The following is a 72089-nucleotide window of genomic DNA, read 5'->3' as shown; positions in this document are numbered from 1 at the left end:
TTCTCGTTTTACATTGTTATTTCGGGGCCTTTTAAGTTTTATAGCTGACTATGCGGTATGGACTTTGCTCATTGTTGACGGCCGTGCGATGACCTGTTGTTGGTAGTTTCTGTCATTTTGGTCTCTTGTGGAGAGTTGTCTATTTGGCAATCATACCACATCTTCTTTTTTTATATCTATTGTATACATTTTGTTTCTGTCTCTGATATAGTCACCTTAAAAGGGTTCCTTGATAGGATCTTAATTGTTAAAATGACTGGTTTTGTGCTTATTTTCATTTCAAATACCATATATGAATATAATAGGACAGACAAGGAATATGGAACGCCATAGCTGTGTCACAGTGGAAAAATGGACAAAAATTGATTTTGATACTTTTTGGACATTTTGTTAAAGATTTTGTAAAACCAGTGATTTTGTTATATTTGCAATATTTCACTAGGGATTTTGATATTTTTATTGTGCAAGATTTAAGTCAAGTTTAGAAGATTAAGCTAATATAATTTCATGTTTTAATTTTTTTTTTTAAATGGCGACATTTTACTTCAAAATGATCTATAATTATTCCTGAGACTACTATAACACATTGTTATAGTAGTCTCAGATTATTCGTATTTGACAAGCCAAGGCTTTAATCCCATAAATAAGTCTGTATGTTCATTGTGTAATCATACGTTTTTGATTGAGTTAAGTCAGCCAATTGATATTTTATCGTGTGTTTTTCTATGTTGTGATGTTATGCTATTGTTTCAGAAAAAGGGAGAAGGTTTGGATCCATTAAAACGTTTAATCCCGCTGTAAATGTTTGCACCTGTCCTAAGTCAGGAATCTGATGTACAGTAGTTGTCGTTTGTTTATGTAATATATACGTGTTTCTCGTTTGTCGTTTTGTTTATATAGATTAGACCGTTGGTTTTCCCGTTTGAATGGTTTTACACTAGTAATTTTGGGGCCCTTTATAGCTTGTTGTTCGGTGTGAGCCAAGGCTCCGTGTTGAAGGCCGTACTTTAACCTATAATGGTTTACTTTTTAAATTGTTATTTGGATGGAGAGTTGTCTCATTGGCACTCACACCACATCTTCCTATATCTATCTACTGTATGTTCTATAATTGTTAATTATTATCTACATGTATGTGTTAATTATTCTGTTATCCCTTATTTGAATTTTCTCACTCATTTAGAGAAATATTTGTCAAGTACAAGTAGTTTTGGTTTGTTATATAAACTATGTTGTTATTTTGATGTGGCAGATTGGATTTAGTATTACACTGAGCAGTCCCAACTCTGTACAATTGTATTCCATGCTGAACTTATTAAATTATACATCGCGCTAACCAGAGTCGTCTTTTGTTACAAGAGCTAGTCCCAGAGTCAGAGTCCGTACTGTTTATTGTGTGTATGTGGTTCCAGACCAACACATTTCCCAGTCACAGATACACCCAGAATCTATTTGTGATAGCTGTCTTCCGTTGTTCATATTTAGTATATGCTGTGAACATTTAATTATTTTCAGCGTTTTTTTCTCGATTATGAGTGCCCTTTTTATTATGTTCACATGGTTCAGTAGTATAACAATTATGTTGAGCAATAACATCATAATGATCAGTAGAATAATCATTATATTGTGCAGAGCTGGTATTATATTCAGCACTTTAATCTATATACTTTTGTCTTTATATTCAGTACTTTTGAAAATATCTTCTGTCAACATAAATTATTATTATATTATGTAGATTTCTCATTATGTTGATTACAGAAACCGAAATATTCAGTGGTCAAAGACACTTTTTATACGCCCGTCGTCTTTAGACGGGACGTATTATGGTATACCGTTGTCCGTCCCTCCGTCCGTCCGTCCGTCGTCCACACTTCGGACAATAACTCGAAAACGCTTTCACCAATTTCCATGAAACTTAAGTGAATTGTTTATATCTATTGACGTAAGCTCCCTTTCGTTCTTTATTTTAATTTCAGATTTTAAGTTTTGGATTTATGGGGCTTTATTCATAAAAAAAGGGGGTCCGTCGTCCACACTTCGGACAATAACTCAAAAACGCTGTCACCAATGTCCATGAAACTTTGGTGAATTGTATATATCTATTGATGTAAGCTCCCTTTCAATTTTTATAAATTTCAGATTTTAAGTTTTAGATTTATGGGGCTTTATTCATAAAAAAGGGGGATTTTTAACACTTCGGACAATAACTCAAAAAGGCTTTCACCAATGTCCATGAAACTTTGGTAAATTGTTTATATCTATTGATGTAAGCTCCCTTTCAATTTTTATAAATTTATCATTTTACATTTCCGAGTTATGAATTTTTATGCTTAAAAAAGGGGGAATTTTCCAATTTTGGGACAATAACTAACACTTTCAAAAACAAGTTAAAAGAGCAACGGGCGTATCATGCGCTAAAGCGCAGCACTTTATTATCAGAACTGTTATCATTATGTTGAGTGAAATAAATATTATGTTCTGTAGACTGATCATTATGTTCAGTAAAATAAATATTATGTTCAGTTCAAACAACTTTATGATCAGTGGTCAAAATGTTTTATGTTTGGTTCAAAAATTGTTATACTAGGTGGTTAATCAATTACTTTCAGTGCTTTTTTTTCATTATGTGGTGGTGGTAGACTTCCGAAAATAACCGAAAACATGTATAATTTTTTCGGGTTTATTTTCATACTGTCAACATGTCGTCTGCTATACAACGTACTCTTGCAGAACTTAATCTGCAAATCTTTCAAATTAAAAAGTTTAAAGATGATAGGATAGAAGATGACACTCTTCAGCACCTTACTGATCAAGACTTGATCAGACTAGGTGTTGAAACTATTGGTGATAGAATAAAGATTGAGGGAAGCGATAAGGATGACTCTGTGACTATATGACACAAACATTAGCAACTATAGGTCATCATAATGCCCCCAATAATTAGAAAAAGCCCCCGCATAGTCAGCTATAAAAGAGGGAGGAAAGATACCAGAGGGAGTGTCCCCGAAATGCTGTGTGGTAGACAGTGTTATTAATTAATTATTAGCGCCCTTGGTAAAACTTCAAATTTCATAATTAATGTATTTCATTGTTAAATAATTTACATGAATCTTATATAAGTATATATTTGTTAATTGCATAGCTTTTGCTATTTGAATTCGTTGGTTAAAGATATTTATTTATATTGTAAAGTTTAATATTTGCATCGTCGCAAAATCTTTGGTTACCCTCTTTGTATACATTCAGTGAGAAACTTAAATATTTTATAGATCTTCCAAAGATTAAATTTGGAATTTGATAATTCTTGTCTATCCTTTTGTTGAATGCGTGTTGTTATTTGATTTAGCCATGTGATTATGGATGTTCCGAATTGAGTTTTCTCTTATACCCCAGTCCCACTAAGCCACGATCGCACTACGATCTGTGGAAAAAATGAAAATTTTGATGATCGTGTAGGTCGCAGTAAGGTCTTAGCACGGTTGTGGTGAGATCTTCAAGATCGTGAAGAGCGTGGCCAACTTTGAACATGTTCAAAACAATCGTGGTGCGGTCGTGGCGAAATTATGTCGTGGTAGAAGCGTAGTGAAAGTGCACTAAGATCGTAGTAAGATCGCAAAGGTCGCTGTACAATCGTTGCGAGAGCGTAGCGAAAGCGTGTTTCTATTCGGAGAGATTGCGCTACGATCTCACAGCAACGTTATCACGACCTTAAGTTCAGTATTTTTGTGATTTTACTCTCTACTCTGTTACCGGCCACAAAAGAGCTCATCAACCAGAGAATTAAGTTAATAAACACAAAGCTGTAATAAATTCCAGTCATTTTAAGTTTTGGAAGCTCTTTGGTATTGTATTAGGTACTTTAAATGAAAAGAAAAGTTACAAGCAACATATCATATTAGTTTAAACGAGTAAACACTAGGGACTATATTCGTAACAACGAAGCGAACAACAAAGCGAAGAAGAACAGACAATTGTGGTCTCGGTCGTATATTGGTATGACGTTGGCGTCGTCGTAGTCGTCGTCGTCGTCGTCCGAAAACATTTTTTAACCTTAGTATAAGTAAATAGAAACCTGTGAAATTTAAACGCAAGGTTTATGACCATAAAAGGAAGGTTGGGATTGATTTTGGGAGTTCTGGTCCCAACAGTTTAGGAATTAGGGACAAAAAGGGCCCAAAATAGCAATTTACTTGGTTTTCGCACAAGAACTTTCAGTAAACAGAATTCTATTAAATTTTAACATAAGGTTTATGACCACAAAAAGAAGGTTGGGATTGATTTTTAGAGTTTTGGTCCCAACAGTTAAGGAATTAGGGGCCAAAAACGGTCCAAAATAAGCATTTTTCTTAGTTTTTGCACAATATCTTTAGTAAAAGAAAATAGAAATCTATGAAATTTTCACACAAGGTTTATGACGACAAAAGGAAGGTTGGGATTGATTTGGGGAGTTTTTGTTTTCGTAAAAAGCTGCGCCCTGTGGAGCATCTGGTTCTTTTAGTGGTCCAAAAGCGTGGAATTGGGCTCTGGACAGTTTCTTTAGTTTAAACAAAATAGATCTTAATGATTTTTTTTCTGAAGGGTCAATACCACAAAAGGAAGGTTGGGATCGATTTTGGGGATGGTTGTCCAACCGTTTTGGAATAAGAAGCCCAAAACAAGGATTTTTCTAGTTTAAGGATAATAACTTGTGTATAAGTATTTCATTTTCTCTGAAATTGTACCACAATGTTAAAAAACCACAAGTAGAAGGTTTGGATTCGTTTACGGGGTTATGGGTCAAAAGTTTAGGAATAAAGGGCCAAAAAGGGACCAAAAGCAAGCATTTTTCTAGTTTCAAGACAATAAATTGTGTGTAATTATATTGACCTTTCTAAAATTGTACCACAATGTTCCACATAACAAAGGGGAGGCTAGAATTAAGTTTTGGAATAATTGCCCAAATATGTAGGAATTAGTGGGGCCAAAAAAGGGCAAAAAAGAAGCATGTTTCTAGTTTCCAAACAAAAATTGTTTAGGTGAATGAATCTCTCTGAAATTGTAATACAAGGTTCCATACTACAAGGGAAATGATGGGATTGAATTGAAGGGTTATTGCTTAAAAAGGGGGTTTCAATAAGTTTTTTTTAGGGGGGGGGGGGGGTTAAATTTTTTAAGGGATGCCTTTTTTTCAAAAATTTTCGAAATTCGAATTTTGAAAAATTTCAAGAAGAAGCCTTCAGTTGCACAGTATTGTACAGTAGATTTGTTAGATCTCTGGCCACATTTATTGTGTGACAAAAACCTTTATTATTACAAAAATTCGATCACAATCCAAATTCAGACAGTATCAAGCTTGAATATTGTGACCAAATTTGCTCCAACCGTTCAGGGTTGGACCACTGCGGTCGTATAAAGATGTGCCCTGCGGAGCACCTGGTTGTTGTTGTAATTAAAGTTTGTTTATTTAGATCCAGCCCCCTTTTTGAGAAAAAAAACCTGCTTGCTTATAAAGGGAATCACCGAAGCTTGACTAGAGCGGGGCCCCTCTTAGGCAGTCAGCGGGCCCCCACTTATGAAAATTACTGGATCCGCCACTGGATGTTGCCATCAAAACTGTGTCACTTAATAATTTGTCTCCGGGTATATTGTTATGCAATCTGTAACTTTACTACAATGGTTCTTTTATGGTTGCCATGGTAAGGGTTGTTTTGTTTTAAGGGGACAATAATTTGATGGGTTTTTTTTGGGAGGGGAGGGGGGAGGGAGTTGACGAAAAGATCTTATCATTTTGATCTGTTGCTACGCAAGTTTATATTTTACTACAGCAAAGCTTCATTTTTACTTTTTTATACGTCCGTCAAAATTTTGACGGGACGTATTATGTTATACAAATGTCCGGTGTCCGTCCGTCTGTCCGTCTGTCTGACGTAAACATGTCGCGCCGTAACTTGAGAACGACTTATCCAAATTTCACGAAACTTATTGTAGTTGTTTCTTATGATAGTCAAATGATCTGTATACTTTTCGGTCAAAATAAGATTAAAACTTTTTGAGTTACGGCACTTTGTAACTAAAATAGGGGTGTGTTTTTTCACATGTCGCACTGTATATCAAAAACGATTTAATGTTACACAGAATGATTATTGCTTAAAACTTTACACACTTTTTTGTTATATTAATCTTAAGATCTGTATACTTTTTGGTGATGATTTAAAATTTCGTTTTTCAGATATTTAGTATTTTGTAAAAAAGGGGGAGGGTATTTTTACATGTCACGCCGTATCTCAAAATCAATTTATGATTATTGCTTAAAACTTTACACACTTCTTTGTTATACTGTATACTTTATGGTGGTGATTTAAAATTTCATTTTTCAGTTATTTAGTATTTTGTAAAAAGGGGGTGGGTATTTTTACATGCATGTCACGCCGTATCTCAAAATCAATTTATGATTATTGCTTAAAACTTTACATACTTCTGTGTAACATTAATCTTAAGATCTGTATACTTTTTGGTTTTGATTCAAAATTTGATTTTAGTGATATTTAGTTTTTTTGGGTTCATATATCCCTCTGTATCTCAAAAACAATATATGGTTATTGCTTAAAACTTTCTCAAAAATTATTTATGATTATTGCATTAAACTATCACACAAGACGACAGGCGTATCATGCGCTCATGGCGCAGCTGTTTATTGTAATTTGTACATAATTTAGTTCCTGCATTTTAAGTTGCAGAGAGTTAATTTTCCTCATGCTCTGGGCATGTTGGGCACAATAATTTCTTTCAAGTCTTATCAGCCTATAGTCAAGTTTTAAAAAATCCATTTAAAAGAATTGGTTGTCATATTTGTTTTAGCCTACTTTGCTATATTCATACATTTTTATCCGTTATCATTGTCCGTTAACTTATCTAAAATTGTAAAAACTGTTTTCCTCTGCATACTAATGAGCTTAATTATTTTACCAAACTAGGGAACAAGAAATCTTCATAGGGATACATAGATTGAACATTTTCTAAATGGATCCACAGAACTCTGTGTCTCACCTGCAGTTGCTGCTGTTAGTGTAAAAGTGTGATGTTGACTATAAAAGTGAGTATATTTATCAGTAAAATACAGAATTTAAAAAATAATATATGTGCATGTATCATACTCCATCCATGAACTATGGATAATTAAAGGGGCACTAGCTACGATATATATAAAAAAATAAAGTATGATTTTTTTTTTAGATCAATCATTAATCAAATTGGAATAATGAAATAATAGTTGGCTTTTAGGAATCAATTTCCTTTAATTTTGTTGAAATAAGCGATTAAACATAATTTTTGACTGATTCACTTGCAAGTGAAAACGTCATCATCATTCTAACCGGTATTCATTGTGAACTTCAAGTTAACCCCTAGCTAGAGATTGACAACGCATGCATTGTACGTGTACTGGTTATTTAAAGAAAAAGAATGTAAACAATGAAAGTGAAACTACGGTAAATCATTTGATTACTAATTCGATGCACATAAAATCATTCTTATATGGTTAAAAACAATGAGAAACATCTATTTTTAATCTATAAAATAAAATCAAACAGACCTATAACAAGAGGCTCTCAAGAGCCTGAATCGCTCACCTGAATTTTTTTGGTTTAATCTCTCATCAATGATTATTTTGGCTTTTCAATTCATTTAAATGTTCTTTGAATCGTCCTATTTTCTTCAAAAGCAAAAAAAAATCATTTTCTCCTATGTTCTATTTTAGCCATAGGAGCTATGTTTCTTGACATACAAGGAAATGAAATATAAAATTTATACTAGATACTCTAAAACTCTGAAACTCATTTAGCCTAAGTTTGGCTGAAATTGATACAGCAGTTTCATAAGAGAAGATTTTTTAAAGTAAGTCAACATGATGAACAAATTGTGAAAAAAGTCTTTAAAGGGCAATAACTCCTAAAGAGGTCAATTGACAATTTTGGTCAAATTGACTTATTTGTAGATCTTACTTTGCTGATCATATTTGCTGTTTACAGTTTATCTTTATCTATAATAATATTCAAGATAATGACCAAAAACTGCAAAATTTCCTTAAAATTACCAATTAAGTGGCAGCAACCCAACAATTGGATGTTTGATTCATCTGAAAATTTCAGGGCTGATAGATATTGACCTAATGAACATTTTTACTCCATGTCAGATTTGCTCTTAATGCTTTCGTTTTTGAGATATAAGCCAAAAACTGCATTTGACCCCTATGTTCTATTTTAAGTAACGGCGGCCATGTTTTTTGACGGATCAAAAATCAAAGCACACACTTTGTGCAGGATAATCTAAGGAACAACCATGCTAAGTTTTAACCAAATCCATTCAGTAGTTTCAGAGGAGAAGATTTTTTAAAGTTAGCAAATATGATGAACAAATTGTGAAAAATTGTCATTAAAGGACAATAACCCCTTAAGGGGTCAATTGACAATTTTGGTCATATTAACTTATTTGTAGATCTTACTTTGCTGATCCTTTTTGCTCTTTACAGTTTATCTTTATCTATAATAATATTCAAGATAATGACCAAAAACTGCAAAATTTCCTTAAAATTACCAATTAAGTGGCAGCAACCCAACAATGGTTTGTTTGATTCTTCTGAAAATTTCAGGGCTGATAGATATTGACCTAATGAACATTTTTACTCCATGTCAGATTTGCTCTTAATGCTTTCGTTTTTGAGATATAAGCCAAAAACTGCATTTGACCCCTATGTTCTATTTTAAGTAACGGCGGCCATGTTTTTTGACCGATCAAAAATCGAAGCGCACATTTTGTGCAGGATATACTAAGGAACAATCATGTTAAGTTTCATTCAAATCCATTCAGTAGTTTCAGAGGAGAAGATGTTTGAAAAATTGTTAACGACGACAGACGACGACGACGACGACGACGACGTCGACGACGACGTCGACGACGACGACGACGACGACGACGACGACGACGGACGCCAAGTGATGAGAAAAGCTCACATGGCCTTTTAGGCCAGGTGAGCTAAAAATGCAATTGCACGTGTTAGTTTAATCTATTCGTATCTTTATTTTTGTTTACATCGCCTGTATGGTCATCTGAGGTCAAATCGATAGTTAATTACATGGCGTCTGGACTAAAATACACACGAAACGAACCTATATATTATCTACCCCATGCTCTGTAAACTGTTTATTTTAGACTTTTGATAGTTTGGATGAATGTTTTACATTGTTATAAACCAAATATGAGAATTTGAGTCAAATCGGTTACAATGAATTTGACAGCTAGTGCCCCTTTAAAACAATGTTATAGCAATAACTAAAAAATATTCATAGATCTAATTTTAAGGGTTAACTTATTATAGCTCTTCATCTTTGATCATCTTTTATATACGCTTTGGATTTTAAATATTTTGGCCACGAGCATCACTGAAGAGACAAGTGTTGTCGAAATGCGCATCTGGTGCAGAAAAATTGGTACCGTTAATGTTATTATTAATTTTTTTTATCTTGTTCTAGTTTATCATGGAGACTGCAATGATAAATTATAAATCACAAAAAATCCTTAATCTCACCATTGCTAAATATATGGACTCATCTTTAAATTCCTTAATAATAACCCTGATTGGTAAGGTTACCGTAGTATTTGATGATTATTTAAGAAAACTGTACTCTGAATTTTATTTTTAGATTTCAGCAACAGAATGAAGAATTCCAAGAGTCTAATACGGTTTATGAAACAGGATTTTATCATTGAATCAACATCCTACAAGAATATAACATACAAATAAGTAATTATGTGCAGGGAAGAACATTTAAACAAAACTGTAAGAGACATACAGTGGTGTATTTTTAAAGAGACCGAAAGAACCTGTAATAACTTGCCATGAGTGTATATTTTCCAAACCAGAAGCTCGTTCATAATAATATACAATTTAAATTAAAATTATTGTATGAACATTACAGATAAAGTCTCAAAAGAGAAAAGTTAGTTTTAAATGAAACATTTAAGTACAAAACATTTAAATAGTCCTTTCCATGTTGTGGGACATGTAGAAAGTTTATGCTTTCACCATTCATGTAGCTCCATATAGAGGAATGGGTCCCTGTCCCCCTTCCCCCTTAAAAAAAACGCATTCGTATCCGACAGCAATCAATCGATAAAAAACACCAAACAAAAATCAAAAGGGAAACATACCATCGACACTTGATACATGTAGCATGCTCTGCATTGTGAATGAAAACTAAATCAACAAAGATTTTTTTTTATGTTTTTTGACATGAGACAAGCAATGCGAAGGTTCCTACCTTGGTACAGGCGTTTGAATAAATTAATTTTAGAATATTAAGTTGATAAATGGATTAGAAAAAAATCTTTCGTTCTGTCTTTTGCAAGTAAGACCCTTTTCCCTGAGTAATTTGTTTCAAAGTTGATCAACAAATACAACTAAAATCCAGGATGCGAGTCATCGATGTACATGACTTTGCTTGTCTTCTTGCTTTATTGTCGTGCCTGTGACATGCGAAAGATACAGATAACAATCCTACGGCGTTAGCTATTTGTATTGAGCTTGATATTTTATATGGTAATTGACTTTTTTAACTGGAGGCTTCATACCTTGTGGCTTATACATGTATATATATAACGAAAGTCTGTATTATGTCTGTTGGCCTTGACTTCATTTTCATTGTCAAGCAACTGCTTGAAATAAATTTCTATTTTTATTATGTTAATTTCTCACTTATCTATTAGTGAACTACCGAATTGGACTATTTACCGGGTTTGTAATAACATGAGCAACAGGATGTGTGCTACATTTATATGTGGAACAGGATCAGCATACCCTTCAGGAGCACCCCAGATCAAACCCATGGTGGGACTCGTGTTGCTTAGTCATTAGTTTTATATGTGTCTTGTGAACTATTATTTGTCTAATTTGCACAGGTCATTAGTCAATGTTAAATTTAGTTTTTTTGTCTATTTCTTTTAGCAATACTAGTAGATAAAACTAGATATAGTGTATGAAATGATTTTATGATTTAAATGTCTTGTCTAGCAGGGGTCATCTGACGAGTCACCTTGACTATTTGTTCATGGTTCATTGGTCAATATGTAATTTTCATTGTTTTGGCTGTTTCTTGTATGAGATAAGCAATAGAAAAACTATATTACGTGTGTATAATGATTGTCAGCTATACATGTCTTTCTGACTTAAATTGGTTTATCTCACATTGACTTCATTTTCATGGATCTTTGACAATGTGTGATGTATGTGACACCTGTACTAAAACTCTTTCCTTGGTCTATCAGCATAAAATAATTCATGAATATAAAAGCAGGCGAAACGTTTCAACTTGAGCATTCTCGTTGCATCTTATAAGTTGTATTTGTCTGAGACATTATTGGTTAGAGCTTTACAGGACGGACTTTAATTGTTGAGGACCAAGAAATTTGAACAACAAAAAAGAAATAAAGAAAGGTTGTATAAAACATGCTCACGACCAAAAAAAAAGTCATATTTACTTTCTATAATATTATCTACAATATGTTCAGTTACTGTTAAATTCTTGTGAAGACTCGATTCGTGTTCATTTCCAATTAAAAAAAATCATGTGATAGATCGATTCACTTTGGGTTCATAGGTAGAAAATTTGTCTGTAGTTTAGATCTTTTACACTAACCGTGATTTTGAAAGTGCTTTAGGTCAAGGACAAAAAAAATCATTTTTTTGCAATTGAACACTCTTTTACTTGTAACGTAAAAGATGAAGAAAACCGAATAAGACTCCAATTAGTAATAGACTGAAATATCTTTTATAGAAGTGTTACTGTTTTGTGGAGATTTAACTAACATTTCTTTTCATATTTAGAATTATGTATTTTAATTGGATTCTGCCTTACTACCCTAAAAATTAGTCCAGCCTTTTCATTCAAAATCTACTGCTGTCAAAATTCTTATGCTATATTAAAATCACACAAAGAACAATACGAAGCAAAAAGTTCTATTTTCTTGCCGTTGAATAGAAAATATCAGTGTTGGTAAAAATAAGAAATGTTGTTATAATTTTCAATGATACAACTATAATAATTCACCAAAGTTTTAGGTAGATATACGCAATTGTAGTCGACTGTACGACCTTCATAGAGTGAGTAAAAGTCGCTATAAAAGGTTTAAACATGTGAAATATGAATATGAAACAATTCATATCAGAATATTAACTGCCTAATGTACATGTATAACAAAACAATTTACAAACAATAAATATGACCGAAATGAACCAACCACAACCACTAGACTACAGGTTCCTGACTTGATCCAAGGTTAATGTTATAAAAATATCTTGAAACGTGTGCTTATTCTTTTAAATTACTTTTAAATTATTACTGAAAACAAACTGTCATGGTATCAAAAGAATCTTTTCTATCTATAGGAGAAACGTGAACTATATTAAAGACGTCAATCTCATTGCATTTCAAGTGCTACAAGAAAGTATGAAAGAGCATCAGTTTTAATATAGACGACTGCATATATATAATCTACATATTTAGTTCTATTAATAAAACAAGGAGATGTGGTATGCCTCCCAACTAACAACAACAGAACAAGGATACTATATAAATAACCATAATGTTCAACGTCAGACGTCGACAAAATCGGTTTAACCCGCCATATTTATATGCACCTCTGTCCCAAGTCGGACAAAGTCATGTTATAGATATGTCTTTGTGTAGTTATACATTTAGTTTGATGAACGATATTCTGACATTGTGCTTTACATCTAGATGACATCTATTTTTTTTCTCGGAGCTATTCAGAACTTTTTGTATGGTGCTGACTGCTTAATATTGAAAAACTGTAATGGTGACCCCTGTCTGATAGTTTTGTATTTGTTGCTAATGCGATTGAATTTGACTGTTTTTATGACAGCTCCTTTCCGCCTTTCACATAAGTCAACAATGAAAACATCATTGCGCATGGAAAGCTGTAAAAGTCATCTTGATAACTAGCGAAACTAATCGTCAGGAAAAAAAACCCGCACTGGTTTACGCTAAAAACATTGAATAACACCAATTATGACATACAACAAATAACGACAATCAAAAATGAGAAGTCGTGGCTGGAAACGGGCACATAAAGAATGTGGTCATACAGTTCATCAAAAGAATCCTCTTTAATGTATTAATGTGTTGAAATGAAAGAATACATATAGCCATAGAGTTTTAAAATAAAATTCTTGTTTTTATCCCAAACCAACTTATAATATTTGTTGATGATTAATTTTTATTGATTGTTGATTGCTTTATGTCCAGTGGCAAATATTTCACGATGGTTCTGGACGAGAACAAGTTAACAATAAATACAACAGGTACTAGTAGGTCTTGTAATAATAGAGGCCCATCCCGATGATGATCATGGGGAATTTCGACTTCCACTGGAAAATAAAGGTATATAAGTAAGGGACAGAAATTTCGCCATGCAACAAGAAGAGTTGTTGCAAGGGTTCTTAACGTGCAGAGATCTTGTCACTCTCTTTACTCGAGGCATTAGATTAAACCTCGATACATGCATTCTGACAGGACGTAGCTGCAAACTTGATACATCTTTCACAGCCAGACGGACGCCCCACTTTAACAAGCTTTTTACTGCCGGTCGGAACAGGACCAAGTAAGCATATTTCTATTCCCAACTCACCTTTGGGGCTTATGATATTTGTGATAGGGCCCCTTGTGATAGCATAACCGAGTTTTTTATTAGGTCTTGAATTTGACTACAACTTTCTGTACTTAAAAATGATTGAATTTTCAGTACTGTAAAATTACTTAAATTTTCAGTACTGAAAGATGACTGAATTTTTCAGTACTGAAAAATGACTTAAATTTTCAGTACTGAAAAATGACTTAAATTTTCAGTACTGAAAAATGACTGAAATTTTCAGTACTGAAAAATTACTGAAATTTTCAGTACTGAAAAATGTCTGAAATTTTCAGTACTGAAAAATGGCTGAAATTTTCAGTACTGAAAAATGACTGTAATTTTCAGTACTGTAATCAACTTTTTCCCAACATTACTGAAAATGATATAAAAATTAATGTACTGAATAGTGATGTTTCCTAAAAGTACTGTTTATATAGCGGCATTTAATGTACTGATTAGTAATGTTTCCTAAAAGTACTGTTTATATAGCGGCATTTAATGTACTGATTAGTAATGTTTCCTAAAAGTACTGTTTTTATAGCGGCATTTAATGTACATGTAAACGCTAGTCAAATTGTTGGTAGTGTAAAAGGCATGGTGCCTGTATTAAATATTTTTCAAAATGTATTCGTATTTGTCCAATTACCATGATCGTTGACATGTATCGAAGTTCTAATGTGAATTAAATGGGTTATACATGGGTTTTCCATATATGTACACAGGCAAATTTTGTTCAGGTAAATTTCATGTGAGATTCACCTGAAACAAGCTTATACATGAAACTCGCGTTCAATTAATGTGAATTGAGCTCAGCTAGCATGAAATTCATGTTAAATTTTTCATGTGAAGCTAACCTGAATCAAGCATTCATATTAATTTTTTTTAAAGGAAATGAAGGTGAATTGAGCACCAATCACACAAATTCACAGTATTTGAGCATATTTTAGATAAGTCAATGCTTATCTATATATCTAGTGCACATTCTATTTTGATATAAATAAATATTCTTCTTGGTCTTGACTATGTGTTCATACTTCAATTGTATTTTACTTTCTTGATCCTTATCAATACAAATCCAAACTCACAATATCTCCAATGCAAGAGATAAGATGTAATAAAACAAAGAAGGCAAGCAAATATCCAGGTTACCTTAAGTTCACTCCTAGAATTTTGTTGGTTACGTTCAAGTCGCAATATTTTTTTAAAAAGTGATGTAAGGATTGGTAATTCAATTAAAGCATATGTATGCACTGATGAATATTTCATTTTTAATATGTATATATAAGTCATTTTGTGGTTATCAGTCATGAGACAATCCAATCCCATTGTGGAAATTGTCTTACTTGCAAAAGATGCCAATGCTTCTTTAAAAATTTTGAAGAAAAAAAGTAGTTTACCCTGCCACATATTTGTGTGCCTGTTTTAAGCCAGGGTTTCAGTGGTTGTCTTAAGTCTTATCCTAATAAAAAGCATATCTAAAAAAAATTGTGTTAATAGCAGCTCTTTGATTGGTATAGACTCTGGTTAATTAAGTAGATCATGACATTGTTTAGACAACTGTTTATTGTTGAGGACTGTATGTTAGCACCTTAATGCCTTTCATATGTTTTTGTTGTTGTGTAGCTGTCTGATTGATTTATACCTCATTTCGCATTATATTAATAAATTGAAATAGAAAGGTTCTGTTAAATGTATTTGATATGCTATATTGAATGCCTTACAGTTATTTACAACTGTTTCCTTCTTATTTCAAAACATATTTTGACAAACAACAAACATATCTGGCGTATACACTAAATTTAGTCCTGGTATCTATGATGAGTTTTTTTATACCATTAGAAAATTTCAAAGTTTGGCTTCACAATAATATAAAAGTTCTTGTTCTTTCAAATATTTATATAAAATTCAGTTTAAAACATGCATTATTCATTTTTAGACTATAAACAATAATTTGAATTTGAATTGTCATGATTGTATTATATTCTGAAAGTACTTGTGTTTGAAAAAATATACACAATATTTAATTCCATGTGTTTGAGATTTCTTGAATACATCACTCCCATATCATGTCTTTGTTTAAGAGTTCTCTCCTGCATGTATCTGCTGTAATTGCTATTTGTACCCACGGCTTCCTTCATACATTTGCACTTATCCTTCTAAGATGTTGCTTGAATGATAAAATCCTGTAATACATTATCAGCCATCAGACTCTTGGAATACAGTTGCTGTAATTAAAAAAAAAAATAACCATAAAATATTGGCTTACTAATCAAGCAAAAATGATAACATAAATTTGATAAGTAATGATTTACCAAACTTACATATATATATATACATAAATATCGTGTGAACAACTGGAGTGGAGAAATAATAGTTGTTGTTTTTGCAACATGTATTTATCTTGGTTGTTTTTTTCGCTTTTATGTAAATCAGGCCCTTAATTTTCTCTTTGGAATTGTTTTACATCTGTCATTCCAGGACATAGCTTGCTTGATGCTGTACTGGTTTTGCTCATTGTTGAAAGTTGTACATACATGTAAAGTGATCTTTAGTTGCTAACATTCAGTCATTTTGACCTGATGAATAGTTGTCTCATTGGCAATGATACTACATATTTTCCTTTTTTTTTTAAATAATGAAAACTAACTCTATTCATGCATGTGTACTACACATTACCTGTGTATATAATATGTATGGCATGTGACCAATTTAACCAGATACTCCGCAGGGTGCAGCTTTATACGACTGCAGAGGTCGAACCCTGATGGTTGAGGCAAGTATGGACACAACATTCAAGCTGAATACAGCTCTGAATTTGGATTGTGATTAAATAGTTGACACATCATAGGTTTCTGACACAGAATAAATGTGGTTTAATGAACTTAATTTTTTGCTTTTGAGCAATTTACTATGCTGTTGAATATTAATCCTATCAAAAAAAAAAATATTTGAAGAAATTTTCTTTTTAAATTCTGAAATCTAAAATGAGAAAAAAAAATTGACCCCCACCCCAATTTTATTTCCACGTCCCCCTTTCTCTTATTCCAAAAATGATCTCAATTCAAAATTCTAATGGAGTTTGCAACAATAACTACTCATTTAAATACATCATAAAATATTAAAATATAAAATGTCATACAGTCATGGTTAGAATTAATAGTAACTTCTAAAAAAATAAATGGGGAATGTGTCCAAAAGGACACAGATGATGCCCCTGCTAGCATATAATGTTATAAAGGGACATAACTCAAGAACTGTAAAAGTGAAGATGCCAAAAATTGAATTAAACTGAGTTTAGAGGTAATAAGCATTATATACACATTTCATTAAATTTAGTTGAGACAAACTTAAGTTAAGAGAACAGAAACTAAAAAATTCTTCAATTTTTCCACTTGTAAAGGGGCATAACCCTAGAATGGTAATCAGAGTGCTTGTAATCACTGAATGGTGAAGATTGCTTTAATTTATCAGTTGGTAGTTAAGTGAATATTGCATTGTATATTGTACATTTTATATAGCCTACAACGTGATACCAATATAAGAACGCAAACATTTTGCGGTCGTATAAAAACGGGGACCAAATTAAAAAAAACTTAATACAGGGTTTGATTCAGCATATTAAAGAACCCCAAGAATTCAAGAATAAAACCCCATTGAAATTGGTCTAGAAATAAGCAACTTATACAAAGTATTAGAGAAGTATTGTTTTTGGCCCCTAATTCATAAACAGTTTGTGCCATAACCATTGATAACCCCCAAAATCAATCCCAACCTTTTTTTTTTGGTATGGAACCTTCAAGTCCTTGTGGTACAATTTCAGAAAGATCCATACACTTATACACAAGTAATTGTCTGGAACCTAGGAAAATACTTATTTTGACCCCTTTTGGGACCATAACCCCAAAATCAATCCCAATCTTCCTTGTGTGGGTTCAAACCTTGTATTTAAATTTCATAGAGATAGATATCCATTTACTTAAACTAAAGTTATTGTACGGAAACTATGTCCAGTGGCAAATATTTTATGTATTCAAAACAAGAACAACTTGTCAATTCATAATATACATTGTATAGGCCAGTCTGACTAGGTAGGTTTGTAATATTATAAATGCTGATTATTTGAACTTCTGAGTGTGTGTGTATGGAGCAGGGGGGGATCAGGGTAAGGATGCCTTGAAGCATACTTGACATTGGAAAGAGAGAAAAATAAGCAAGTGTACATGTACAATTATACTTGAGAACAGAGTGCATCAAATTAATTATATTTACTGAAATTCTGCAGATGAACATACTTTGATATGAGTTCTTTTTGCAGGACATTCACACCTACATGTACAGTACATGTTCACCAGTGGTTTTAATACTGTACTTTCCATTCTTTTGGTATCAAGCTAAAATTGTATAAAATCTAAATTATTTAATCAAGAAGTCCATGAAGTCCAGACAAAAACTAGATGTAGTATGAACATATTGAACTAATGCTCACTAATTTACACCTTTACAGAACTATATGTACTTTTACTTTTGAGTGAATGCAAAGAACATGTAAGCAAACAACAGAAAGAAGATCAACAGCTTAGCTAATAAATATATGTACAGTATGAACTTTCTGGTTTTAATTTATCTATTCTGCTGTATACAGTTAAAAAATCATTCTAGGCATTAATTATTGTCAGATGTTTATTAGATCTTGTTTTGCTGTTTTAAGTTAATAGGCAAAAATGTTAAAATACACCATTTTGATATAGGAAAGACTAAACTCGTGAACATTAGAGCTGGTAGAAGTTTCTACAATTTTGATATTATTTGTCTCACTGGTAGTACACTACACTGTAAAAATCTTTTTGAGAAAGAGCAGGTGCGACCTTTTTAATTTGAATTTAATGCACTACAGAAGAACTGTATTCTCGGGCCTGTTGTCATTTGTGTTATAATCCGTACTTCAGACATTTAACAAAAGAACAACTTTTCAATGTACATGTATCTTGCCAATGTGTGAATAAATTTACTGTCAAAAAACACGTCTTGTGCGTGTTTTTGTTAGATGCATTTCTTTTTTGTTTATTGTATAGATCCAGTGAGTTAAGCCCTTTTCACATCAATATACATGTACCAGGTTAGGTGGGTTTGGCACCACAAACTGCTAGCTATATAGTCTAGCCCCCATCACATCCTTCAATTAGTATGTGCCTGTCCCATGTCAGAAGCCTGTAATTCAGTTTGTTTTACAAATTTTTCGTTTTCATTTAGGGTCTTTTTATATACCGGACTACTGTAAATTCAGAAATTATTGTGAGGTTTTTATTAGCATGATTATTGCTAAAAATGGGACAGAGTTTAGTTGTAAACGCAATAATTTAAACTCGCATTTTGAAATATTTTTTATGAATTTAACAGGATTTTTCTCAAAATCCTAAAGATTAAACTTGCATTTAAGTCTTAAATGATAAAATCAGAGGCAGATTTACGTGGGGGCCAGGGCCCCCCTTTTCTGGGAAAAATTTGGTTGATTATATAGGGAATCACTGAATCATGACCAGAGCGGGCTCCCTCTTAGGCAGTCAGTGGGCCCTCACTTATGAAAATTTCTGGATCTGCCACTGAAAATGGCAATGGTGGCAATAATAAATGCACACAATATTTCAGAATTTACAGTATATATGGTATAATGTATGGGCTTTGCTCATGGTTAAAGGATGTATGATGACCTATAGTTGTTAACTTTGATGTCATTTGATCTCTGATGGAGAGTTGTCTTTTCTCGTTAGTGTAAACAATTTTTTTTTTAAATAATTAGGTAATTTAAACATTACAATATAAGACACTTTTATTAGTATTAGGATTGGAAAACAAGTGAATTTTCACTTTTACAAATTCCTCTCTTTTCTTATTTGCAATCATACTACATTTTCTTATTTTTATATTTACATTACATGTACCTTTCATCTTCTTGAGCGGTCCACTTCCTCAGTACAACAAGAGGGTCCTAAAAGCATGATTTTGAGTTGGCTAAAAAACCTATAAGATATATTATGATACAATTAGCAGGTTTCTTTGCAATTATCTGGCAAATCACTAAAAAAATTAAGCATATATAAGAGTAGTTAAATAAATGTATTCTCCAATAAATCTTAGGTCCGAGACCACAATCATTTCGTAGTGCATTTCTTTTAGAACATAAATGAAAATAAAAAAAATCCCACCTGCGCTTTCTCAAAGAAACTTTTCCAGTGTGTTGTACTACTTTTGGGACAAATTATATCAAAATTATAGAAAACTTCATCGGCTCTAACTCAAAATATGGACAATTTTATGTTTAGAGCGTCTTGAAATCTTTTGACAGCTTCCGAACTTGAAGTGCTAATTTTCAACCTTTTTCACCTGGACCAAATCACTACTTTCCTTTAAAATTCTGGACCCAAATTTTTTTACAGTGTAATTTTACCCCCCTACTTGCAATTTGAGGCATTAAACATGGAGAAATAAATTTGGAAGGGGTATAAAAATTAATGGCAAGTAACCCACTGTCAACACTAGGGACTTTATTCGTGAACAACTAAAATCAAGGGACGACAATTGTGGTCTCGGACCTAATACATTTCCCCTGTTGACAAGGCAAAACTAAAGAGGGAGCCGGAATATTGAATTGATTGGATCAACAAAGGTTCGATTTACTACAATGTTGTCATTAATAGAACAACACCATCTCCAATTCACTGTTTTACAGTGATTTTATCCAAATTTGAATCGAAGAGGCAACTTATTAACCTCCAATTTGTAGGTTTTCATTTGTATGAAGTCATATTTAGCCATGACGTCTTTGCGCGAAAATCATTCATAAATTTTCACAGATTTTTTTTGTATGTCAATTTATACATTTTTTAAAACTCCATCGTATTATATCTTTTTGTTATGAATTAGAATCGGAATACCAGTACTGTAGTTGAAGAGTTGTCACCGTCAATTGTGGATTTGACGGTTGCAAATGCAGTTTTACTGGTGACAGTCACATTTTTTTTTAAATCTGGGTAGATAAGTTTTCATTTTTTAAAGTAGGGCAAGTTGGCAGACCTTTATAACATATATATAAAATTTTTAAAAATCCCACCTGCGCTTTCTCAATGAAATTTTTACAGTGTGCTGTACTACTTTTGGGACAAATTATATCAAAATTATAGAAAACTTCATCGGCTCTAACTCAAAATATGGACAACTTTACATATAGGGCGTATTGAAATCTTTTGACAGCTTCCGAGGTGCTAATTTTTAACCTTTTTCAGCTGGACCAAACTCTACTTTTCTAAAAAAAATTAGGGAACAAAATTTTTTTACACTGTTTTTTACCCCCTTTCTTGCAATTTGAGGCATTAAACATGGAGAAATAAATTTGGAAGGGGTATAAAAATTAATGGCCAGTAACCCACTGTCAACACTAGGGACTATATTCGTGAATAACGAAAATCAAGGGACGACAATTGCGGTCTCGGACCTTATGCATCTTTATTGACAACATATACCATGTATACAGTAAAAAAAAGAATATGAACTCGTGATACACACAGAAACGTAAAGAAAAGAAATGAGCAGTGCCTTTTCCTATCATAAAAAAGTGCCTTGCCCTCCACTGGCACCCTGCCCCTTTTGATTTCTAGCTGGAGCACTGTATATTGATGTTGTATTCATTTAGATTTTTCCCAAGTAAGGTGAGTTGCCACTGTCATGACTGTTGGCAGGAGTATAATTAGGGATTGAAGTATGAGCATAAAAGATTTATTTAAAGTCAGTTATACATATAACAATACAACATAATTAAGCTCTGTAGAGCTTTTATCCGACATGTAAGCTGAGCTGTCGGATAAAAGCTGAAGTTCAAATTATGGCATTGTAGCCCACATCTTATATTTTTTACACAATTTATATAGTTCTATGAAAGAAAAGCAGAAGTTTTAGAAGCCCACTCCAAATTTTAGGGGCAAATGGGCCCCTGCTAATTTCAAACCTGGATATTTAACTGGATTTGATCCAAAGTTGCATATAAAGTGGGGTGAGTTGGTAAGGTAGTTCCCACTTGGATTTTCAAGGGTTTAGGGGGGGGGGGGCTATGATGAAAATGTTATCCTGCATTGTCGTTACTCTTTTTTTTTGGGGGGGGGGGTCCTGGCTTTTAGATTTTTACTCAAAACTCGTCCTCGATATTTCACTTTCATCCAACCCCCAACCACCCTATTTTCTCCCATACAATTCAAATGGTAGATGAATGAGACTGAGCTCCCTTAAAAAGAGTGGAGAAATTTAAAAAACAGGCCGTGTTGTTAAAAAAAGTGGGGCGTTTGGCGTTTTACCAGTGGGGCGAACTGACTTGCTTCCGTTTTTGTCAATTTTTGACTGATTTTCGGGGTTAACATGCATGACGTGGATAAAGTGACTATATATTTTTTCATGAAAGTATAAAACTAGTCTAACATCGTCCTAAAAATGTGCATGATTATATTTACCTTTCATTGGACAAGTACAAAAAAGTTATCCGGATACACTTTTGTTGCGATGACTTTTTAAAATGTATGTTACGTTCCCCGGTTTCTTCCAGTTAATCGGTAGTGTAACCCATTTCAGTATATCTGTTTACAATAGCTTTTTGAACCATCTGTTTGAAAAACCAAAGTTCTTTGTATCAACTGTCTGACCATTTCAAACATCAGCAGACGAGCGTCCTTTCGCGTCATATTATACAAAAACGACCACGGTGAAAAGATTTCCGGTTTTCCGTATTCGAGAATCCAAGCTGGCCCAAGACCACAATTAATGAATATAGTTCCCTTTAATTATAGTGTATTTTTTCTTTATTTTTTTTCTTTCCCTTTCTCATTCATTTCTTAGATTTTCTGGGGTGGGAATGAAAGAAGAGAGCTGAAATAAACTTTTGGATGTTTTATTTTAACTGATTTTAATAAGGAAAGAGTGATTAGGCCAGGTGCAAAAAGGTTATATTTACACTTTTCGGAACATCTCTTGACTTGCCTATAGGGGTATGGATGTGTATGGGCCAAATTTGTATGATGTAAACATGCAATTTTTCTGAAAATTGCATATGTTTTGGGACTTGAACTGTACATTACTCACACAAAAAATTAGACAAAAAGAACAATTCAATTTTTTTTAATGCGACAAAACGTTATAAAGAAATGATAGGAGAATTAATTGTGGTCTCGGGCCAGCTTTCGTACATTTACGTATAATATCATATCATTTATGTAAGAGTTAACTTAGTCTGGAATCGAGAATGGGGAATTGAATAAGGACAAAAAAAAAAAAAAAAAGTTAGTTAAAAAGCAAAAATATAGAATAAAGGATCATTATTCTCAGAGCATATATGTCTCTGGAAGAATCATGAGAATAAAGAAAAACTAAATAAAGGATATTCAATCAATTATCTATTATTTATAACTCATTCACATTTTGTTCCATTCATAATTAAATAATTGTGCTGAGGGGGGCATGATGGTGAAGTTTGGAAAATTGACAAACGAGAATTACTCTAAATCAGAGAATAATTAAATGTAACTGTTAGACAGTTAGAGTGTAATAAATAAAATATCATGTACATATATTTTACAAAATGAGGTCACAGAAAACACAGATTTTTGTTATTACTAATAAGAGTCTGCAATTTGAGTATAACTGTCAGTGGCGCAGGGGCGGATGCAGGAATTTTCGAAAGGGGGGTGCTAACCCAGGGCACCCAGGGCAAAGGGGGGGGGTGCAAAACATATGTCCCGATACAAATGCATTGATCGGCAAAAATAAAGGGGGGTGCGCACCCCCGGACCCCCCTGGATCCGCCACTGTGGCGGTTCCAGAGGGTGGGGGCAAAGGGGGGGGCGTAGAGGGGCATACGCCCCCTTTGCTTGGACATTTTTTTTTTTGTAAACTGATTAATCAGACAAGACTTCAAGACAAGGCTTCGAGAACTTTGCCATTTCCCGTGTATTTTTTTTCATGCGACAATTCTTTACCTTAAATGATGTTTTTTGTTGGTATTTACTGATTGTGTTAAAGTCGTGTGATTCGCTATAGTGGAGTTGACCAGTTCGCCGTAAAAACGTCACTCAGTCATTTTGAAATCCAAATTACAGTAACACATGGATAGACTGAGGATGACAATCATGACATCTTCAAAGCGACACAGGATTGATAAGTCTAAAATGACAACGAGTTTATGAATGACGATCGACAAATGGAGACATAAAGGCCACAACCCGGCCACTGAGCAGGATTGAGTAAGAATGTATTGACTTCTATTTCACAATTCCACGAGACAGAAACGGTTATACTCTATTACACTTTCATAAAAAAAAAAAGCAATATTATTTACCTACGAAAACATGTGTTACCCAAAACGCCTCGGCCTATTTTAACTAGAAATAACATAGCTGAATGATGATCCTCAGTCAACATAAGCTCTAGATACGAACCATTTGTTTGAGAAGGCAGTCTGAGATATTTGAAAGAAAAAATCTGACTCTGGTTTTTGCCTTTTAAAAACAAAAATTATGGCCGTATCTGGATTGAAAACAATAATCTTGTCCACTTTTTTGCTTTAAGAAACGAAAATTTCGAACAGAATCATTTAGCATTAAATAAACATGATGAATAAAAAAACCGGGCATATTTTTTTGGGGCGGGGTTTTGCATGTGTGACTGGAATGATATATTTAATACCTTTTTTCAAGACCATACTGCAAGCAGCTGCTCAGTGGCCGGGTTGTGGCCTTTATGTCTCCATTTGTCGATCGTCATTCATAAACTCGTTGTCATTTTAGACTTATTCGTAGCCTTTGGTTAATTTGGAACCCCTCACTTCCCTTAATTTTGTTGGTTGAAACATTTGGATAAAAATTGCTTGTTTGTCTTTCTTAAATCGTGTCGGTCTTGTTGTAAATTTCATCGAAAAGCCCGGCGTATATCTGGTTTACAACAAGAAATCTGTGAGGTTATTCTAACTTAACATACAACAAACGAGAGTTTTCCATGTCTATTTTTTACTGACAATTCCCACATGTAATTATATATCAGTACATAGCTTTGGTTCCATACTATCATTTTATGAAAGACAATTAATAGGGAGAATACAGCATAAAAATTTAAAATGTCCAACCCTTACACTTTACACCAACTTTAAAATATACATGCCCAAATAGGGAACCATTAAAAATATGCATTTTACACTTATTTTATGTTTTTTAGCCCCAAAAAGTCCCATTTTTCTTCAAAAAATCTTTCAAAAACTTCGCTCCACCCCCTTTCTAAAATTCTGGATCCGCCCCTGCCTGTGACCGTGTCCAACAGTTGTCAGTGAATTAGAAATTTTACTATAAATCTGACACAAGTTCAGTTAAGAATCTGTGACAATTTGGATTTTCCTTGTAATATTCTTAGGAAATGTCCTATAAATATAAAAAAAGAAGATGTGGTATGATTGCTAATGAGACAACTATCCACAAGAGACCAAAATGACACAGAAATTAACAACTATAGGTCACCGTACGGCTATCAACAATGAGCAAAGCCCATACCGCATAGACAGCTAGAAGTTTCAAATTCCTACTGCCTCATTCGCCTCCTTCATTTAAAATTACATCATAGGCGGATCCAAAAGGGGGGAGGGGGCTAAATGTTGGACTTGATCTGTTTGTCCAAGGTTAAACAATATATTTTGTTTTATAATTCTCAACTCATGAACTATGCAAACATTTTTAACACTATCTTCTCATTATATTCAACAAAAAGCTCACCAGTTCTTATCTTCACATGCTTGTCAAAATGACCAATCAAATCAAAATTTTACTTACTAAATTTGCCGTGAAATATTCTAAAACATAAGTTGCCAAATATTGAAGTTCCTAACTGTTTATAATTCACAGTACCTGAATTCACTCATGTATTCCCCCCCCTTTTTTGAGAAAAAAATTGATTGATCATATAAGGAATCACTGAAGTATTACTGGAGCGGCCCCCTCTTAGGCAGCCAATGGGCCCCCACTTATGAAAATTTCTAGATCAGCCACTGCTTATGAAAATTGCTGGATCCGTCACTGGCACAATTTTTAATTTTATGTCATCGTAAGTCCAACGGGTTACTGTTGTTTTTATCCTTCATTCTTTTGACTTTTCTCAATTTATTGGATTTATGGCTGTAATTAACTACTACTTTAATTGGTATCCAGTATCGTACGGAACGAAGTATTTAGACTAAGTGTTTGTCGTGATTTAAACACGATAGTAGTGTTTCTTTCCCCTAAACATTATGAGCCGCATTGAACAGGATAGATAACCTCAGACCGCAAACAGTTACACTCTGAAACATTTTCAAGTACTTTCTATATGCTCATGTGTATTTTCTTGTTAGCATAGTTTTGTACTTGGACAGATAATCAGAATGATCAACAATCATGTATTGGCAATGTTAATTGGTCACGTTTGTTTGACTGAGAACAACCAAACCAGGTAATTTTTAATTTTGATAGCCTCACATGTCATGCATGTACAATGTTAATGTATACATTCAGTCATTTTTATAACACAAGGGTTACAAATAAGAAAATCCTGAATAAGATATGCAAATCTATAATCAAGTGCCATAACTTACTGTATGAAGCACCTGTTTGTTCTGAGACTACTATAACACATATATATATATGTGTGTAACTGTTATAGTATTCTCAGATTTGATTTAAGAATTATAAGGATTAAAGACATTTTTCAAACTCACAAACATTACCAACGGACTTTATTCAGTTAGAGAGTTAATCGCCCTGGTTTATACATCACTAACCTCTAGAAAAAAATGTTAAATCCTAAAATCATTGAGATATTTAATACTGATAAAGCTATATTACTATATAAGTCCTTCAAATTAATCTAGGTATCTGAAATTTGAAATCAAAGATGTATACACACATATATATTTACAAATTCCACCCTTATGACTCTACAAGAGATAAATATAAAACTTTTTGTAGTTGCATCTAATCCACTATCAAGGGAGATAATTTATGCCAAATAAAAAGATTAGTAATAAAATCTTTTGATGATTATATGTGCCCCTTTATGGAAAATCTTCAGACAAAGGTGAACAGCTTTAATGATTTATTTCTTCAAATAGAAAATGGAATAAATATTGGAATACATAAAATTCAGGTGAATTTGTATCTCATACTTGTATGTTACTAAAATTGGAACTCGCAAAGAATGTTAAATTTCTCTAATGAATTCCATGTTTTAATTCAGTTAACATTAAATATAACTTTTTCACATGAACTTTGTCATGTTTGTTATTGTGAATTGTTCACATGAATTTCACTGAAATTAGATTGTTTTTAACATGTTTAAAGTAAATTAAGATTTTCAATGGAATACATGTCTTGCAAGGTATAAGATGTTAATAAACAATTTTAATTTTTTAATTTTTAATTTAATTTTTTTTTTATGTGAATTTCACGTGAATAATCTATCGCAAAAATCATGTGAAAAATTTAATTTAACTTCATGTCACCAAAATTTGCCTGTGTAATTTACACATGTGTTACACATGCGTTTCACTATACATGTGTTACACATGCAAATATCGCATGTGTCACATGCGTTATCCAACACATGCGTGACACAGGTGTATTTCTGACACATGTGATTCACATGCGTGTGTTACGCATGTGAACGCATGTGTACAACACATGATTCCCATGCGTGGCAAGAAACATGTGTATAACGCATGTAACACATCTGTGACACATGCGTTTTTAGGCACATGCGTGACACATGTGTGGCATTTTTGCCCTAGTAGAATATGGGGATATTATTTGGGGCAATTGCTCCCAGCATGAGACTGATCTTCTTGAAAATATTCAGATAGAAGCTGCTAGAATTATTACAGGATTACGACGTATAAATTCCTCCAGACAAAAACTTTATATTGAATAAGGTTTAGACACTCTGTAGAATAGACGTAATCAACATAAGCTTATACTGTTTTATAAAATATTAAATGGGATGACAATTGCATACTGATATGAGTTAGTCCAGCCATATCTTCCCAGACAAACCCCTTATACTTTGAGGAATGAAAATAACACTTTTCACGCGCCTCTTGCTAGAACTAGCTCTTATTTTAATAGTTTCATTCCTTCCACTATAAGTTTTTGGAATAGTCTTCCTTTGAGTTTACAAAAATCACCAAGTTTAGGTATATTTAGAAGTGGACTGGATAAGTTTTATAGGACTGATGATATATTTAAACCTTTCAACTATGGGATAAGGAAACTTAATATAGGTCATTGTCAACTCAGAAATAAAGCTAGCAACCTTAAATCTCATTTGTTTAATCAGTTCTTATCCGAGAACACTGTTTGCACAAACTGTAACCATCCTATTGAGGATAACCAACTTTTATTTTTTATTAGCCCTAAGTATAATGATGTGAGACAGATCCTTCTTGGTTCCATTTTCTCCATTGTTGATAATGTTGACATAAATATTTTTGGAAACAGATTATTTTCATATGATGTGAATATAGCAATTTTTTAATCTGTTCAGAAATATATCAGTGACACTCAACGTTTTGTTTGATAATTACTTAATTTGTGTTTCATCTAGTTTTATTTCTTATTTTTTTCTACACTCCAACATTAATTCATTTATTCCACTTAGCAAGTTTAGTGTCGACGTCTCTTTTGAGCCATTTATATATTTCTAATGACTTATAAAGGACATTTGCATGTTTCAAGGTACTTTAAATGACTGATGATTAATTGCCTATTTATTTAAATATACTTTGCATTTAGTAAGTAACACTGTAAACATTTATTTGCTCATGTGTGCTCACAAGTAGCATGCATGTTCCACTATATTGCATTATTTTAAATACAGTTGTTGTAATTGAATTATACCTTGTACATGTATTATGGAGAGAGCTTGTATAGGCTGTGCCTGTTGTTCAATCTTTTTCATATCTTTATGAATAAGATATGTTTAAAATCAAATTAAACCTGTTTCTTAGCCTCGTACAAATACAGCTGATATTTAAGGACACTAAGCAGTTATTGACTATTTTATTTTGATATGATACGGAGTGGTTGATAAAGAGATGCTTACTATAATGCTAGTTTATATTATCATAAAATGTCGGGGTTTCTTTTTGCCATTGTATTGCAGACGATCCTCATGGGGATTATAAATCAAGTAAAACTCTTTGCTACATCCCAGCAGATGCGGAGTAAATATCTCACAGCTGTTGCGATATTCCAAAGCTCGCTTTTCATATAATGATTTACTAGATAAAAGGATTACTGCTTTTCAAATAGAAACCACGCACGAGATCCAAGTGGTCAAGATTAAGTTATCCCTGCAAACGTTTTACGGCGTTATCACAAGTAAGTTGACTGTAAAAAAATAACTGTTCTACAAATGACGATGGGTAAGTTCAAATTGTCGTAACCACAACATCGTCTTTTTTTCCTGGAATATGACCCACCGAATTACACTTATCTCCCTGATTTTACTAGCATGCTCAACATGACGGGTGTCACATGAGGAGCAGGATCTTAACATTCTGAATCTGAGATCAAACGTTTTTCGGGTTGCTCATTTTTCTATGTTGTGTTAACACGGCAATGTCAGTTCGTTTTCAATTTATGATGTTTACTATCCCTCAAGTATCTTCTGTCTTTTTTTAATGTTGGATTGAATGAGTATCAATGCTCTTCAACTTCGTATTTTATTTGGCCTTTTTAACTTTTTTGGATTCGAGCGTCACTGATGAGTCTTTTGTAGACAGAACGCGCGTCTGGTGTATAAACAAAATTTAGTCCTGGTATCTATGATGAGTTTATTTATATTCATTAAAGATTTAACGTGATAACATTCTCTTAAATATTTTTCCAAAATCCATTGTTTGTTCATCAGTCGCGAAAACTGTTTGCCAGAAGATCATACGGTCTTTTTTGTAATATTTCAAAGCGACTCCCATCACAGAAGTACACATTTTGAAACAGTTCAATGAGTGAATGATTAATTTGGTTGTCTTCAAAACAAGACAAGGTATCTGCTTGTGTGATAGCCGAAATCAATTTGCCTAAATGGATTGTACGTTGTATTTAATTGTCCACAAAGCTCTGTTTAAGAACGGGTTTTGTCTCACAAAAAAGAAAGCAGCTTCTTCTCGATCAGATGTTTTTCGGGGTCTCCCAACACTTGAGGTGCCAGTGAAGTACAAGCAATTGTTATCAAAATATTTGCAATCTTTCCTCATTTTTGAGATGCAATTGACCCATGATTTTAATTTAAAAACTCAAGTTGTTGAACTTTTTAAGTTATAACAAAATGCAAACATGGTAACAAAATTGAGCGTTCGTCTAGTTATTGGTACAATAATGCACGTGCTGGTATAAATTTGTTTTGTGTAGTCAAACATTTACAGGACACGGAAGTTAAACATTGTCCATGTAATTTTATAAATCACAAACTATTTCCCGGGTAACTTTATTTGTCATTTGTAAAAGATTCTATGAATTTTTTTCCATCAGTATACTAGTATATGAATATAGAAATACTCCTATTCAAAAAGAGTACACCTCAATTACAATATATTGTTTCATTTGTAGACAGAACGCGCGTCTGGTGTATAAACAAAATTTAGTCCTGGTATCTATGATGAGTTTATTTATATTCATTAAAGATTTAACGTGATAACATTCTCTTAAATATTTTTCCAAAATCCATTGTTTGTTCATCAGTCGCGAAAACTGTTTGCCAGAAGATCATACGGTCTTTTTTGTAATATTTCAAAGCGACTCCCATCACAGAAGTACACATTTTGAAACAGTTCAACGAGTGAATGATTAATTTGGTTGTCTTCAAAACAAGACAAGGTATCTGCTTGTGTGATAGCCGAAATCAATTTGCCTAAATGGATTGTACGTTGTATTTAATTGTCCACAAAGCTCTGTTTAAGAACGGGTTTTGTCTCACAAAAAAGAAAGCAGCTTCTTCTCGATCAGATGTTTTTCGGGGTCTCCCAACACTTGAGGTGCCAGTGAAGTACAAGCAATTGTTATCAAAATATTTGCAATCTTTCCTCATTTTTGAGATGCAATTGACCCATGATTTTAATTTAAAAACTCAAGTTGTTGAACTTTTTAAGTTATAACAAAATGCAAACATGGTAACAAAATTGAGCGTTCGTCTAGTTATTGGTACAATAATGCACGTGCTGGTTTAAATTTGTTTTGTGTAGTCAAACATTTACAGGACACGGAAGTTAAACATTGTCCATGTAATTTTATAAATCACAAATTATTTCCCGGGTAACTTTATTTGTCATTTGTAAAAGATTCTATGAATTTTTTTCCATCAGTATACTAGTATATGAATATAGAAATACTCCTATTCAAAAAAAGTACACCTCAATTACAATATATTGTTTCATACCTTGTATTTTCTTTTCACATGCAAAAATATATTGAGATTCACATCTTCTACTCTCCCACTCAAGGGAATCTCTCCTAATCATATAACATAGTTCAATTTCTCTGTAACTCTCTCCTTTTAACGTATGATAATCGTTTTCTATATCGAGCTCCGTGCAGTCATTCCATATAAAGAATCTTGGTATAGGTTCTGATAACCCTGACCAGTAGTCCATATCTCTACAAAATAAAGTGTAAACATACTAAAAAGTAAAATCACAAAAATACTGAACTTAGAGGAAAATCAATTCGGAAAAGTCCATAATCACATGGCAAAATCAAATAACAAAACGCATCAAAAACGAATGGACAAGAACTGCCATATTCCTGACTTGGTACAGGCATTTTCAAATGTAGAAAATGGTGGATTAAACCTGGTTCTATAGCGCTAACCCTCTCACTTTAATGACAGTCTCATCAATTTCCGATATATTTACATTGATGCGTTAAATAAACAGACACAATAAATAAAATAGTCAAAATATGGGTACATCAGTCATCATCGTATAACAATTAATCAACAGTTAATAAACTGGACACTTTAAATTTGCAAAACACTCATTTGCAAATCCGCCGCCGCCTCAAACAAGAGCTACAATATCATGAATATAACCAAAATGTGCGGAATTACATGGGATTCAATAATTTCATTGGTTTTCTACTGTTACTATTATATTTATTTTGCTATTTGATTTATAAAAACATGGGATTTTCAATATCCCATGGGACAGGGCAAAATCCCATGGGATTGACCATTATCCCATGGGATTTTGGTTAAATCCCATGGGATTTTTTTTTTCCCATGTGATAATTGTAGTCCCATGGGATATTTGTTGTCCCATGGGACAAAAAAAATCCCATGGGACTGTAATTATCCCATGGGATTTTTAATATATTATATCCCATGGGACAAATTAAATCCCATGGGATTCAAGTTTTAAATATATAGATATAAATATACAGTTATGTGTATGTTACAATGTATTCTATTTGGTAGTAAATTGTTATACGATGAATCTTTTTAATTGAATATCTTTTTTTCTTTGGAAATGTTAATTCAACATATTGTTTTATAACTGTTCAAAACTAAACTTTTAAACAACAAAGCAGATAATGTAAGTATCAATATATGTGTATTCATGAATTATAGAATACTTTCTTGAATCACAATTATTTACCATTTGAAATCAATGAAAAGCTCTATTTTTAGGGTTAACATACTAATTAATAGCTATTTAAGTAAATCTATTTTTTTCACAATATCCCTCCACACAAAACATTAATAGTTTCTTATCATCCAGCATTGTTTGATGGTATCTATATAGTCCACTTTTTGGTCATTCAGCACAGAACTTTGACATTATTGTGGTTTCAATATCTTTTGGTATTTAAAAGAACTTCAAATCATTGACTGAGTGATGAAAATAATAACTGATCCAACTTTTGTCTTTGAATTTATTCTGGTCTTGTATCTATGTTTTCTCCATTTATTCTAGTTGATGAATTTCAATCCTTCTGAAAAAGAGAAGTTATGTATTATACAAAATTGTTTGCATACATGTAGCAATAATATGATTTTCAGTAAAAACAGCTATGCGGTATGGATTTAACTGAATGTTAAAGGTTGTCCAGTGTCATCAGTTGCTAACCTCCTACATCCTTTGGTCTCTGATGGAGAGTTGTCAAATTAGCAATATACCATATCTTCCTATTCTTATATTATATAACGATCAATTAATTTATTCTTCTTTATAACATTTGGGTATTTTCCCAAGTTATATATATAATATATATATAAAGATCAATGTTAAAACTTTAGGCAACTATAATAACATTCCATTATTCACAAGAATTTGCAATATATTATACAAAATGCAGACAACAGAAACAATATTTCTTTACGCTTTTAAAGTTCTGACAGATTTCAACTTGTGTTTTATTTCAATCAAAAAATACCTTTGGATATATTGGAAATTATAACATTGATACAAAAAATTATATTGTTTTATCCTTATTTTTTGTGTTGTTGGCTTGCCGTCTCATTTTAATATACATTTATACATACATCAATAATCTTCTTCTTTATCAAATGTAAAAATGGGATATTTTTGATTTTGATAATCTCAAAACATTATAGTTCTATCGAATAACTTATTACCAAGTTAAAAAAAAAACCAATGTGTTTGATATTAATTTTAAGACATGTATAAATGTTCCAGATCATATCAGTTTTTGGACCGTACGTTTACGGTCCAGAACATAAAAGTATACACTTACAGTCCCACCATATGCATACAGTCAGACCATTTGAGTATACTTGTAGTATAAAAAAGAAGTTGTGGTATGATTGTCAATGAGACAACAATCCACAAAAGACCAAAATGACACAGACATTAACAACTATAGGTCACCGTACGGCCTTCAACAATGAGCAAAGCCCATACCGCATAGTCAGCTATAATAGGCCCCGATAAGACAATGTAAAACAATTCAAACGAGAAAACTAACGGCCTTATTTATGTAAAAAAAAGTGTCTAGTACCAGCTCAACCAAACATGTGTTTTTATTTCAACTGCAAACTTTTTGTATAAATCTATTAAAGATTTCAGTTATGTTGATCTGTACTGTACATTTGTTTCTAATAAACTTGACCAACTTCTTAAAATTGGGCAGACTGTACGCGTACAGTCCAAACACTCATATGTTCTGGAACATAAACATGATTAACAAGCATTTTCCAGGATGTCATGCTAAAATCTCATTAATATTATTACTAAATTTTGAGTATAAACATGTAAATCCACAAGTTACTTACTGAAATTCATTGTGAACACTCACCAAAAACTTAAAGAGGATACAATTTAGAGGAAAGACTGGACAGATGAATGCACTAACACTATTAAAACAGGAGCATAAACCTTACCGAAAACAAGATGTTTTACATTTATCCTTCAGGAGCAGGATAATTGAAAAGTTTTTTTTTCTTTCTCTGCCATCCATCATATAAACTTTAAATTCATTCATGCAAAATATGAAAATCTGCAAAGGTATGACCTTTCAAGAACCTCAGCTTATCCACATTTTGAATTTTGAACTGCAATATTTGTCCTTTTCATCTTGCTGACAACCTAAACATAAAAAAATGATAAAAACATAATTCTAGATTAACTTTGTGTTTTTATTTTTGTTGGTACAAACAATTATCCCAACTTAAAAACAAAAACATCATCACAAAAAAGGAGGTCATAATAACCTCCGAAATATTTAAACAAACCGAAATTATTGCTTGATTAAGATCTTGTCATAAATTAATAGCATTGATACTCTTATTTTTGAAGACCATATATGTCTTTTGCATACTTATATTCCTTTGTACAAGAGTATGCATATTAAGATTGATTCCAAGGACTTTAATGTAAAATAAGCATGATTAGTTTTACAGTTTCTCAGCTCTATGTGTACATTTTGAGAGAATCTTGCAATACTGTTAATTCTGATATTCAGAACTTATTGTGAGGTTTTTATTAATGCAACTGAGAGCTGTATCTCAGTCTCATTTAGGATACATATTAATGAGCTGAAGACCAGAGCCGAAATTTTCTCATTGCATTGAAGAGAAAACATTTTGCTAGGTTGTATTTATATACCCCCCGAAAATACACGATATACTTCTGAAGAGTCGTTTTTGGAAATTGAAGATGAATTAATTAAATACTCAACTGATACAAAAAATATTGCATTAATTGGTGATTTTAACGCCAGAACTTCTACTGTCTCAGATTACATTATTCCTGACGAAAACTTATTAGAAATTTTAGATGTCAATGATTTTTATGATAATGATGATAATATTTTTTCATACCTTCATCTTAAAGATAAAGATATCCCTCTTGAGAGGTGTAGTAAAGATCGTGGTAGAGTAAATAAATATGGTAATATGTTAATAGAACTTTGTAAAAGAAGTGGTATTTATATTTGTAATGGCAGATTATTTGCTGATAAACATATTGGTTGTACAACTTGTAAAGATGCAAGTTTAGTAGATTATTTAATTATGTCTCCACGTATGTTTGATATAACATCAGATTTCGGTATTGTTGATTTTAATCCTATGTTTTCTGATGTTCACAATAGATTATATTTTTCATTTTCGTTTCCCTCGAGCAATTCATTAAACAATTCGCATAATCATACAATAAACAGTAATACTTACATCAGGTGGGACAGTACAAAAACTACGGAAGCGTATTAGGGACATAGAAAAAATAAAATTGGCAGTGAACTTTTTTTTTCAAAGTCGAAATTTTGACTTTTCAAACCTCGAAATTTTGACTTTAACTTGAAATTTTCACTTTTCAAATCCCGAAATTTTGACTAAGACTTGAAATTTTGACTTTCTAAAATCTTGAAATTTCGACTTTTCAAAAAGTCGAAATTTTGACTTTTTTGAAACTCGAAATTTCGACTTATTTAAAACTCGAAATTTCAACTTATTTTAAACTCAAAATTTCGACTTTTTTAAAACTCGAAATTTCGACTTATTCTAAACTCAAAATTTCAACTTATTTTAAACTCAAAATTTCTACTTTTTTAAAACTCGAAATTTCGACTGATTTTAAACTCGAAATTTCAACTTATTTTAAACTCAAAATTTTGACTTTCTGAAAACTCGAAATTTCGACTTATTTTAAACTCAAAATTTCGACTTATTTTAAACTCAAAATTTCGACTTTTTTTTATTCAAAATAGCGACTTTGATCTTAAAATTTCGACTGTTGAAATCTCGAAATTTTTACTTTTACTAAGTACTTTTAAAACTTTGATGTTTGTATTCAAACAAGTATTACAATTTCAGAGGAGTAGACATGGACGCAAATTGTTAAAGCGTCATTTACTTATTTTGGCAATTTATATTCAGGAACTGGTTTTGTTCTTAAATTAAGATATGGATTAGCATTTTTAAATATTAAAGAAACCATTCGTAAAGAACATGCATGTTGACAGAATCACCCCCTCCCCCTCCCCATATTCCATGTTTTAGTTTCCACGACACTGTCGTAGGATCGTCAGATCTGAGGACATTTAGCATTGCAGTTGCAAAGGCCTGTTTGGTATATCAATAGCAAGTCACTGACTTTGCCTTGTTTAAACAATGGTATTAAATCAAGTAGCAAAAAATGCCATGCATATTCAGAACGACAAATGAGCTGCCCCTGTTTTCTACTTTTGGAAGTTTGCATTATTATAACCCAAATATTAACCCTTGTCTTTATATATAAGACTGTTGAATAAAAGTATGTCGTAATATAGGTGTGTCGGAATAGCGGGGTTACATGATACACATATCTGAAGTCCAGACTTGAAATATGTATTTGAACGTGAAACATATTTTATTTATTCTTTGGCAAGAACAAGATTTTCTATCTAAAATAACCTCTTTAAAATGGTTTAGTTTATTAAAATATGCTTATTAATCTTTTGTGGATAGTTGTCTTATTGGCAATCATACCACATCTTCTTTTTTTTATATTATGCAGTTTATGATGTAAATGGCTCTCCGCTTCGTTGATATAAATGACTGTGAATGTGGTAATCGCAAACGTATAAATACTGAGGAAAAGTCGAAATTTTAAGTTTAAAAAAAGGCGAAATTTTGAGTTTAACAGAAGTCGAAATTTCGAGTTTAGAAAAAGTCGAAATTTTAAGTTTAAAAAAAGGCGAAATTTTGAGTTTAACAGAAGTCGAAATTTCGAGTTTAGAAAAAGTCGAAATTTCGAGTTTAAAAAAATTCGAAATTTCGAGTTTAAAAGAAGTCGAAATTTCGAGTTTAAAATAAGTTGAAATTTCGAGTTTTAAAAAAGTCGAAATTTCAAGATTTTAGAAAGTCAAAATTTCAAGTCTAAGTCGAAATTTCGAGTTTTGAAAGAGGTAGGAATTTCGAGTTTTAAAAAAGGTTGAAATTTCAAGATTTTAGAAAGTTAAAATTTTAAATTAAGAAAAGTTAAAATTTCGAGTTAAAGTCGAAATTTTTAGATTTGAAATGTCAAAATTTCGACTTTAAAAAAAAAGTTCACTGCCAATTTTTTTTTTCTATGTCCCTAATACGCTTCCGTAAAAAACAGACGATTTCACTCAGGTGTTGACAAACGATACAGGTAGTTCATTACAACAGTTAAATGATATTTTTAATAGTATTGAAATTGACACAGCCACCAGTGAAAGTGTTAACGGTCTAGTAAATGACCTAGGTCGTGTACTTTTAGACACGGCTGAGACTGTATTTGGTAAATCAAAAAAGAAACTACACAACCCCGACCATGAAAATAAACCATGGTTCAATAAAGAATGTCGAATCAAACGAGATGCATTTCATAAAAGCAAAAGTACATACAATAAAGCAAAATCAGATGCAAACAAAACCGTATTAAATCACACAGCTCGAGAATATAAAAAAATTCTACAAGTTAATTATCACAAATATAAAGACAAATGTTCAAATGAGCTGAGAACATTGTCAAAGCATGACACAAAAGGATTTTGGAAAACACTAAAAAAAATGTCTTACACTAAAAAAGAATCTCCACCAATAGATATAAATACATTTTACGATTATTTTAAGGATTTAAACGCGGGTGAAGAAGATGATATACATGCACCCGATCTTGACATTAATCAGATATCTAGTAACCCCATTTATGATGAAATATTGAATGGAAGTATTACTGAACTGGAAGTCTTGGAAGCCATGAAAAATTTAAAAAATAACAAGGCACCTGGTTCTGATAAAATACTTAATGAATTTTTGAAAAATTCACCACCTTTTTTTATGTCATTGTATTGTAAATTATTTAATATTGTATTAGATACTGGAATTATTCCAGACTCTTGGACAAATGGCATTATTAAACCTGTGTTCAAAAATAAAGGCAATCCTACAGATCCTGATAATTTTAGAGCTATTACTCTTATCAGCTGTTTGGGAAAATTATTCACTTCTATTATTAATACTAGACTAAATTTTTTTGCGAATGAAATTTCGCTTATATCAGAAAATCAAGCTGGTTTTAGGAAAGGATATGCAACAACAGATAATATTTTTGTGTTACATGCACTTGTAGAATTATATTTTTCATTTGGAAAAAAACTTTTTTGTACATTTATTGACTTTAGAAAAGCTTTTGACACTGTTTTAAGAACTGGATTATGGCAAAAACTACATCTTAGTGAAATCAAGGGGAAATGTTTCAAAGTTATCTTTAATATGTATCAAGGTATTAAATCTTGTGTTCAATATAATGGTGAACAATCAGAATTTTTTCCATGTCTGATTGGTGTTAGGCAAGGGGAAAACTTGTCTCCTTTTTTATTTTCTATTTTCTTGAACGATTTGGAACAATATTTTAGAAATTTAGATGGTATTCCTTTAGAACTTTTAAAGGAAAAATTTGAAAACGAACTTCATATATTTTTTGAATTGTTCGTAATTCTGTATGCTGATGATACAGTAATCTTTTCAGAAACTAAAGAAGGCTTGCAACATTCCTTAGATATTTTCCAGTTGTACTGTGAAAATTGGAAATTGAAGGTGAATGTAAAGAAAACCAAAGTTATGGTATTTAGCAAGAGGAAAACTAAAGAAAATCTGAAATTTACACTGCAGAACGATTTACTTGAAGTTGTTGATACATATTCGTATTTGGGTGTAATTTTTAAATATAATGGTACATTTTTTGATACCAAGAAGAAACTTGTAGATCAAGCCCAAAAGGCACTGTTTTATATTTACAAAATTATACGGAATGAATCTTTACCAATTGATCTACAATTTAAACTCTTTGATTCTATGATAGAACCTATCTTACTGTATGGTTCTGAAGTTTGGGGCTTTGAAAACCTGAAAATTATCGAAAAAACTCACTTGAAATTCTGCAAAAGGGCGCTGAAAGTTAGAAACACTACGCCTAATTTTATGGTGTACGGAGAATTGGGTAGATTTCCTCTTGAAATAAAGGTGAAAATTAGAATGATTATATATTGGTGTAAAATTGTAAATAATGAATCAAAACTATGCAGTTTATTGTATAGACTGATGCTTGGTTTAAGGCCTAAATCTAAATACACCTTTAAATGGGTAAATTGTATAGAAGCAATATTAAAGGTCAATATTAAACGATACTGGCATTGGATATATTTTTGCCAATCAAACAGGCTACTGTGATAAAATGTACTTAAAACAGATACTTTGTGATCAATTTGTACAACAGTGGTTTAGTAATATTGAAAATTCATCACGAGGTCAATTCTACTCAATATTTAAAAAAGATTTTACTTTAGAAACATATCTGCTAAAACTTCCCGAATATTGCAGGCTTTGGATTACACACTTTAGGTGTTCAAATCTGCGTCTGCCTATAGAAACAGGCAGATGGCAAAATATCCCGAGGCATGATAGAATATGTACTTTGTGTAAGAGTAATATTGGTGATGAATTTCATTTGTTATTTAAGTGTACTTATCAAAATATTGTTGTATTAAGGGAAAAGTTTCTGCCAAGCTATTACACAGTGAACCCTAATTATAAAAAAAATGGAAGGTCTTCTTTCAATATGTAATGTACAACTGTATAAACGTCTTTCTGTATTTATCAAAAACATTGCAAATATGTTCTGAAAATGTTAAAAAAAACCATGTTGTATGTTATTGTTATATCTTTATACTCTGTCATTGATACCACATAATTACTTCGTCATGTTTATATAATGCTATTATGTATGACCTCATGTTACACATGTATCTGTGTCTGAGTGTTCAAATAAAATCTTGAAATCTTGAATCTTGAAGACCCATAGGTGACCTTTGGCCATTGTCTGCTCTTTGGTTGGGTTGTTTTCTCTTTGTCAAATTCCCAGTTTCGTCTCTATAACATGTATGCAGATTTTTCTTATAAATCATACAATTTTCAACCATGCAGTTTTGTCCATTATTTAAAATAAGCACAAAATAAATGCACAAAAAATTTAACATTGTTATTAAAGGCTTTTTTAAAATTCAAAACAGTTGCCTGCACTGTTAATTTCCTTGTTTGATTTATTTCATATTTATAAAGCCTTTATAGCTAGCTAGATGGTATGCCGGGCGGATCCAGACATTATAAAAAGGGGGGTTCCCAACCCAAGACAAAGGGGATGATCCCATATTCATTTGATTTGTTTTATTGTCTCATAAATTTTTTCAACTAACCACTGGGGATCTCAACCATTTAAAAGTTTTTCAAACATAGGGGGGTGGGGGTGACCCCATGGACTCTCCCTATATTTCATTTGATGTGTTTTTTGTTCCATACAAGAATATATATATATATGGTTAAGGGGTGGGGATCTTGACCGTTTACAAGTTTTCAAACTAGAGGGGGTGGGGTGACCCCCTAGGGACTTCCCTTTTATTTTATTTCATTTATTTTATTGTCCCCTACAAGAATATATATGGTTTAGGGATGAGGATCTGGATCATTCACAAGATAATAGCACATTCTCAAATTGAACAGGGTGGGGTAACCCCCAGGGACTTCCCTTTAATTACATTTGATTAGTTTTATTGTCCCGCATAAGAATATATGGTATAGGGGTGGGGTGATCCCCAGGGACTTCCCTTTTATTTCATTTCATTAATTTTATTGTCCCCTACAGGAATATATATGGTTTAGGGGTGGGGATCTTGATCGTTTACAAAATAATAGCACATTCTCAAATTGAACAGGGTGGGGTAACCCCAAGGGACCTCCCTTTCATTTCATTTGATTTGTTTTATCGTCCCATTCAAGAATATATATGGTTTAGGGGTGGGGATCTGGACCGTTTACAAGATAATAGCATATTCTCAAATTGAGGGCGTTGGGATTACCTCCCATGGACTCACCCTCCCTTCTTTCTTCCCCCAAAAATACCCTTTAATAGACCCCAATGCAAAGATAATTTACATTAATTTCCCTTGATTTACACTTTAGAATATTACAGGTGTAAAGCTTTTAAGATAATACAACTGAAGACCACGCCCACCGACTGCCTAAGAGGGGCTTGTATATATTTTCCAAAAAGGGGGCCCTGAACTGACACCAACCGCCCCCCCCCCCCCTTTCCCCTTTTCCTCATTTCAATCACCCTGATATAAATTTAGTTTTTTCACTTACAATAGGGATCAATAGGAATGGTTTGAATTCCCCAATAATTTTAATATACCATTAATATCAACATATTTCATTTTTAAATCTGATAAATAAAGGGCAAAAGTTTTCTATGGGTAGAAATGGATAGTTACAGTACAAGCTTTCAAATTCACACCATGCCGGTGGCTGTGTTCAAAGTGCTAGGTTTTATCACCCTCGTTGTTTGTGGACTAACGATTTAGGCCTGTGGTGAATAATAGTGTGCGTGCATTATTTTTCTATACCTTCTTAATCAATATTTTCATATACTGACGGCAAGTGTTGTAATGTATCAATGTCTTATTTGAGACCAACGTGCTATTTACATGTGCGATCGAGAAACTTGTCAATTATGACTATGTTTATTTTTAACCCAAAATAAAATAAGTTGCCGTAAAATTAACCTTGGGTAATCCTCAAATTGATGCAAAAGGGTTACGGGATGTCTTTGTCTCAAACTAACTCGGCAGCGTCAAATAACAGTTGAGGTAAGAATCGTCTCGGGGGGTGGGGGGTGGGGGGGGTATTTTTTTCTGTCTTCTTTTTTTTAGCTATATTTTTAATAACTTACACTTTTTCCGATTATTCTCTTAAAGCTTTTTTTGTCCGTTATTCTCTATTCTGTTCAGTGGCGGATCCAGAAATTTTCATAAGTGGGGGCCCCGCCCGCTTCAGTCACGCTTCAGTGATTCCCTATATAATGATGCAAAAATGCGTGATATTTAAAGATAAGATTTATTAATAAATTACAAGTAAAGCATTCGTGAATAATGGAAGAATTACACAGAAGTTAATGAGAATATTTATCATTTAATTGTAAAATTAAATAAAAGAAAAATAAACATAAATAAAACAAATTTAAGAAAGTTTAACTTGTTTATAGAACAATTTCCTAAAAATATAAATGTAAAGTGTTTAATCTTTTAAGCATATTTGATAACGTTGTCTCAAAAATGTCCCCCAGCTAATTGATAAATGTGTCAGCTTCGAAGGCATAAAGATAATTGTACATACTTCTAAAATTAATAGACTTGAACAATTAAGATTAAGTAATTCTGACTTTAACCGACAAAATCCATTGTTTATTAAAAGAGATCAGAGAAAGCTATTGTAATGAGTAACAACATATTACGTGTCAAATTAAGTCCAGTCTGCTATATAAAGTCGTGCAAAACTATTTGGTTCACTAGACTGTGAACCAGAATAAAATGTAGTTAGCAGACTGGATTGTCTTTTAAAGGTTAGTAAAAATGTTAAATTTGTTTAATAGTTTATCTTGTAAATTTTAGCAGAAAAGAGTTTAAAGGATTAAAAGATGTTTTCTAGTAAAGTAATTTTAATCACATTCACAAGTAAAATCGTGGTACAGTTTAAATAAATAAGAGGCAAAGTTTGAAATAAAATTTAGGTAAATGATTTGTATAAAATATTCTTAACATATAAAAAAGGAATTAACTTATTCGTATAGATAACTTGTGAAAATACAATTCTTAATTTGATATTTGATTGAATATTGAAAGTAAACGAAATAAGGGGAGATAACAGATTACACGACTGTTCATTTATGGCGCGTATATTATTGTCGGGTTTTGTATTATTGTTCGATTGATATCGCGAAATATTTGATGTATAACTATGATGGAAAAGTTATGTAATCTTTATTGTAACTATTGTAAATATATGACTAGACTGTGAACCAGAATAAAATGTAGTTAGCAGACTGGATTGTCTTTTAAAGGTCCCGTTGTCATGCCGAGTCCAAGCTAGTTCCCAAACAATGTAACATCTATGTGAGCAGTTCCCCGTAAAAAGAATCGATAAAACCATGGCAGAAAGACTACAACAAGAATCACAAAGACGGGACCAAGTTCCCGCATAATATATTTATATTGCAAAAACGTCAGTAGAAAATTCACAAGAGAAAACTAAAAATAGGTATGATAAGAAAGCTGAAGCACCAAAATTTAGAATTGGAGATTATGTCATGTTGCAATCTATGAAAGTACCAAAAGGTTTGTCACCCAAATTACACCCTAAGTGGGATGGTCCATTTTATGTTATTAATGTTGGACAAAACAATACATGTAAGTTAAGACGATGTTCAGATCACAAGTTAATTAAGTCTCGAATACATACAAATAGAATGAAACCATATATTGACCCAAGAGATCATAGGAATTTTCCTGATATTCAAAGAAATGTTGCTCAAAATAATAGAGAAAAAGTAGATGATATAGATGATGTTCAAAATGACAATATAGATAGAACACAAAATGATAATGCACAAATGCAACAAAATGATTCACAAATACAACAAAATGATGAGACTAATGACGACGATAATGACTTCATAGCCGAAAAATTACTTGCCAAAAAGCGTAGGCAGGGCAAAAACTATTATAAGGTCAAATGGGTAGGTTATAAAAAGACTACCTGGGAACCTGAAGAAAACATAGGTGAAGGTCTATTGGTTGAGTTTTACACTAAGTTTACAAAATCAGGCACAAAGAGAAAAAGGCCAACTAGCTTACTTGTAAAACAGACAAATACATAAAGAAAAATTGAATGTTAGCCAGTAAAGATAGTGTCTGAATAAATTTATAAGTCTTAATATTTGTCGGATTCAAGCTACCAATAATGCAATTTAGCTTTCTTTAGTGACCAAGTTACATCACAGAATTTAAGAGCTCTCAAATTTAGGCCACTGATATTGAATTAGGCCAAGTATGAACCATAAGAATTTTTATTGCTATTTCAGCAGTATTTAAAATTAGTGCTCAGCTGTTTCTAGACCAGCTACCGTGATTCATCTTGACTAGTTTGACTTCAACTTCAAAAATGTATATTCACAAAAACCTAGGCCGGTCGCATACTTAAGAACAATAAGCTGTTTTGTGGTAAACTTGCACTCCATAGTACAGATAACTTATATATAATAGAAATGAGAAAAGAAAATCATTCAGTGTAAGATATAAGGAACATTGAAATACTGAAAATAAAATATTGTGAAGAAAGTAGCTAAAAGTTACAAATAGTTATCCTGCCACCTGCAAGACAGAATAAGAGCTGATTTACGAAACCGATTATGACAAATACGTGTGAAATTAATGTTGTGTTCACTCGAATACTGTAAAAAAAAAAAAAAACGTAATTGTATATCAGAAAAAGCGAATTTGTGGTATACCGTGTAAGCTTACTAATTATCTGAGTTCGCTTAAGACTTTAAACGTAGCCGCACTCGCAACTATTGGTTGAGTCAAGTAGGACAAAACTTGTAAAGTATCTACATATTTGATGTTTTAATTGCGCGACCTTGTTACCTTTTAAAATAACCAAGTTTATAGATATCTTGATTTATGAATATACAAAACATTGAAAATGATGAAAAAAAATGTTCGAATTTTTTAAAGTTCTGTAATGTTCATAAATTGTTTTATTACTTAATATTTTTTTATTGTGTATGCATAAACTAACTATTTTATTGTCGTTTCATATTCCTGAGTATCCTGCATGGTGACTGGTCCGGGACTACAGCCCCGAAAATTAATCTGCTCAGAGAAAACTAGAAGCATTTAAAGAGAAATATAGATAAATAGTGACAGTAATATAATCTCAAATTTTAGTTGACTCTGTCAAAATAAACAGAAATAGAAAAACTGTGTAAAATAGTGTATATAGAACGATTAGTTTCAAATCAGAGGATTTATTCAAGACGGAGCAGACAGCCAGCGAACCAAGATGACAGACAACCAAGAACCATTGAACTATTATTGCAATTAATTATTATCTCATATAAAAAAATACATCTTGTTTACTAAGTAATCATAACTATTTTTTTAATTTTTAGGGACAAAAATTTTGAAACAAAGGGGTAATATAATGATGCAAAAATGCGTGATATTTAAAGATAAGATTTATTAATAAATTACAAGTAAAGCATTCGTGAATAATGGAAGAATTACACAGAAGTTAATGAGAATATTTATCATTTAATTGTAAAATTAAATAAAAGAAAAATAAACATAAATAAAACAAATTTAAGAAAGTTTAACTTGTTTATAGAACAATTTCCTAAAAATATAAATGTAAAGTGTTTAATCTTTTAAGCATATTTGATAACGTTGTCTCAAAAATGTCCCCCAGCTAATTGATAAATGTGTCAGCTTCGAAGGCATAAAGATAATTGTACATACTTCTAAAATTAATAGACTTGAACAATTAAGATTAAGTAATTCTGACTTTAACCGACAAAATCCATTGTTTATTAAAAGAGATCAGAGAAAGCTATTGTAATGAGTAACAACATATTACGTGTCAAATTAAGTCCAGTCTGCTATATAAAGTCGTGCAAAACTATTTGGTTCACTAGACTGTGAACCAGAATAAAATGTAGTTAGCAGACTGGATTGTCTTTTAAAGGTTAGTAAAAATGTTAAATTTGTTTAATAGTTTATCTTGTAAATTTTAGCAGAAAAGAGTTTAAAGGATTAAAAGATGTTTTCTAGTAAAGTAATTTTAATCACATTCACAAGTAAAATCGTGGTACAGTTTAAATAAATAAGAGGCAAAGTTTGAAATAAAATTTAGGTAAATGATTTGTATAAAATATTCTTAACATATAAAAAAGGAATTAACTTATTCGTATAGATAACTTGTGAAAATACAATTCTTAATTTGATATTTGATTGAATATTGAAAGTAAACGAAATAAGGGGAGATAACAGATTACACGACTGTTCATTTATGGCGCGTATATTATTGTCGGGTTTTGTATTATTGTTCGATTGATATCGCGAAATATTTGATGTATAACTATGATGGAAAAGTTATGTAATCTTTATTGTAACTATTGTAAATATATGACTAGACTGTGAACCAGAATAAAATGTAGTTAGCAGACTGGATTGTCTTTTAAAGGTCCCGTTGTCATGCCGAGTCCAAGCTAGTTCCCAAACAATGTAACATCTATGTGAGCAGTTCCCCGTAAAAAGAATCGATAAAACCATGGCAGAAAGACTACAACAAGAATCACAAAGACGGGACCAAGTTCCCGCATAATACCTATATAAGCAACCAATTGTTTCAAAAAAAGGGGGGCCCGAGCCCCCTCCCCCCTAAATCCGCCTCTGCTGTTAATTCACATCCATACCCTCTTATGTGGACTTAAGGTGGTTTATTTTTTAGTTCTGGCAGAGACATAAGATACAATATATATATGTCTCTGGTTCTGGTATTATGCGATTAGTCTTTCTCATGCAGTTTCATGAAATAATGGTTTCATGCATATCAGCCAAGATTGTGCGTGAAATTTTATTAACCAATTCAACACTATATAATAACAGGAAGGTCTTGTTATAATAGAAGCCACCCGGGATGATGGTCGGGAAAATTTGGACTGCCACTGGAAAACGAGGGTATATTGGATAGGGGCAGACATTTTGCCTTGCAACAGGCCACCTACGGACCCCTCAAATAGTTGTTGCAAGGGTTCTTAACGTGCAAAGAGCGTGGCACTCTCTTTACCTCTTTACAAGAGGCATCGGATTTCAAGTAACGTCCTTATTCTGACCGGACAGCCAAACGGACGCCCCCCTAAGCGAGCGTTTTAAATTACTTCCGGTCGGGAGGAATCCAAGTGACCATGTGTTTCGTTTCCCCAGTCACTCTTGGGTCATTTGACACGAATTCCAAAACCTCACCCAAGTAGATCCTTAAAGAATATACGGTTTATATTATTTTTAAAATGCATCAGTGTTATATTAATAACATAATTGAATTTATTATTATACAAAATACACATATGGCGGAGAATGACAATAAAAATCAATGACATCCGTAATAAAGGTAACTTTTATAGAAGACAGATTAATATGATTGTTCTCTTTTTGGTATTTACCTCTTGAAGTCTTTCTATATCACTTCTATAATCGGGTTTTGAAGAACATGTTTTACTCTCAAATGTCTTTCGAGGTATCTCAGAAGCATTATTTTCTCAATTTATATCTCAAAACTGGCTTCTTAAAAAAAGTTTACTTAGCAATTTTCTTCAAAGCAAAATAAAACAAAAGGCAAAGTAAACACAAAATTCATTTTTTTTTTTATTTTCTTTCATCAGCTTGAAATTTATAAAACACCCTAATCCGTTATGTTTATTCAATAAATATCCTTAACTATAATCAATTAGTAACGATCAGAAGACAATAGTTATTTGGAGATGGTTGATTGAACTTGATGATTGGGAATTTGCAATGAGCCGTTGGTCACGTGCCGAGTGGCACGCGCTGATTGAAAAAGAAATTTTACTTCAAAATTATAATATCTATTGATACCAAACTTTTTATTTCTTAGTTATATACTCATATCCTCTTATGTCCATGTTCTTTGTGGTCTTAAAACATAGTTTTAGTGTCCTTAGTGCAAAAACTTTCTTCTTAGTGCATTAAGAAGTCCTTTGCGGTATTTCTACACACCGAGTTCCAGCACCTCACCCAGCACCCTTGCCTTGCACACTGAGTTGGCAAACTGGTGTGTGTCAGTCTTTTTTGTTTGTTTTATCAGTTTGTTTGGATATTTTTTAGGATCGTTGTAAAATTATATCTATTAGCTGAGACTACTATAACACATGTGTTATAGCTGAGTCTTTTGCTAAATACGATTTTAAATTGTTCAATTCTTTCTATTTCATAATTTTGTCAAAGTCTACTTTTTATATATATCTTTTATTCTCATCACCAAATACAAAGGTACAGAGAAGACATGTAATACAATACATTAAACACATAAACATAAATATACAATATATACAACAACAACAAAACAAACAGAATTTATGCAGGAGGACACACTCGCTTGTTTATAATTCGTATAAACTTACATAAATTTATGAGAGCTGCCCTATTTGTAGACGACATAATTTCACTAAATAGTATAATATTTGGTCTTCTACTAAAATTTCGATTTATAAATTTATTTCTCAGGCTCTTCTTTAAAATGTGAGCAATTCATAATGTAATGAAATTCATCTCCAATATCTATATTACATGAATTACACTTTCTATTTTCCCTTTCTATATTGTACCATCTTCCAAGTTCGACTGGAAGTTTATGGTTACATATATTCTAAATTTACATAATGTTAAAAAATCTTTATCGTCTAAAATTTTAAATATTCTAGTCTACTTTTTAAAGTTTAAAATTTTAAAGAAAAAATGAATATTGCATTTTGATTTGAGGAAAATCTTTTTGAACTGTAATGGCATGGTCAGTCTGATTTGTTGCAAAGCTGATTACAGGTAATAATAACATACAGTAATTTTCCATTACGACAGTGCGTGTACCCTCGAGTGTGTATAACGTATAGTTTTCTGGAGAACATCCTGTCTACGTGTAATACAGATTGATGACATTACACAGAAATTCTTTTGTTAAATGTGATTAGGTATCTGTGTCCATTCCCTATTTCTACACCACAAATTTTTTGAAGAAAAAAATCAAAAAATCATTTATATGAAATTAAGAAGAAAAGTAGCAAATATAAACTTCAGTAACTGCGCATTGAGTAAACATAATTTCAATATTGCCTGAACAAACCCGTTAGAAAACGTATACATGTATGAAGATGTGTTTAAAAAGAACAATTCCCATTGGCTTTATTGCACACTAGGACCTAATATAACTAGAACTAAGCAATGGTTGATCCAGAAATTTTCATATCAAGATAAGGTGGGGGGGTGGAAAAAATCAAATCCGCCTCTGCTAATTGGGAAGTCATTTGGTCTGATACACACATATATATTAATATACCTTGTATGTACATAATTAAGAACAGCTTCAAATATATGCATATAAAATAATGGTACGTCTAAAACCTGTTCAGGATCTCCTGGGTGTACGCAGGACATTACAAGTCAGACTAAGATATAAAATAGAAGATGTGGTATGATTGCCAATGAGACAACTATCCACAAAAGACCAAAATGACACAGACATTAACATGTATATAAGTTTTAGTGAGCGTTCAGGGTATACATTCTGAAGGATTTGTATAGTAACTGGTTTAATGAAGTCCTTCATTGCTTCCACCCCATGATGAAATTTAAATGGCGAGACGTTAATTAATTAACTATCTATCTATCGGCATGCGTCGTTATTTGGAATACGTCACGGATGACCGATCTGATCATATTCAATATACCAATCATCCTTTGAATTTGGTCAATTGATCTTTAATGATTAGGACTGATTGGTGATGGCAGAGAATAAGTCTCTGGTGATGGTTATAAACACATAGAAGTAAACTTTGCAAAAAAAAAGTTTCCTTGGAAAAAATTATAAAAATATATGAATATGTTAAATAATTTTTTCTTTCGTATATAATAATTGAAGACGTTTAGAAATAACAAAAATTTTCACTAAATGGGAAATTTTCAATTCAAGTTATTTCATTTTGAAAACTTTGAGAAATATAGATCTTATTCGGTGTACAATGTGGCCCGCTTGGAGATCAACTTGTGAAACCCCGCTTAATTAGGGGTTGTCTACTTTCGTCTTTTTATATTGCTAAACATTCTATAATCAAGGATTTGTACAAGGCCTTGTTATAATACAAATGAATCTCGTCGCCAATATCACCATAATTACATAAAGAACAAATACAATCTTCTCCTAAATAGTTTGCCATCTTACAATTCAAAAAGAAATGTTGAGTCGAAACTGAGGTACCAAATCTATAAAAAGAATCACAATTTTTTTTGTAGCAGTAGACGTCGAAATTAAACTGTATATATTCTTTTTTTCAAAACTCCTGAAACAATTTAACATTATCTATAGACAGCTTACATATGCAAATCTTTTTAGAAGTATGTGAGCGTAAATAAAATTTGTTTATTACCTCCCCCCCCCCCCCCCCCCCCCCCACCACCTTTTTGCCTGTTTTAAAATTTAATTGTAAACGATTTTGTTTCTTAATTTGTGTTTGCTAATTAACTGGGATTCATACTGTCAAAAGTCAAAAATGTCTCCTTGTGTATAAGTTATTGATAAAAAAAATATTTGAAGCCGCCAGAAGAATAAATCATTTCCTGAACTATAAAATACATTTATCTGTAATTAAAGAAAATTCGCCTAAAACATTCTCTTATATATTTAAACAATTGTAAAATAATTCTGTCTGTTTACTAATACTTTTCTTGTTCAGTTTTTGTTTATACCGATAATAGATGAAGAGCTCTTCATCTATTCGAATAATAATTACTGATCACAAATTTTCCGGATGCATTTTATCCTATTTTCGTATCGAACTTACATGTTAGTAGTTGAACGGAATTAAGTACTTTTTAAGGAATTTACAACTCAAAGGAGAAGGTCCAGTAAGACCCCTTTTTGGCCCCAAAATATAGCAGTTTTACAAAATTGTTAAAATGTAAACTGTTATTTATTAATTGAACAGTATAATGCTTCTGTTACATAAATATGGGCTGTTTTTGACAATACAATGCACATATATCGGGTACAAGCACCATTAAGTCATGCTAAATCACTGAAATCTTCACAATTCTAGCATTTTAGTAAAATTTTAGACGGTTTTCGTGTTCATCCTTAATATTAAAATGCAAGTTGTATTTTATGATAATACATTACATATATAAAGGTTGAGGATGAACACGGATGCGGCCACTTTCATTTTTGACAAAAACCATCTGAAAAGTGGCATTTTTTTGCATATTTGATAGATTTTTCATATTTGAGCTTGAATCGGATCGTTTTTAATGACAAAATCAGTTAAAATCTTTCACATAAACTAATTGAATCAAATAAAATAGACACTTAAATGTTTAAAAAGTGGTCAAAATCTTTCGTCAGATGAACCTGAAATTTGAGGCCAAAATCGGTCCTTACCGGACCTACTCCTTTCAACAACAAAGGATACTACAGATACAGTTAAGTCGGCCTCATATCTTGACTTACATCTAGAAATTGACAATGAGGGTCGGTTGAAAACAAAACTTTACGACAAAAGAGATGATTTCAGCTTTCCAATTGTGAACTTTCCATTTCTAAGTAGCAACATTCCAGCAGCACCTGCATACGGGGTATATATCTCCCAATTGATACGATATTCTCGTGCTTGCATTTCCTATCATGATTTTCTTGATAGAGGGTTGCTGCTCACAAGGAAGCTATTAAACCAAGAGTTCCAAATGGTGAAGTTGAAATCATCCCTTCGTAAATTTTACGGACGCCATCACGAATTGGTTGACCGTTATGGAATAACCATATCACAAATGATATCGGATATGTTCCTTACGTCGTAACTACAATCCCCTTCCCTTTCCTGAATGTGACCTACCGAATTAGACTATTTACCGGATTTGTTATCACATAAGCAACACGACGGGTGCCGTATGTGGAGCAGGATCTGCTTACCCTTCCGGAGCACCTGAGATCACCCCTAGTTTTTTGGTGGGGTTCGTGTTGTTTATTCTTTAGTTTTCTATGTTGTGTCGTGTGTGCTGTTGTTTGTTTGTCTTTTTCATTTTTAGCCATGGTGTTGTCAGTTTATTTTAGATTTATGAGTTTGACTGTCCCTTTGGTATCTTTCGTCCCTCTTCTACACTTTTTACCTGGATTTTTTTCTCTATTTCGAAGCCGCCACCGGTGACCCCGTATCAAACATAGCCAACACCTCATATGACGTATTCACGATGTTAAGGTATTGACAATATACAATCACATTTATCAATATACAGCAAGTAAGTAATTTGGTGTTGAATGCCAGTAGATCAGAATTTGTTAATTGAACTTTACCTGTTTAAGGGGCACTAGCTGTCAAATTCATGTTCATCATCGATTTTAATAAAATTCACATAACGTGTTAACTTGCTCTCGTTGAAAATTCATGAAATGTTTGCCACTGGACGTAGATCAACCGACAATCAATCAATCGTGTCAAATGTTCGGACTCCTTGGTGTTTTTTCATACAATACAAGGTAAAACAATTTGCCCCATAACACCCATTTATTTTTTTCATATGAGACTTAATAGCTCATGAAAGGTCTTTGATTCTTTGATTTTCTTTCTTTTGTTTTGAGATCCAAATATATCAATGCAAAAATAAGGTTAAAGTCCGAGTCATCCTTTTCCCGCAATATTTTAAATCTCAAATATCTCGACTAGAAGGTCCATGACCTATCAATATTATTAGGTTATTTTATCCTTAACATATACTCTAACATCTTTTAGTATCAATTTTAAATTCTTGATTTATTGATTTTAACCTTACCTCACCTAAATGTATCTTTAAGCTGTATTGCTTCCAAATAAAACTCTTATAATCTTTTATTAGTATTTCGGTTGAACAAAATAACTGTTCTATAACTAAAATTTGGCCCAGATTTCAGATTTCAGAGGAGAAGATTTTTGTAAGAGCTAACGACGACGGACGAAAAGTGAGTTACAATAAGAATAGAAAATACGCTAATACATAGAAGTAAAAAATATAATCGCCAGAAATACAAAAAAAAAAACCATATAACTGCATTGATCATGTCTATAAAAATATTTCAGGTCTGTAAAATCATCACTATCAATGAAGCATATAGAAAAACAAGTTCTTCTACTTAGAATATTACATCAGGTCTTGTCAACCACAACAAAACAGTACTTTTAAAAAGATATATAAACTTATCATCATCAGACAAAATACTAAAATCACCATTACTTCTTTTAACTTCATAAAACAAACTTTCATGTAAATCTGCATATAAAGGACAGTCTAATATAGAATGTTTCGCATCTTCAATTTTACATGTGTAATCAGTATACAAAGTGGATTCTAAACGGTCATGGTTGAGCGAACATGAATTTCTATCGATTACACAGGTGACAATCATCTGATTGAGGCGCGTGTCGATAAAAAAAAACATAAAATAACTTTCTAATTACAAAAGATATGATCATAAAATTTGAAATTATATATTTACAAAGTCGATTTCTATATGTCATGTCCTTTGTGACAGTTGTATCATTCCATCAGGTTCTTAGTGCAAACTTTTTCTTCTTAGAGCACTATGGAGGTTTTAATTGACATAATAAATGACCACTCCCCTGAGCAAATAGTATACAAACCAACAAGAGGTGTAAGAATACTCGATCTTATCTTAACAAATGCACCAAACATAAAAAATAAACTGGAACTAATGCCACCTATTGGTAATGCAGATCATGACATCGTATTCACTGAATGTTCAATATCACTGAAAAGGAACAAAAAACCAGCAAGACAAATTTGCCAATTCAAAAAAGCAAACTGGGAAAACATTAAATCAGACATACAAGTACTAGAAGGAAAGATTAAAACTATATACAATACAAGTAACACCAATGAACTTTGGCAAACATTCAAAGAAGACCTTATAAAGACAATCAGTACTAAAATGATACCACAAAAACAAATAACACATAAAATGAAATTACCTTGGATCACAGACCAACTAAGAATCAAGATAAATAAAACTAAACGTCTGCACAAAAAATCAAAGAAAAATCATCATCTGCAAATTAGATACAAACATATGAAAAAAACATTGCAGACAGATATGCGTTCAGCCTATTGGCATTATATTGAAAACATGATCCTAGACCTCCCAATTGAAGAACTTGGAACCACCAACAAAAAGCACACACCAAAAGACTTGTTCTCATATATCAAGAGCATGAGAAATGATAATTCAGGTGTAGCTGCACTAAAAAAGGATGGATTGCTCGTAACAAACACCAAAGATAAGGCAAACATCCTCAACCAGCAATTTCAAAAGGCATTCTCTACTGAATCATCTGCAGATCCAATACCGTGCAGTAAAAAACTTATCATCACATCCACAAATGAATGAAATTCAAATATCAGAAAAGGGCGTCAACAAACTTCTTCACAACATTAATCCGAATAAAGCCACAGGCCCTGATGAACTATGTGGGAAGGTATTAAAGGAAATGAAAGATCATCTCAGTCCTATCATCACACTCATCTTTCAAAAATCTATTAACACTCATAAAATACCTACAGACTGGAAACATGCAAATGTCTGTCCTGCATTCAAAAAAGGCGACAAAAACAATGCCATAAATTACAGGCCAATTTCACTAACATGTATACTTTGCAAAATAATGGAGCATATCATAGCTAGTCAAGTAATGGAACATCTTGAAAAAAAACAATATTTTATATGATTTACAACATGGCTTCCGATCAAAACGCTCTTGTGAGACACAACTATTATCTTTCATTCAGGACCTTGCAAGAGACAACAATATTAACATACAAACTGATGTCGTTGTGATGGACTTTGCCAAAGCTTTTGACAAAGTCCCTCACAAAAGATTACTTTACAAATTAAAATACTACGGCATAGACAATAATACCTTGGAATGGATTGGTGACTTTTTACACAACCGTACACAAACAGTCATGCTAGATGGAGAACAATCAGAAAAAATTGGGGTAACATCTGGGGTGCCACAAGGCACTGTCCTTGGCCCAATTTTATTCCTCATTTACATAAACGATTTCCCAGAATATTTACATCACAGCACCTTAAGATTATTTGCCGATGACAGCATCATCTATAGAAACATCAAAAACACAGATGATGCTGCCAAACTACAACAGGATTTAAATTCAGCGGCACAATGGGAAAAAGACTGGTTAATGTCATTTCATCCAGACAAATGTTCCATACTAAGAATTACACAAAAAAAGAAACCAGTCAACCATGACTACATCCTGCATGGTCACATCCTCCAAACTGAAACAGCAACAAAATATTTAGGCATAACCATACAATCTGATCTAAAATGGAATAAACACATCAATAACGTAACAGCTAATGCAAACAGACAACTGAATTTTCTCAAACGTAACCTTAAAGTTTCATCCCAAAAAATCAAAGAAAGGGCATACATGTCATTAGTTAGACCTAAGCTTGAGTACAGTTCTTGCGTCTGGGACCCTCACACCAAAAGTCAAATCAACCAAATTGAGATGGTCCAACGCAAAGCTGCTCGCTACACATGTAATAAATATCACAATACCAGCTCTGTCTCAAACATGCTTGATCACCTACAGTGGCCTACATTAGAACTGAGACGTATACAAACAAGACTAGTGGTATTCTATAAGATTATACACCAACACATAGCAATCTACCCTAAAGATCTTCTTGTTAAATCAGACAGTAGAACAAGATATAAACATACAAACCACTTTAAACAAATTCAAACAAATAAAGATTCATACAAGTTCTCATTTTATCCACATACAATAGTACAATGGAACCTACTTCCTACATCAGCAATCCTTTGTACAACAGTCGACGGCTTCAAAGAGCAGATTTCTATATCTGCTCTTTCACAAATATTCTAAAAAATGCATAACATGTACATAGTTTTAACAAGAAATATACATAGGATAACAATCCACAAAAAAAAAAAAAAAAATTAAATCACTGTTATATTTTTACTTTATTTATTTTTTCTAAGCACCAATGCAATGTAACGTAATATTACTACAAATTTATTTATTTTTAATTTTAAATAAGCCACGCATGCAACGGCACGTAATAGTCAGAGTTGTGACTGAGTGCGGAAATATGAAGATAGATAGATAGGAGGTGCTTTGCGGTATTTCTACGGACCCGCTGGAACTTGATGTACATGTATCATTTAGTTACAGTTCTGTTATGATTTGACTGCCTTTTTACCGAGATATTCTAATCTTACTGTTATCAGTTAGTATATACTGTTCCTGGCTTAGAATGATTCTCTGCTCAGTAAATGGTGCGTAATTAGCATTTGATTCAAATTTCTTGTAGAAGTAAAAAACACAAATTAATGTATTTAACAACTTTATTCAGGAGCACAGTCTGTATTAATCGTAAATAACTTCGAGATTTATGTGTAAGTTTACTCTGCTGCTCGAGTTCTGCTAATCGATGTTCCAGTATTTCAGATTTATATTTATTCGTGAGGCCCTCGTCATTATTTATATTCACTAAAACTGAGACACAGTAGTTATAGTAGTCTCAGACTAAAAGCACAATTGCCTAAAGCTTAATAATTATAGCGAAAAAAAGTGAAAAATGGAGGAAATAAAATATTTTTAGTAGCATTATTATTAAATCTTAAGAGGTTCCCCGGCCGTTACTTGGAAATTTAACTCTAAAATGAGAAGCGTATGACGCCGAATATATATATCCATCCTGTGTGCAGATATGATGACTATAAAGGTCCTGAGTGCACTTTGTATGTCCTGTATGTATGTACTTAGAGATTCCGCGAGTATAGACGCACCCCTTGATTGACTGCAAGGGTACAGCGGATCCATGTACACTCGACCTAAGGATTAATGGAGATGTATCCCTGTGTGCACTCAGAAGGTCCTGAGCGGTGTTTAGACGTACCGGGAAAATCTTATCTAATTCGGGATCAATTCATCGGTTACACTCCCCTATCACGAGTGATTCTTTTTTTTAGCTGATATTCTGAAAATGTATTGTGTAAGTGTTGACTCTCATTTTGATGTGATTTTTTAACAGATATCGACTCGTTCACCGGACTACTACAAAAAACAATTATTCAGCTCACTGATTTAGATGGAAGGTAAACGGACAGAAAGTCACAGGACAAAAAGTCACAGGACATATTGATTAACTCAGACATAAAGTCACAAATTTGATAGGACAAAAAGTCACAAACAATTTATTGACAATTGCTTGAATATATATGAAAAAGATTTTAAAATATTTTCTTTTTATTACATATATATATATAACGTGACGGTACCCAAATTGCACCTATTTTGAACGTTTTTTCATCTACGTTTTTTATGATAAAGACAAAAATGTCCATTCTGTGTTTATTTTGTAGCCGTATCCTTCTTTATTATAAAGGTACACCAATTTGATTTTTATTCCATATGGAATGATAGAAAAATTGGTCTAAACTGACCTCCAAACCATCAATTATTCTGAAATGAGGAGCACCCAAATTGCATCCATGCTTAAATTCACATCGTCAAAAGTCTAATAACAGAGCTTTTGTTTAATTTCTTCAAATATTTTGAACAATTGGATATTAGTCCATGCTTACTCTTCATTATTTTTTAAATGGATACTTGTAACCTGAGACTACTATAACACATGTGTTATAGTAGTCTCAGTTGTAACATATTGTATTTGCTCATTTTAAAAAGATGACGTTTTGATGACGTCGCATGGCGACGTTTCAGTACATTTTGCTTTTTCAGTAAATACTTCATCTGTTGATAAATACTGTGAAAGTTTTGTGTATATCTAAATATTTTTACCTATGTTGAAAGATGTGCTTAGTATCAAATCATAAAAATACAAATTGTTTAGTCTCTATGAAATCTTGTTAGATTTTTGCTGCTAGTTTTTCTAAATAGGTACAATTTGGGTACTCGGTGCAATTTGGGTACCGTTACGTTATATATTCATTTTTAATTTAAGGAAATTGCTGATAATCATGATAATATACATGATATAGAAAAGAAGATGTGGTATGATTGCCAATGAGACAACTGTCCACAAGAGACCAAAATGACACAGACATTAACAACTATAGGTCTTTACGGCTTTAAACAATGAGCAAAGCCCATACCGCATAGTCAGCTATAAAAGGCATTGATATGACAATGTTAAACAATTCAAACGAGAAAATTAACGGCCTTATTTATATAAAAATATGAACAAAACACAAATAAAACACATAAACAAACGACAACCACTGAATTACAGGCTCCTGACCATTAACCTTGATAAATGAAAATGTATTAGATTTTAATCGTGCAAAGAAAATATTTATTGGCAAATTGAAGTCATATGACATGTTTGAAAACCAAGCCTGACTTTGACATTTTGCATGTTTTGTTTTCATAACAATTATTTGATCAGATCATTATTGATATTTATTAGGGCGCACCACATTTGCGCGCATTTAGGGATTACAATGTTTTACGTTTGTGCAAACCTAATGCACCGATTTATTTATTTTAATAAATTTTAACTACTAAGTTGCTTCATCATGTTCATGTATAAAACTTCAAGAAAAATACAAAAAAAAGTTTTTTCTTGTTCAAAGAAAAATAATCTCGAAACTGAATTGTGACTTTTTGTCCGTGACAGTGTGTGACTTTTTGACCGTGACCTTTTAACCGTGAGTTTTTGTCCTGTGACTTTCTGTCCTACATTCAGATTGAATAGGGGAGTTTGGTTGGTCTCCCTCTATCTGAGACGTAACTATCTCAGTCATTCAGTGATGAACTTTATGCTTCATGTATTGTGCTTGTCATATATGTATGTCGGATAAAAGCTTGTGTTGTATAACCAACTTTAAATAAATCTTTTTTGCCAGCCCCTAACAAGTAAGAATTAAGTTACTTCTTTTTGTAATACAAACAATTATGACATCTTGTAAGGCTTTTTATATCCCCACTTTAAAATTTTACCCCTGCTTTAAAAAAGGGGGGGGTATACTGTTTAACCTCTGTCTGTCCATCCATCCTTCTGTCAGTCCGTCTGTCCCATGAATATTTTTCGTAGCATTTTTCTCAGGAACTACAATACAAGAATTTCTGAAATTTGGTTTACAGGGTTTACATAAGTCAGCTATACCGTGTGATGCGTTTTCAGATTCTTCACTTGATAACTTCCCTTTTACCGAACACTTACAAGTATGATTTTACACATGATAGGCAAGTTGAAAATTTTTGTCAAATTTTTCTCAGGAACTACAATACAAAGATTTCTGAAATTTGGTTTCAGGGTTTATATAAGTCAGCTATACTGTGTGATGTGTTTTCAGAGTCATCACTCGACAACTTCCTGTTTACTGAACACTTACATATTTTTACACTATTAATATTATCCACTTGCGACGGGGTTATCATCAGTGAGCAGTAGCTCGCAGTTTCACTTGTTTTTTACTATGACAACGTCACAGAAAAAAGTTGAAATAGCCATGCAAGACGTCATTATTATTTTGACTAATATTATGGCACATATTGTTGTACCACAGGGATTTATGTCAATTTATCTGGTTTTCTATCCGCACGAAACCCCAAAATACTAGTGATAAAGTGTTAACTTACTTCTTAATTAAAGCCTAGTATCATGAATATTTAGAAGGCAGAAGACCTGGACCATTCATACTTTGCATATATACATGCCTTATGTTATGAAGTTTTCGTCTGTCATATGTTCATTGACCTTGAGTGACCTCATTTCATGGCTAAGTGACTGTGCACATTGAAAAAAAGTTAAGGTTTTTCAGAATCCTTATTTCTATTATGATTATTATGAGTAATAGGATTATAAGAGAAATCAAGAATACTAAAAAATTTAAGGATAACTATATTTGATATGTCAGACCTTGCAAAGTCTTCATGTTTGCCAGACAGTTTTCACTTGGTTTGACCTTTTTTCATGGATCAGTGAACAAGTTAAGCTTTTGTGGTCACAACCATATCTCAGATACCATAAGGCCAGGATTTTTTAATTTGTTGGTTTACGGATCCGCCGACCCGATTTTTCCGATTTCCAGAATAAAAATAAAATTGACTTTTCATGCTTTTTTTATTCCCGCCGACCCTAACAAATGCATTATCCCTGAAAAATAATTAAATAATTTTTTTTATGAAATGAAATGCATTAATCACTAACAAAATTGATAACACTTTCTGTTGTGAAAAAATAAAACTTCCAGTTTACGTTTCTAAAAATAGACAAATCAATTATAAATGACCTTGAAATGTCGTTTGCGCAAATAATATTGCGGAACGAACTTGTGTTTAAAACCAATTACACAATAAGTTCGTTTCCCTTATTTGTCATCAGTCCGTAAGATGCATCATCTCATAGAAATGGACTTGTCCAAATGTGGATAGGGTAAAGGCATCAAGTTGAAGTACTGAATATTAACAAATCATTGGGAATTTTCTTGTTTCATAGATAATAAAAAAATTATCGTCCATTTGGATAAAAAAACGGGAATGCGAGACAACAGATTAACCCGATAATCTCGTTTTCCAGTGGACGAGTCTATTAGGTTTTTGACACGTGTGTTGAAACTTATTTTCGTACGACGTTTTTACATTTTTTCTTTATCAGTTTTCGTGCTTGAAGATCATTATATTATTCACCAAGTTTTCTGGAATTGATAAAGAGCTACGCGAATTTATTTTTCTTGTTTCTGAAATGACGATTTAATTTCGTCTTTGTCCGTGCACCCCCCTTTTTTTACTGTAAATTATTAGACAATGTCATGCGATGTTTATAACAGTTGAGCAATAATATTTCATCGAACTAACATTTAAGAAATGATGATAAAATAGCATAACAAACATATTGTTAGAAAGGTGAAATATATATTGATTTTGCATATTTTTCTGTCTTCAAAGATGATTTTTTTTCTTTCTTTTTTCCCGACCGACCGACCCGACTTTTTCATGGGGAAAATCCGTAAACCATCAAATTAAAAAACCGTGGCCTAAACAATGTGTCTACTTTATTTACTTTTAATTATTGTATGGAATGATTGTAAGGTATGCATGTCCAACTGGCAAGTTTCATCTGACCTTGACCTTGTTTTCATGGTTCAGTGGTTATTGTTAATTTTTTGTGTTTTGGTCAGGTTTTCTAATATTGTATGCCACATGTCAAGTATATTTGTTGTATGAACATTTTTAGGGATGTACATGTTAGTCTGGCATGTTTTTACTTTTATTCAATTTTGACCTCATTTTTATGGTTCATTGCTTAATGTTACTTTTTTTTTTGCCAGTTTTTCTACTTTCTTATTTTCAAATTAGCAAAAGGTCAACTAGGTGCATATGTCATTTTACTTTATTTTCATAATACATTGGACAATATAAAAAAGAGACCAAATGAAACAGAAATTAACAACACAAGGTCACCATACAGCCTTCAACAATGAACAAAACCCATACTGCATAGTCAGCTATAAAAGGTCCAGTAATGACAATTCAAACGAGACAACTGACGACCTAATTTATGTGCAAATAAACAGCTGCGCCATGAGCGCATGATACGCCCGACTTCTTGAGTGGAAGTTTTATGCAATAATCATAAATAGTTTCTGAGGAAGTTTTAAGCAATAACCATTTATTGTTTTTGAGACACGGCGGGACATGTGAAACCCCCCTCCCCCCCACCCTGTTTTTTTTTTACAAATATCACTAAAATAAAATTTTGAATCAAACCAAAAAGTATACAGATCTTTAAATTAGTATAACAAAGAAGTGTGTACAGTTTCAAGCAATAATCATAAATTGTTTTTGAGATACGGCGCGACATGTAAAAAAAAACCCTCCCCTTTTTTACAAAATACTCAATTACTCAAAAATGAAATTTTGAATCATCACCAAAAAGTATACAGATCTTTAGATTAATATAACAAAGAAGTGTGTAAAGTTTTAAGCAATAATCATAAATCGTTTTTGAGATACGGCGTGACATATGTAAAAAAAACCTCCCCCTTTTTTACAAAATACTCAAAAACTCAAAAATGAAATTTTGAATCATCACCAAAAAGTATACAGATATTAAGATTAATATAACTAAGAAGTGTGTAAAGTTTTGAGCAATAATCAAGAAACGTTTTTGAGATACAGTGCGACATGTGAAAAAAAACATAGTTACAAAGTGCCGTAACTCAAAAAATTTAAATCTTATTTTCACCAAAAGGTATACAGATCATTTGACCATCATAAGAAACAACTATATTAAGTTTCATGAAATTTGGATAAGTCGTTCTCAAGTTACGGTGCAACATGTTTACGCCGGACAGACGGACAGACGGACGGACACCGGACATTTGTATACCATAATACGTCCCGTCAAAATTTTGACGGGCATATAAAAATGGAAAAACAGATATGTTACACATAAACAAACGACAATCACTGAATTATAGGATCCTGACTTGGAACAGGCACATCCATGACAAATTCTAATGCAATTATTTTGTATCAATGGTTCTGATTGAATGACATTAAGCGTAAAATTCTCTATCTCCTTGTCTGTAACTAAGGAAGCCGACATTTTGAATTGCTGAATGTATTGACATGTAATTTCTACAATAATAAGCCAAAATACTCACATGTTGCAAATAAAAATCTTCTTTTTATCAAATTTTATTACATTTTGAAGCGGCACAGAAGCCCGAAAACCCCCGGTGTTTATGTTCGACGCCAGAAGCATACCTATGACGTCACCTAGTGTAGGGAACAAAGAAGATAACTTCTTTTCGCGGAAATTTCTATAATGAAGATTTTACACTGAAATAATGATTAAAATTTAATTGCATTAGAATAGAGATAACTGTATTGTATTTGAAGCTTTGCGGACGTCCATCGGTAGTTTTGCTGTCGCAAATTTCCTTTTACCTGTCTCCGCTACGCGTCGCCAGGTAAACTAAATTTGCGACAGTAAAACTACCGATGGACGTCCGCAAAGCTTCAAAAACAATACAGTCATGACAGTTATCTCTTAATTGGCAGGGTATAAGGAACTTTGAAAATGTTTATTTTTTGTGGTTTGGTCTATTTTCCAGATACTGTAAGCAATAAGGCCCCTTTATTTATTGAATGGAATGATTGTAAGATGCACATGTCTGTCTACCATATTTTATATGACCTTGACCTCATTTTCATGGTTCATTGGTCAATGAAACACTGCATAGTTTTGTCAGTTTATCATATGTTTAAAGTTACAGGTAGATTAAATTTGGTGGATATATAACAATTGTAAGGTGTGCATGTCTGTCTGGCAGATTTATATAACCATGACTGCATTTTATGGTTCTTTGGTTAATGATAAGTTTTCTTGGTTTTGTCATTTTATCAGATATTATAACATGCATAAGCATAGGTCTACTTGTTGTTGTACGGAATCACTACAAGGTATCATATAAAAATAAGAAGATGTTTGTCTGCCAAGGTTAATTTTACTGTGACCTCATTTTCATAGAATAATGATAATATTAAACAGCAAGAATGATGAGCAAGTCGATGTTATATACAAATGAGGCAAAATGTTCAGTTGCCTACTAATTATGTAATAGTAGTTATTTTTGTTTTTAGTTTATTAAATGATAATATTTACCCTTTTATAAATGTGTAGGGCAAGAACATTAAAGATAAAGGGAAACTTTAAACAGAAGAAATTATCAACAAACATAGATTTACAGAGGTCAACAAAGCCTAAATGGTATGTCCACTGTTATAAAAGTTTTGGTCATAATGATTAAATATTTATTAAAATAAGATGTGGTATGACAATGTATGATGAATGAGAAAACTATCCAACAGAATTTAATTTAGTGGATGTAAGCATTGTAATTACTTATTAGAGGCCATTGATGACCTGTAAGTAATGAGAAAACCCATACCCTATACATGTGATAGTAATCTATAAAAGACAACACTAACAAAATTTGAAACAAAGCATCAATTCAAACTTCAAATATACCAGACTAATTTATAAAAACAAAAAATTATGAAAAACAAAAATGACCGATATGAACCAACTTCAACCACTGAACTATGTACAAGCTCCTGATATTGGACAGGTATAATATGGCTGTGTTGATATAAAAATAAGAAGCACTTAGCAGTCTGATTTCCAATATGAGACTTTTCTCCAATAGAGATCAAATGACATTTAAGGAGGCTCTAGGGTATACAAATTTCAGAAAAATATTTAAAATATTTTTTTTTCATAACTCATTTTATTTATAACTTTAGTAGTTGTTACTTTATCCATGTTATCATATGGTACACAAATCATTCAAAACAATCAATTCGTTTTGGCCCAAGATGACTTTTAAAATGTATATATCATTGAAAAAGCTCCAAATTATCTCCCTTTGGTGCAATTGTAATATCTTTTTTAACTCATTGGTGACCTATATTTTTATGCCCCACCTACGATAGTAGAGGGGCATTATGTTTTCTGGTCTGTTTGTTCGTTCAACTGTCCGTTCGTCCGTCCGTTCATCCGTCCGTCTGTCCCGCTTCAGATTAAAGTTTTTGGTCAAGGTAGTTTATGATGAAGCTGAAGTCCAATCAACTTCAAAACTTAGTACACATGTTGCTTATGATATGATCTTTCTAATTTTAAAGCCAAATTAGACTTTTGACCCCAATTTCACGGTCCACTGAACATAGAAAATCAAAGTGCGAGTTTCAGGTTAAAGTTTTTGGTCAAGGTAGTTTTTGATGAAGTTGAAGTCCAATCCACTTGAAACTTAGATCACATGTTCCCTATGGTATGATCTTTCTAAATTTAATTCCAAATTAGATTTTTTACCAAATTTACAGTCCATTGAACATGGAAAATGATAGTGCGAGTGGGGCATCAGTGTACTTTGGACACATTCTTGTTTATTATCATTTTCAAATAAGCTGTACTTAAACTAAACTATTATAAAATATAAGCGATTTCTGTAATTTAGTTCTTTTTTTATTTTCGATATTACCTCTATTTCTCCTATTACATGTATTAGTTCAACAGAAAAAAAAGTACCTTTACAAAAATGTATGTTTCTTTCGAAGGCAGATTGAGAGCGTAAATGAACGGTGACCCCATTTTAATTTTTTTTATTTTTCTATTAAGTATAAGATAAAGTTCATTTATAGAAAAATATAGCGAAATCATATATTAAGAAAAAAAATTGATTTAGACCCGCAAGCTGCCTTAATTTAACAAAAATAGTTCACTGTACAGCCTTTGACAATGAGCAAACCCTATACCGGACAGTGGTTTTAATAACAACACAACATTTGAACAAATTGTAAACATTTGTTGCAATGGGCTTAATTCAAAAGACTGCAACACGGAACCAAACAACAACCAATAATATGTAAATCATAGACACAAAGCACTGAAATAAGAGTACTAACAATGAATATATATTCAAATGAAAGTTTATCATAATGTTCATAAACATGATAACATAGCCATTTTATTGCTCTCTTCACTTATAATTTTTGAGTTTTGTGTATTTGTAGGTCAGACATCTCAGTTTTCATGGTCATCATACAACAGATCAATACTGAACAGAAAACTTAAAGTTGATATTTTTCTTCATAGTGCGACTTTTTTATTAATTTGAAATGGAACGTGTTTTTTCCTACATTTATTAGAAAGGGGAAATTTCAACATAATGACTATAAACAAATAGGAGTCATATCATCACGATCATAGATGCACAAGAACTTGATCATATAAATGCAAAAATGTAATTATCAATTGAAAGAAGGAACGAATGAACAAAATATTAGTATGTTGTTCAAATAAACTTGCTTTGTCTTCTCATTTGAATTGCTCCATCCAATAAAGATGTACGAAGAAGATCTTTGAAGAACAGATTGAAAAAATGTTTTGTCTAAGAATTGCAGGAATATTCTGGTGGATGAAATAATTTATTGACTTGACTCTTATATAGTGGACTGAATAATTGTACATAGCAAGTTGGGAAAAAAGAAAACAAAAACTTTCACAGAAAGTGTTTATATTATAAATTTGCAAATATAAGCATACCATTATGTACACCTCAAATGTATATAATTCAAATTGTTTGCATATTCATGTATTGCAATGAAACTATAACAAAGAAAACCTTACCTCGTGAAAAGAGTAAACAATTCAGTCAGAATATGAAATATTTTTTTCAGTTCTATTTTTCATAGTAGAAAAAACAAGACAAAGATTTCAAAACAATATTTTTTCATTTATTTAGACATTTCATCATTTTGTTTCAGTGAAAGGACTTTACTCTTTGACTGTAAATATTATTATACATTCCAAAATAAGAATAATCTTTATTGTCATATAAACAAATTAAAAACATGTTTGTGACAAAATGAAAAAAAATATTAAATATATGTACATGTATATTTAATAAATATTGAAAATCTTGTATACATTTAAAACATTTTACTACCAAACAGCATTCATTGTTACATTCACATTAAATACTGTATATTTATATCTATATATTTATAATTTTTATCCCATAGGATTTTATTTTGTCCCATGGGATATTAAAAATCCCATGGGATAATTAAAGTCCCATGGGATTTTTTTGGTCCAATGGGACAACAAATATCCCATGGGACTACAATTATCCCATGGGACAAAAAAAATCCCATGGGATTTTACCAAAATCCCATGGGATAATGGTCAATCCCATGGGATTTTGCCCTGTCCCATGGGATATTGAAAATCCCATGTTTTTATAAATCAAATAGCAAAATAAATATAATAGTAACAGTAGAAAACCAATGAAATTATTGAATCCCATGTAATTCTGCACATTTTGGTTATATTCATGACATTGTAGCTCTTGTTTGAGGCGGCGGCGGATTTGCAAATGAGTGTTTTGCAAATTTAAAGTGTCCAGTGTTATATTTATTATATCCTCCATAATTTCCGCCATTACTATCACTCCCTACCAAAATAAAATTAAAATGTACATGGACCCCAATGAAAAGCGAATGATATAAGCTTATTAAACTTAATCAAAAAGCAGTCCTGAGTATAAAAATGTGAAATAATAAGATAATGGACCCCAAGGAAACTTCAAATTGGTAAGTTCCTTATCAAATGTCAAAAACCAAAAGCTCAAACACATCAAACGAATAGAATAAAAACCTGTCATATTCTTGACTTAAGACAGACATTTCCTTCTGAAGAAAAAGTAGAAATAAAACCTCTCACTTTTATTTCAGTATCATGAAATTCTATTACATTTAACACAATGGGTGAATAAAATGGTGAAGATGTTACAAAAATTAAGGGCACAGCAGTCAACATTGTATCATAATCTTTTTTTTTTTCATTTTCAAAAATTGTCTAATACAACACATCATACATACGTACAGTTATATTAGCAATACATTTAAAATTGAGAATGGAAATGGGGAATGTGTCAAAGAGACAACAACCCGACCAAATAAAAAACAACAGCAGAGGGTCACCAACAGGTCTTCAATGTAGCGAGAAATTCCCGCACCTGGAGGTGTCCTTCAGCTGGCCCCTTAACAAATATATACTAGTCCAAAATTCCTCGCGAAGAGAGACTTTGCAAAAAATGCAAAGTACTAGATGATGAGAAACATTTCTTAATAAATTGTTCTCATAATTCAAATATTAGATTAACATATTTTAATTGCATTAACAGAGAAAGTAATTCATTTGCTAATCTCACTGACAATGACAAAATTATATATATACTTAACCCATCAACACCAACACAAGTGAATAAACTAGGATCCTTTATAAAAAAGTCAATGGAACTGAGGACAGGGGACCCTTTAATATTTACCTGAATTTGTGTATATATATTGAGTTACTTAGTTATTGTCTTTATTTGTTTTTATACGACCGCAAAATTTGAAAAATTTTTCGTCGTATATTGCTATCACGTTGGCGTCGGCGTCGTCGTCGTCGTCGTCGTCGTCGTCCGGCGTCCGAATACTTTTAGTTTTCGCACTCTAACTTTAGTAAAAGTGAATGGAAATCTATGAAATTTTAACACAAGGTTTATGACCACAAAAGGAAGGTTGGTATTGATTTTGGGAGTTTTGGTCCCAACATTTTAGGAATTAGGGGCCAAAAAGGGCCCAAATAAGCATTTTCTTGGTTTTCGCACTATAACTTTAGTTTAAGTTAATAGAAATCTATGAAATTTTGACACAAGGTTTATGACCACAAAAGAACGGTTGGGATTGATTTTGGGAGTTTAGGTTTCAACAGTTTAGGAATTAGGGGCCAAAAAAGGGCCCAAATAAGCATTATTCTTGGTTTTCGCACAATAACTTTAGTTTAAGTAAATAGAAATCAATGAAATTTAAACACAATGTTAATGACTACAAAAGGAAGGTTGGTATTGATTTTGGGAGTTTAGGTCCCAACAGTTTAGGAATTAGGGGCCAAAAAGGGACCCAAATAAGCATTTTTCTTGGTTTTCGCACCATAACGTTAGTATAAGTAAATAGAAATCTATGAAATTTAAACACAAGGTTTATGACCATAAAAGGAAGGTTGGTATTGATTTTGGGAGTTTTGGTCCCAACAGAATAAGGGGCCCAAAGGGTCCAAAATTAAACTTTGTTTGATTTCATCAAAATTGAATAATTGGGGTTCTTTGATATGCCGAATCTAACTGTCATGACTGTGTATGTAGATTCTTAACTGTTGGTCCCGTTTTCAAATTGGTCTACATTAAGGTCCAAAGGGTCCAAAATTAAACTTAGTTTGATTTTGACAAAAAATGAATCAGTTAGGTTCTTTGATATACTGAATCTAAAAATGTACTTAGATTCTTGATTATTGGCCCAGTTTTCAAGTTGGTCCAAATCGGGGTCCAAAATTAAACTTTGTTTGATTTCATCAAAAATTGAATAAATGGGGTTCTTTGATATACCAAATCTAACTGTGTATGTAGATTCTTCATTTTTGGTCCTGTTTTCAAATTGGTCTACACTAAAGTCCAAAGGGTCCAAAATTAAACTTAGTCTGATTTCAACAAAAATTGAAATCTTGGGGTTCTTTGATATGCTGAATCCAAAAATGTACTTAGATTTTTTATTATGGGCCCAGTTTTCAAGTTGGTCCAAATCAGGATCTAAAATTATTATATTAAGTATTGTGCAATAGCAAGTCTTTTCAATTGCACAGTATTGCACAATGGCAAGAAATATCTAATTGCACAATATTGTGAAATAGCAAATTTTTTTTTAATTAGAGTTATCTTTCTTTGTCCAGAATAGTAAGCAAGAAATATCTAATTGCAAAATATTGTGCAATAGCAAGATTTTTTTTAATTGGAGTTATCTTTCTTTGTCCAATCGACTTCAAACTTAGTACACATGTCCCCTATGATATGATCTTTCTAATTTTAATGCCAAATTAGAGTTTTTACCCCAATTTCACGGTCCACTGAACATGGAAAATGATAGTGCGAGTGGGGCATTCGTGTACTGAGGACACATTCTTGTTTTGAGAGGATTAATATTCAACAGCATAGTGAATTGCTCTAAGAGAAAACAAAAATTTTAAGTTCATTAGAACACATTCATTCTGTGTCAGAAACCTATGCTGTGTCAACTATTTAATCACAATCCAAATTTAGAGCTGAATCCAGCTTGAATGTTGTGTCCATACTTGCCCCAACCGTTCAGGGTTCAACCTCTGCGGACGTATACAGCTACGCCCTGCGGAGCATCTGGTTGGTGTTGTTATATGTCACAAACTGTATAGTTTATATGGCAATAAAACTTTGAATTGAATTGAATTGATAATGAACGCCATACTAATTTCCAAATTGTACACAAGAAACTAAAATAATACAAGACTAACAAAGGCCAGAGGCTCCTGACTTGGGACAGGCGCAAAAATGCGGCGGGGTTAAACATGTTTGTGAGATCTCAACCCTCCCCCTATACCTCTAACCAATGTAGAAAAGTAAACGTATAACAATACGCACATTAAAATTCAGTTCAAGAGAAGTCCGAGTCTGATGTCAGAAGATGTAACCAAAGAAAATAAACAAAACGACAATAATACATAAATAACAACAGACTACTAGCAGTTAACTGACATGCCAGCTCCAGACTTTAATTAAACTGACTGAAAGATTATGATTTCATCATATGAACATCAGGCACAATCCTTCCCGTTAGGGGTTTAGTATCATACCATCATAACATATATGAGAAGAACATAACCCGTGTCATGTTTGTATGTTTGTTGAGTTGTAAATACATTTATACTGTACATATATATACATATGAAAAGAGAATATAATTACGGAAAGAAAAGGTAATTTTTAAAGTACAGCTATTTGTAAGATCCAGGCAGGGGGTGATTCATGTATGTCTCAGAACTGCTTTATTCTTTTATATAATAGTTACATTTGTGTAGTTAGCTAAGATTGAAATAGAGTTTGCAAGCTTTATTTTTTAATTTTGTTGAACGGTTGCTATGGAAACATGCAGCCATTTTTTTGAGGAATTTATGATGAAATCAGGCATGAAAATTGGAAAATGTCTACTTTTTGGTTGCAGCAATTTCATGATAATGACAATTTCAAGAGAAAAAAATAATTTCAACATTTAATTAGGCATTATTTGAAGTTTATATTTTGATGTCGAGGTTGTGAAAATTTTTTTTATATTAGGCTAAAATGGTATTTAAAAAGATGCAAAAATCTGTATTTTGACATTTTCTGAAAATAGCTTAAATATCATACTTTAAATCGAGAAAAATTGACATTGAGCAGACAAGTTCATTATAAACTATGATTACATCTTAAAGTTCATACATTGAATTATTAAAAACAGGAAAAAAACATCTGTTTTTTTTTTATTTTTTTGTTACCATGGCAACAAAAATTGGTAAAATTCATAAAAATGACAAAACACAATACTTGTTCATTATCAAAATTTTTGCTATTTTTTTTATATTAATGTAATTTAACAGACAATAAAACTTATGATTTGTTTGAAAATGATAAAAAATATATAAGCTTTAATTTAAGTGGCTGAAAGACCATAGCAACCAAAACAAAAGCCCTAGCAACCGAAACAAAAGCCCTAGCAACCGGTCTGAAATTGCTGAATTATTTCAGAATCAGCATCAAATACATGGTTTTTGTATTGGATACATATAAATAATGGAGTTTGAATAATAGTTAGATAGTTAATTTACACTTGATCTGCTTTTGGTTACCATTGGAACAAAAAAGTTCAGATTTGATACAAACCATTATGTACCTTATAATAGCTGTTTTGCAGCCCTGTAAATAGACTTCTTTCAACCATAATCAACAAAAATCATATTTCTCTATATTTACAACTCATATCTCTTGATTTCATGAAAGGTCATTTGTTTATTGTAATAACAAAGTATGGCATAGAAATTTTAGATGGAGAGACAGAGTTTATAATGTAGGACTACTGAATTTGGTGCATGGTTTCATCAAAAATTTGTGTATTCCTAGATTTTTCTCAATATCTCAAAATTCAAATTTTATTTTGGTCTAGAATCGTAAAAGTGAACGGTGCGTCTAAACACTGCTAAGGACTCCTTAGTGCACGAAAGACCTATTCAATGCCACTAAGGACTAGAAGGAGTGCTGTTATATATATTATTTTTACATATTATGGTAGAGATAGATATTTAATGCAAAAAAAAATTATAGAAAAATAATCATAAATAAATAAGATATTCAACATTATTTAAACGGTTCATTCCTCCTATTCCCACTTTTTTATAAATCTGGTAAGAAAAGTTAAAATTTCATGTGGGAATAGGAAGAAAACTTATGCAAACAAAGGATTATACTTAATCAACTTTTAATTGGCCAATGTTTTTTGGATAGGAAATAGGTTATTTTTGTATATGTTTGAAATTTGTGTTTTTAATTCAAATCTATGCTTATTTTGTTTGCTAAAACGACCCCGTATGTCTCGGCAGCCGATCGAGTCAGCCACATTTGTTTACCTTAACTTCTGTTTCCTGATTGACACAATATAAAGATTTTTTTACAAAGAATGAACGTTTACTTTATTGTTTATGAAAATATA

At 32.2% G+C, this 72089-nt stretch overlaps 4 long non-coding RNA genes across 4 annotated transcripts in view; 2 read left to right on the top strand and 2 right to left on the bottom strand.

The window, feature by feature from the left end:
• LOC139526009 (uncharacterized) overlaps nucleotides 1–9974 on the top strand; it is a 17039-nt gene extending 7065 nt beyond the window's left edge. Inside the window, exons 2-3 of the long non-coding RNA XR_011665083.1 lie at nucleotides 6954–7072; nucleotides 9678–9974. This is a non-coding gene — a long non-coding RNA (uncharacterized lncRNA). The remainder of the gene's footprint in view (nucleotides 1–6953; nucleotides 7073–9677) is intronic.
• Nucleotides 9975–15558: 5584 nt separating this feature from the next.
• LOC139527274 (uncharacterized) lies at nucleotides 15559–22419 on the bottom strand. The gene is made up of 4 exons (XR_011665317.1): nucleotides 22179–22419; nucleotides 19623–19701; nucleotides 17976–18074; nucleotides 15559–15908 (listed from the first exon to the last, which is right to left on the bottom strand). It is a non-coding gene; the product is annotated as an uncharacterized lncRNA (long non-coding RNA).
• Nucleotides 22420–32437: 10018 nt separating this feature from the next.
• On the bottom strand, nucleotides 32438–59301 carry LOC139527300 (uncharacterized). Its single transcript, XR_011665322.1, has 3 exons — nucleotides 59092–59301; nucleotides 34126–34330; nucleotides 32438–32717 (listed from the first exon to the last, which is right to left on the bottom strand). It is a non-coding gene; the product is annotated as an uncharacterized lncRNA (long non-coding RNA).
• A 4321-nt stretch (nucleotides 59302–63622) lies between these two features.
• On the top strand, nucleotides 63623–65996 carry LOC139527273 (uncharacterized). The gene is made up of 2 exons (XR_011665316.1): nucleotides 63623–63705; nucleotides 65508–65996. It is a non-coding gene; the product is annotated as an uncharacterized lncRNA (long non-coding RNA).
• Nucleotides 65997–72089: the final 6093 nt, after the last annotated feature.

The sequence above is a fragment of the Mytilus edulis genome, chromosome 6, assembly GCF_963676685.1.
Source record: "Mytilus edulis chromosome 6, xbMytEdul2.2, whole genome shotgun sequence".
In the NCBI taxonomy this organism is placed as follows: Eukaryota; Metazoa; Mollusca; class Bivalvia; order Mytilida; family Mytilidae; genus Mytilus; species Mytilus edulis.
Note: the sequence above shows the minus strand (reverse complement) of the source record. Positions and strands in the feature narration are given on the sequence as shown.